At 42.4% G+C, this 72,089-nt stretch overlaps 4 protein-coding genes across 5 annotated transcripts in view; all 4 read left to right on the top strand.

Annotated features, from left to right (window-relative positions):
* Positions 1-5,927, top strand: part of adamts12 (ADAM metallopeptidase with thrombospondin type 1 motif, 12) — a 20,760-nt gene extending 14,833 nt beyond the window's left edge. Inside the window, exons 17-24 of the mRNA XM_053480452.1 lie at positions 237-358; positions 434-644; positions 1,820-2,542; positions 2,626-2,763; positions 2,910-3,059; positions 4,478-4,624; positions 4,964-5,117; positions 5,215-5,927. Coding sequence (XP_053336427.1) covers positions 237-358; positions 434-644; positions 1,820-2,542; positions 2,626-2,763; positions 2,910-3,059; positions 4,478-4,624; positions 4,964-5,117; positions 5,215-5,333 — 1,764 coding nt within the window. The 3' untranslated portion in view covers positions 5,334-5,927. The remainder of the gene's footprint in view (positions 1-236; positions 359-433; positions 645-1,819; positions 2,543-2,625; positions 2,764-2,909; positions 3,060-4,477; positions 4,625-4,963; positions 5,118-5,214) is intronic.
* Positions 5,928-14,221: 8,294 nt separating this feature from the next.
* Positions 14,222-39,231, top strand: mybbp1a (MYB binding protein (P160) 1a). The gene is made up of 27 exons (XM_053481392.1): positions 14,222-14,469; positions 22,001-22,096; positions 22,357-22,440; positions 23,433-23,507; positions 23,843-23,950; positions 24,871-25,061; positions 25,393-25,560; positions 25,997-26,114; positions 26,214-26,515; positions 27,829-27,939; positions 28,038-28,163; positions 31,499-31,705; positions 31,913-32,021; positions 32,287-32,392; positions 32,640-32,797; positions 32,893-32,997; positions 33,078-33,212; positions 33,555-33,731; positions 33,815-33,972; positions 34,075-34,209; positions 34,291-34,360; positions 34,478-34,609; positions 36,332-36,400; positions 36,576-36,689; positions 36,785-36,883; positions 38,478-38,593; positions 38,711-39,231. Exons 1-27 carry the CDS (start codon positions 14,260-14,262, stop codon positions 39,045-39,047), a joined length of 3,816 nt encoding a protein of 1,271 aa, XP_053337367.1. The 5' UTR covers positions 14,222-14,259; the 3' UTR covers positions 39,048-39,231.
* Positions 39,232-43,625: 4,394 nt separating this feature from the next.
* On the top strand, positions 43,626-49,732 carry LOC128509662 (uncharacterized). Its single transcript, XM_053481481.1, has 6 exons — positions 43,626-43,834; positions 47,958-48,022; positions 48,157-48,462; positions 48,560-48,853; positions 48,958-48,996; positions 49,078-49,732. The coding sequence occupies exons 2-6, from the start codon at positions 47,971-47,973 to the stop codon at positions 49,308-49,310; spliced, it is 924 nt and encodes a 307-aa protein (XP_053337456.1). The 5' UTR covers positions 43,626-43,834; positions 47,958-47,970; the 3' UTR covers positions 49,311-49,732.
* A 1,580-nt stretch (positions 49,733-51,312) lies between these two features.
* LOC128509531 (uncharacterized) lies at positions 51,313-54,532 on the top strand. Of its 2 annotated transcripts, XM_053481302.1 has the most exons (5): positions 51,314-51,414; positions 52,596-52,649; positions 52,849-53,157; positions 53,275-53,711; positions 54,084-54,532. In XM_053481302.1, exons 1-4 carry the CDS (start codon positions 51,381-51,383, stop codon positions 53,589-53,591), a joined length of 714 nt encoding a protein of 237 aa, XP_053337277.1. In that variant the 5' UTR covers positions 51,314-51,380; the 3' UTR covers positions 53,592-53,711; positions 54,084-54,532. The 2 variants fall into 2 exon arrangements, with proteins under 2 accessions (XP_053337278.1, XP_053337277.1); XM_053481303.1 differs by lacking the exon at positions 54,084-54,532 and having other exon boundaries at positions 51,313-51,414; positions 52,849-53,138; positions 53,275-53,360.
* Positions 54,533-72,089: the final 17,557 nt, after the last annotated feature.

Raw genomic sequence — 72,089 nt, 5'->3', positions numbered from 1 at the left:
CACACCCAGGGGTTCAGCAGCGGTCTTATGCGCTCCAAGCTAACAGCCGGCGTGTATGAAACGCTGTCTCTCACTCCCTTTGTTCTTTTCTGACCTCTAGTGGACAAACTGTGGAACAAAAACACACCATAGAGCTACAATTCTATATGATATTTGTCAGATGTTAAATTATAGGTAATATCCAGTAATTATTGCCCCCTGTGTGGTTTATGATGACCCCTGGTCCTGCAGGTGAGCAGCAGCAGCCTGTGCGGTGTTTCAGATCAGGTGTTGGAGTGGTGGAGGAGGAGCTGTGTGACCCCAACACTCGACCCGAGGACAGACATCGCCACTGTAAGAACATGGACTGTCCTGCCAGGTCTGCCTCTGCTTTCGTTTATGTATTAACTTCCTCTGGAGACCTGAAGCTGAAGAGTTAATGTCTAATCACCAGGTGGTGGGTCGGCGGATGGCAGTCATGTTCGGCCACCTGCGGTTCAGATGGAATAAGGAAGCGCACAGTTCTGTGTGTTAGAACCGTGTCTGGAGAGGAGAGAGTGCTGCACCCCGGCGACTGCAGGAAACTCCCCAAACCCAAAGCAGCTGTGACCTGCAACAGGAACGTGACCTGTGGCTCGGCCTGGGCTGTGGGGAACTGGAGCGAGGTGAGGTTCTGGGTGTCACTGGGTTACGCAGGATGGATTGGATAATTACATTATTTTATTATGGTTTATTATTATTTTATTGATTACTGGGTAAAAAGGATTAGCCCACTTAAGGCCCGGGTTCAATTCCCTGCCACTGCCCAAACCCCAGCCACTGGATGCAGTGCTGGCCCCAAGCCTGCATAAAAAATGGGAGGGTTGTTTCAGGAAGGGATGGCCTCTGTGGCGACCCCTTGCCGGGACCAACAACAACTGGGTAAAAAGGATTATGGAATCATGTGATGATACAGTTTGCATGATGACAGAATCAGTGAGTCCCAGCATCATGGAGTTACAAGATCACAGGAACACAGATTAAGAAAATAAATGGATCCTAAAGTTGCTAGTTAACATCATATGGTAATGGGATCACTAGAACGCAGTATTGTGGGGTAACTTGATCACTAAGTCATTGTACACTAGAGGACAGAATCATTTGATCACCAAATAAATTGATCATAAAGTTTCCAGTAAACAGACACATGGTGCCTTAAGACAAGACTAGGCACTAGATCACTTTGTTATGGGGCAGTAGGTCACCAGGTCATGAGGTACTAGATCACATGGTGATGGGGCCACTGGGTCAACAGGTTGTCAAATCACCAGATTACCAGATCATGTGTCACTAGATCACTGGGCATTGGGTCACTAGATTACCAGGTCATGGCATCGCTGGATCATTGGGTCATGGTTCACTAGATCACTGGGTTATTGGATCACTAGATTATTAGGTCATATGTCACTAGATCACTAGCTCACATGGTCAGTAGATCACTAGGTCATGGGGCACTTGAACAGAGGGTCATGTGGCACTAGATCAACAGGTTTTTAAGTCACTAGATTATTAGGACATTGGGTCACTGGATTACCGGGTCATGGGTCACTAGATCACTAGGTCATATGGTTCCTAGATCAGCAGGTCATAGGGCACTTGAGCAGAGGGTCAAACGGACACCAGTTCACATGATTATCGCAGGATCACATGAGGAAATAATGAAGGATTCTGTGAGGATTTCCTTAAAGGAGATTTTCATAATAAAGTGGTATAATGTTCATGTGAATGTGTGTGTAATTATCACACTGACCTCAGGAGTGTGTTTAGTGTGTGTAAGCGGGGTGTGTTGTGTCTCCTGCAGTGTTCTCTGTCCTGCGGTGGCGGTGTGAAATCCCGTAGCGTCAGTTGTGTAACAGAACCCCAAATCCACTGCGACCCCGTGACCCGGCCTCGATCCACAACCTTCTGTAACCTCCAGAGCTGTTTCAAGACTCGACCGCGACCTCCGACCCCGACTCGGACTCCCGATAACATCACGTCTAATCCCACACCCACACCGCACACGCCGACTCCGCGTGTGTTACACGAAGACGATCAGGATTTCATCTTGGTGACTAACAGCAGTGTGAAAGACGACACCAGGGACGAGGACGAGGACGAGGAGGGCAGCACGGACCTGCAGCAGCCCCCGGACGGACCCGCGTACACACCGGGCTACGACTACATCATGGAGGACGACAGAGAGGACACGCGCACTGTTCACACACCTCTCAGCACTATACACACACCTCAGACTACAGTACAGCCACACGACATGGCAACTACACACACACACATTACTACAACACAACCAGCCAGGACAAGAATGATTACACACACACCTGCCCGAGTGACCACTAAAGCACCCACACACACACTCACACACAGCAGGACCTCCAAGCAGAGCATCCTGAAAATAAGGCCGAGATCACACAACCCCAAGGTCGTCAGTAAGAAGAGCAAACACACACCCAGAAGCCCCAGCAGGTCCAAAGGGGGCAGCAAGAATACAGGGGCATTCTGGGTCGTGGGCAACTGGAGTGAGGTAAAGATCTTATACACCTGTAAAGTCTCTACCCATTAACACTAATAATATTTACACACCGTGTGTGTGTGTGTGTGTGTCAGTGTTCGACCTCCTGTGGTCTGGGAGCAGTGTGGAGGTCAGTGGTGTGTAGTTCTGGTCGGGATCCTGACTGCAGCAGCACCGCCAAACCCGAACCTGCACAACACTGTAACCTTCAACCCTGTGCTGTGTGGAGAAAGGTGTGTCACACACACACACACACACACACACACACACTGAGACACGATGTCTGTAAGATACTAGATTGTGTTGATCATACCCATTGAATTTCAATATGTGTGTGTGTCTGTGTGTGTGTGTGCATGTGTGTGTGTGTGTGTGTCAGTGCACTGAGGGGTGTGTCAGTGGGATGAAGTACAGGGATGTGCAGTGTGTGGACTCTAAGAGTGGACGAGTGTTGAGACCCTTTCATTGCTCAGACCAACCGTTGCCACCACCTCCTATACTGGAGTGGAAACACACACACTGGGGACAGGTACTCACACACACACACACACACACACACACTGGGGACAGGTACTCACACACACACACATACACACACACTGGGGACAGGTACTCACACACACACACACACACACACACACAAAAACGCACAAAATGTTGGTTTAATTCATAGTTGCTATGCTATTTTTCCAAATAAGATCTGTCTAGAGGTAATAGGATTTTTTTATTTTTTGAGACACTTAAATAGGAACGGGTGTATTCCAATCAATGTAATTTTATTTGTATAGCACTTTTAACAGTGCTCATTGTCGCAAAGCAGCTTTACACAATCAGAAGAAATTGTGGAAATTTGTATGAAATATATGAGGCAATTTGTTAAAAAATAAAATGATTAGATCTCTGATGAACGAGCCGAGGGTGACGGTGCTGAGGGAAAAACTCCCTGAGATGGTAATAGGAAGAAACCTTGAGAGGAACCAGACTCTACAGGGAACCCATCCTCATCTGGGTGATAACGGATAGCAGGGATTGATCTGGACTCATACTGTGTGTTAGGAGGCTGGAAGTTCAGTATAACAGGAGATGTGGAGAAGTTCATATGGAGACCAGTTTCTGTTATTGGAGGCTCAGGTAGACTGTAGGAAACTTCAGTCTATTGCGTGACTACAGTCACGAGTCCTCAGAGAACAGTTGTCTGCATCAGTCGAGGACAGGACTTCATGGAAACATGGAACCGTCCCCAGTCACTACACGCATCCCAGGCAGACCACACGGGGCATTCACGCAACGATATCTCCAACCAGAAGAGGGACACCAGGACGAGTCAGACAAGTCCAGAGGGCAGAGGGGGTCTGGATCACTGGCAGCTCAGGAGCGACATGTGTAGTGAGACAGAGAGTTAAAGAGAAGAGCTCTTCAAATGTAAAGAGAGATGCTTCAAATGTAAGGCTGGGATCTATAATCACACCAAGGTCTTTCACTGTTGCACTTAATGGAACAGAAAGGCCATTTAAAGTTACAGTGTGATCAGAAAGCTTACTTCTAGCTGCATTGTAGTCCTAGTACCAGAACTTCTGTCACACATTCCTCAAACTTATGAAGCTGTTTTTTCTCATCTGGTTTTGCTGATACGTATAACTGTGTGTCATCATCATAACAATGAAAACTAATACCATGTTTACAATTTATGTTGCCCAAAAGAAGCATGTAAAAATAAAATAGCAGTGGGCCTAAAACTGAACCCTGTGGAACACCAAACAGAACATGCAGAATAATCACCATTTAAATCTACAAACTGATAACGATCAGTCAAATAGGATCTGAGCCAGGAGAGGGCTGTACCCTTAATCCATACTACATTTTCTAATCTGTGAAGGAGAATACTATTCATTTCAAAGGTTACTCTGTCTCTCTCTCTCTCTCTTTCTCTCTCTCTCTCTCTCTTAGTGCTCTCAGAGCTGTGGAGGTGGAGTGATGGAGCGCTCAGTGTTTTGCCCGGAGCCTGAACGCTGTGATGAGAGTCTCAGACCCAAAAACTCCGCCCCCTGTAACCTCCAGCCGTGTGTGGCGTGGGTCACTGGACCCTGGCAGCAGGTCACTATCACTGCTATCGTCGCGTGCAGTAGAGATGTAGCAGAGCAGCATATTTTATTGACTCCTCTTACACCACAGCAGTTGAACAGGAACCACAAATAGAGCTGTTGTACAAAATGGGGGCGGGGCTTCAAGTTGTCATGTCACTAAATAAATTATAATCTACATAGATAAGAAGAGAACAGCACGACTCGTCCTGTTATTGACATTAGCATATCGGTAATGAAAAAGGGTGGAGGGGGCGTGTCCTTATTTGCAAACTCATGCACATCTGTAGATTGAAAGTGAAGAGATGCTCCAGATGTGTAATATAATATGGAATGATCTGTGTGTTTTCAGTGTTCAAAGAGCTGTGGTGGAGGTGTACAGAAGCGAGTGATCAGGTGTGTGAGTGAGGGATCAGGAGAGGAGGTGAAGAGCTCGCTGTGTCTGAAAGGTGACAAACCCGAGAGTTCACGCAGGTGTGCAGAGGAGGAGTGCAGACCTGAGAGAGGTAACGACAACACCTGTGTCAATCACACGCCTTATGACATTTATACTACAGCTAAAGTCTCTGTGTGTGTGTGTGTGTGTGTGTGTGTGTGTGGTAGGTATGCCGGTGTGTAAGAGAGACAGCATGTCCGCTCGGTTCTGCGCCACACTGAAGCTGCTCGGTCGCTGCATCCTGAACTCCATACGCAAGCAGTGCTGCCTCACCTGTCTGATGTAACATCACTGAGGTCACAGAGGTCAAAGTGCAGAGGTCACGCTGGATCATTCAAGGATTCAAGGATTCTTTATTGTCATACCAGCACACTTCCATGTTATGGTACAAACCATCATCATCATCACCCAGACTGGACCAGGAGCTCACATACTCTCACACACATACACACACACACACACACACACATCATCTAGTTTTCAGAGTGACAGACGTCTGATGGAACTGGTGTGAAATGCAGTAAATGATAATCAGGTTTAATAAGGAGCGCTCTACAGGAGACACGTGGGTTAGATCACTCCTCCCGTGTAGAGGAGGCGCTGAGCCAGCACGAACACAAACCTCATGAGACTGAAGATAAACAGTGTGTGTGTGTCTGACTGTAATCACGTACTGTGTGTTTACACAAACAAACTGTTCTTCAGTCCAGGTGCTTTAAAAACCAAAACCTTCTCTGGTGCTTTTGACCAAAACACACTGACATGAGACTTATTTTAAATTAATATGTTGTGTTTCATTATCGCTGCAATAATCTGCTCATTTCTACAAAGTACATGAATGTGTGTGTATGTGTGTGTGTGTGCGTGTGTGCGTGCGTGCGTGTGTTAGTCAGGTCTCTCTAGCATGCTGATTAGATGACTTGAGACATGGGTACTGAGTGTGTGAGAGTGTAAAGTTCATTAAGCATCATTAAAGAGTTTATTAGACCATGTTAGTGTGTTAATGGGTGTGTTAATGGGTGTTAATTAGTGTATGTGGGTGTGTTATTGGGTGTGTTAATTAGTGTATAGTTAATTAGTGTGTTCATGAATGAGGACGAGGTGCTGCAGAAAACAAACCCATTTCATACTGGGTCTATTAGACTGAATCTTTTCTTATTTCATCCTGAATGTTTTATAATAAATTAATTATTTCATTCTGAACTCTTCATGCTGAATTACAACAAATATAATTTTATATAAAATCTTTTATAATGAATCATTTTCTTTTCACTCTTAATCTTTTTTCATCTTTATAATGATTCTTTTATAATAAATGTTTTTTTTTTCATTTCAATCATTTTATATTGAACTTTTGTCATTTCATACTAAAGCTTTTAGAATTAATTTTTTATTTCATACTGAATCGTTTATGATGAATCATTTTACTTTCACCCAGTAGTGTTGATACCAAATCTTTTTTCACACTAAATCTTTTAGAATGATTCTCTTAGAATGATTTCTTTCTTATTTCTCTGGCTGAATCATGCCAAATCTATTGTAATGAATCAGTGAAATGACACACTGAATCATTTTTAAAATAAAACATTTTCTTTTCATCCGAACTCTTTATATATATTAGGTTAAATCTTTTAAATGAATATTTTATAATATGTGTTTTTTATTTCTTCCTGCATTGTTTGACATTTCATAGAGAATATTTAGAACAAATCTTTCCTACTGAATCTTCTTGTATTAGACATGATTCATTAGTCCTGTGTGTTATACTCTTCCTGTTTAAATCATTCGTACTCAATCTCTCCTCTCCAGTGTCTCCTTCATTATTCTCTTTCTCCTGTACATTATTGTATAGTAATAAACACTGTGATGAGAAGTGTGTGTTATTCACCGTGACTTGGTGTGTAACATCTACATCACACACCAACACCACACCTCTTTTATAACACCTTTATCAGGCTGAGTTGTTTGTTGTTATACTGTGTAAGGGAGGATGTACAAGTGTGTGTGTGTGTGTGTGTGTGTGTGTGTGTGTGTGTGTGTGTGTGTGTGTGTGTGTGTGAGAGAGAGAGGAAATGACAATAGAGTGTAATTCAGAGAGGACAATGCTCTGTCTGGTTCGAGAGAAGACAGACTACAAAGGAAGTGCTGAATAAGATAGTGATGTTTGAACACACACACACACACACACACACACACACACAGGAGGTGTGAGGATCTATCATAGATGCCTACACTGTCCTGTGTGATGTGATAAGCTGGATCGGGGCTGAGAATCACACTCAGGTCTAACAGCGGCTGATGCGGCGTCCTCATATGACCATGTGACAGGAAGTGACACGTACACTCTGTAGATAATATAAAAGTAAGAAATAGCCCTGAGTGGGTAAGAACTCGCCCTATCATCTGGAGGTCATGAGTTCACATCCCAGGTGATGCTGTAGTCGGGGTTTAGAGAGCTGAGGTCTCTCGGAGAGGTGGGAGTCACTCTGCCCTCTCACGTCAATCACGGCTCTACAGCCAATCAGGAGCGTCTGAGCTCATGCAGTCAGAGGGAGCGGATAGCGCTGTCTTATCGCCGCTTACAACAGTTTGTCGTCGGCCGGCGTCACGTGGCTCTGATGAAACGTGTGGTGTCTCCGCCCTCCCTGGTCCATGGTTGTAGCTTTAATGTGGGAGTGGCCCTGATGACACGTGGGAATTGAATATGATTGAAACCCCCTCCCCACCCTGCAAAAATAAAAATAAAAAAGATATGCATCCTGTTCTGTAAAAAAACTAAAAACTTCAAAGAAATCCTGCAACTTATTTTTAATGACCAGGGGCGGTGCTCATATAATATGCAAATTAACACACGGCGTAATTTGGCATCCCCTGTGCTACACGCACCTGCAGGCGCCTCACGCCGCCGGAGACTCTACTGTCACTCCAGACTGTTCCTGAGGATCGACCGGACTGGGACCGGCACCGGCACCGGGAGCACGGACGATGTGGGCAGTGAGTGTACAGCACACACACACACACACACACCGGGGTGTCCAGGGGTGTCGGTCCTGTTACACCACACACACTGGTGGTTCATGTCATCACCATCACACACCTGTACATGTCACAGTGTGTATCAGTCAGACCTGGTCTGGAGATTACTGTTTACTGCTCACACAACACTTTATAATCTCACATGTAAAGAAATATTTAAAACCCCTAAACACACACTGAGCACTAAGCAGCGGTCTGGGCAGAAGGATCAACATTACTTTAATTAGCAAATAAATAAATAAATAAATAAATCAGTGCAACAGGAACTGTAATGTTAACACTGTAATGTTACAAAATTCAAAAACACTAAACACTATTACTTCATTAATTACTTCAACAATTCAGTTTTAGCTAGTTTAATTAAATCTCAATGAGTGACTTCACATTTTCATGAGGATTAAGTTATAGTAACTCACTTCTTTTACTGAGATCAGCTGTTAGATTTACAGTGGAGCACTTCAAAGTGAAAATATGAACTAATCCCAGTCAAAATATTCACTTTATCTTTTCTAATTAATATCTATTGGTGCAGGTGTTTGTTTACATTGAGACAGTAGCGCATTAGTAGATTATTTTACAGTAGATTATTAAATCCCACACATAACTGTTCATAACATCACTTTTACTCCACATTTAGATTCACTGATGGTGCAGATTAAACTTCAGGTAGAGATCTAAGGACTGCAGGAGATTCAGTAAAGTCTAGACAGAGGTCGATTTAAGACGCGCCCACAGTTTGATACATGTTCAGGACGCTGTCAAAACTTGCGGTTTATAGTTTTTCTCAGTTGCTTTGGTGCATTTCTCACAACAGAATTAAACTTTGCACAATAGTTAGTTCATCCTCCACAACATGTAGTCGTTTTGGCACAACCTTGTGGTGGTTTCATGTTCATTTCGTCTAAAGGCAAATGCCTTTGGACATGAAGCAGTTGAGTACAAATATCTAAAGAATGGTCACTTTTGACTTGCTATTCATCATGAATGTCACAATTATCTATACTTGTACCGGCTGAATAGTCATTGTCCTTACAACTAATAGTCTTCATTTCATTGCTTGTGTCATTGCACTCAAAATTGTTGAACATCTTGTCAAACAATTTGTACACCCATTTTGAAAACCCTATTTTTAAGGAGTTTTCATGAAAATCTCCATAAATTACTTTTCTCAGGTGAACCTTATCTCACACTAATGAAATTGGTGTGTGTTACTCTTACTTGCCACTAATGAAAAGCCTCTTCTACCCAGTAACAGGTGAATCGCGTTACAGTATCCCCTACTCTACAAGTATATATATAATGTAAACCAACAGACAGGATTGGCATGAGGTGCATACTGAATCTACAAAACTGCAGAACATGGAACGTCAGCCTTGTGGAAGAGGGGTGAGGATCGGTGGAGGACGAGGACAAAACCGGGTAAGAAGAGGCCAACCACACGTTCCTGACGAAATCAGAGCAACACTTGTGGATCATGTGATAAACCATGGCCTCACAATGGCCGAGGCTGGTCGAAGGGTGCAGCCAAATGTTGGGAGAACTACTGTAAGTTCTATTATTGAGACATTTCGTCGGGAAAACAGGTGAGCATACTGTAATGTAGTTATTCAGCACAAACTAATTTGCTCTGCACTTTCATAGTCATACAGGAGACTTGCATTAGGACATGACCTTATAGATCTTTACATATAGACGTACTGTAACTGAAGCGCAGACTTGGCCCAGGTGTGGCATAGTGTGTGTGGTACAATACAGTAATGCTGTAAAGAAAGGAGTTTTGAATGATAGTCCTGTAACAATTACTGTAAGCATGGTTGCGTTGATTTATGTTTGTGTTTTTTCATTTGCATCTCAAAAAGGACTGCCAGACAACCTAGAAGAGGTGGAAGAGGTCCACTTTTGACTCCGCAGCAAGAGGAAAGAATTTGTGCAATGGTGGCTGCAAACAACGCTTTGAGACTGAGAGAAATACAAAGAACTGTCGTAGAAGATGACACCATCTTCGGAAATATTCAGTCAATATCAATTTCCACCATAGACAGAGTCCTCAGACGGAATGAAATGTCCATGAAGCAATTGTACAAAGTACCATTTGAACGGAACAGTGATCGAGTAAAGGAGCTCCGTCACCAGTATGTACAGGTAAAACATGTTTGCATATGTACCTCTGTTTACTGTAAAAGTTCAGGCCATCCTTTGTATAGCGTATCCTGGAATTGGAGGCCAGGGAACCCCTGCACACGTTTGTATATCTTGACGAAGCGGGATTCAATCTCGCAAAAGGCAGACGGCGTGGACGAAATCACATTGGAGAAAGAGCCACCATTGATGTCCCAGGCCAACGAGGAGGAAATATTACAATGTGTGCAGCAATCTCAGAAAATGGCGTTCACACCCATATTCCTCGTATTGGTGCATACAATACACAACACCTGTTGGCTTTTCTGGACGCTCTTTATAGGGACCTAATCCCACAAAATGAAAGGGATGATCCTGGTGACAATCGGACAATGTATGTAGTGGTTTGGGATAATGTTAGCTTCCATCACTCTGCTGTAGTCAGGCAGTGGTTTGCAGCACACGACAGGATGCTTATGGAGTTTCTTCCTCCTTACACTCCATTCCTAAATCCAATTGAGGAGTTTTTCTCTTCCTGGAGGTGGAAGGTATATGACAGGCATCCACATACCCAAATGACCCTGCTAGCAGCTATGGATGCAGCTTGTGATGACATCACAGCAGAGTCCTGCAGAGGGTGGATTCGACACTCCAGAAGATACTTTCCCCGATGCATCGATAGAGCTGACACTGCTGTGATGTTGATGCAAATATGTGGGCAGACAGACGGGAGCGTCTAGATATCAATGATTGATATGCAGCAGTGTCTGTTTTTCAGTTTTTTTTTTGCTTCATAACTACTGCAGTAAGATTTACTGTCTAAGTGAGTTTATGTTTGCTGTAAAATGTTTGGTTTACTGTACTTCCCCAGTTGCACAATGCTGTGAACAGTCTTAATTGAATATTATCAAGAGTGCATATGAAGGGTCTTGATTTTCCTTTACAATTTATGGTTTTCAACATGCCATGCATGCTGTCCAGACTTGACATGTCATTGGGAAGCACCTACAAAGAAATCCGTCACAATGAGAACATGTTCAAACCATTTGATTTTGTGACCGAAGGTGCTGGTGTAATGACTTGTAATTGTGACAGCCCTGACACTTTGATTGATATAAGTACTTGCTTTTGATGAATATATTGTAGCGTTTTTACCGCTAAGAAGAATGCTGGAGAGACAAGTGAGCTTCCTGGCTGCCCAATGCAAATGGCTGGGAGTACTTTATTGAGCAACAGCACATTCCACAGTCACTAAACAGACATCTACCCACACACACACACAACCTGGCCGAAGCCACTACCCCAAACACCTTTCCCCAACACGGTGAACACATCATAACCCCTCCCGCAAAGCATGATGGTCGTCTGTCAAACCCCACCCACGCCACAATATGATCTGTTTTGATTAAGGGACTTGCTTTTGAACAACTGACTTTTCTTTTTAATGAAGTGACTCACTTTTGCAAGTTATCCACCATGTTTTGCAGTTTGCACTAATTGTTTTGAGAAGAGCCTTAGTAGTGGTGCAGAGATCAATTCTGTTGTGAGAAATGCACCAAAGCAACTGAGAAAAACTGTATAATCTTGCACATAACGTCACTTTCTATAAATATTTTAATTTAATTTATAGCGCCGGTTAAATTTTAGTCAAATACATAAGGACTGCAAAAGTTTCATTAATTCTGTCCAGACGGTTTTATGTGATGGTGGAATCTGACTCGACAAAAATCACAGTCATACAGACGCCACAGACAGAGAGACAGACAGAGAGAGAGACAGAGAGACAGACAGACAGAGAGACAGACAGACAGACAGACAGACAGAGAGACAGACAGAGAGAGACAGACAGAGAGAGACAGACAGAGAGACAGACAGACAGAGAGACAGACAGAGAGACAGACAGACAGACAGACAGAGAGACAGAGAGACAGACAGACAGAACATTTTCTGTGACTGGTTTCTGGTCCTTCAGTTTATGAAACATAAAGATATCACTGAAAGAGCGAGTTCTGACCCAATGGACACACAAAACCTCTCCTTTATTATTGATGTCATAATTGTGTCAAAAGTATTTATACTATATATTTATTTTTTTATTAATGTTATTAGTTGTGTTAGTATATGTTGTGTGTGTGTAATAAATGAAAAACTGGTGAGATGGGGGTATTAGTAGGTGAGATGGGGGTATTAGTGGGTGAGATAGGGGTATTAGTGGGTGAGATAGGGGTATTAGTGGGTGAGATGGGGGTATTAGTAGGTGAGATAGGGGTATTAGTAGGTGAGATAGGGGTATTAGTAGGTGAGATGGGGGTATTAGTAGGTGAGATGGGGGTATTAGTAGGTGAGATGGGGGTATTAGTAGGTGAGATGGGGGTATTAGTAGATGAGATGGGGGTATTAGTAGGTGAGATGGGGGTATTAGTGGGTGAGATGGGGGTATTAGTAGGTGAGATAGGGGTATTAGTAGTTAACAGATTATGGGCCAAACTTCACTGAGTGATGATGGTAGAATAATTATAAAGGTCGTGACTAAAACTACATGCATGAGGAATCACAAAGGAGTTTTTATTTTCTGCAGTGGAAAAGTACTGAACTAGTTACTTTTATCAGAAAGTAACGCTGTAATGTAACTGATTACTTTATAAAGACAGTAATTTTGTAATGTAATTAGTTACTTTAAAATGTAACACACGTCCCCCAACACTGCTCCTGGCAGGTCTGCCTCTGTCTACTATTCGTCCTCTGCAGTTGATCCAGAATGCAGCTGAACATCTTGTTTCAACCTTCCCAAGTTCTCCCACACCACCCCACTCCCCTGCTCCCTGCACTGGCTTCCTGTAGCTGCCCACTTCAAATTTAAAACCCTGAGGCTCGCCTAAAAAGCCAAAAATGTCCCAGCACTCACTTACCCTTTAGCTTTAATTACACCACGCACTGCATTATTGTACGTTCCTGCCGATCCTCCAGCACTGCTCACCTCGTCCCACCATCTCTCAGGGACCGAGGACGATGTGCATGTTCTGACACCAAGGTGGTAGAATGAACTTCCTCTAGATGTCCGTACAGATGATTCTCTGCCAATCTTTAAATGATGACTCAAGACATATCTGTTTCTCCAGTACTTGGGCTAATTCCACAACCCCCACTTTTGTAAGTCACTCTGGACAAGAGCCTAAATGTAAGTGTAAATGTAAGGGGGCTGGTGGACATTACCTCAGATCACCTGCAGGGGGAGCAAACACACATCTAACTTTATATAACACTACAGAATGTTACTGAATAAAGTGCAGGTGATTCAGAACACTGTGAATATATACTGTACTGTACAGTTACACAAGGATATCTCATTCTTCTGTTCTGTGTCAAATCATTAAGAATAATATATAACCAGTCTGGCTGTTTTTACTACTAAACTTAATGTAAAACGACGTAGATAAATGGTGAAAGAAAATAGAAAACACAAAGCAAAGGGTTTAAAGGAAAATAACAGAACACAAAGTGAACTTAAATGAACAATGCCTGGTATCACTGCCTAAGAACATTATCGAAGTACAACAGAACCCTCTCATACCCTGGCCCTGTGACTCCTGTTCTAACAGTCTTACTCTACTAACCACTTAGCTGGCCTTATCCTTATAAGGTAAACACTGATGAACTAAGCTGCGCTTATACGGCCTCTAACTAAACCTAACACATACAGCAGAATACATATTCTAATCTTAGGGCTGGCTGACTGTCACTCTATAACACGGAGTACATCAGTCACAGACGTCACACTATACAGTACATCTCAGGTGTGAAGAACATCACTGGTGACCACAGCCTTGCAGATGTTGACTGCTCCTCTCTCTGCACGTGCTGCAGCATTATAATGTTTATATATAAACATTATAATGTATTATTATTATTTTATCTAACATTATATATTTTATATTTTTACATGACAAGACAGACTTTTATTAGATCTTTTATTTTGAAAAGCGGCGCGTTCCCGGAAGTGTGATACCGGAAGTACTGAGTTTTACTCCGGTCCACACGTGTGCTCGTGCACAGTTCTGATGCAGTGTGGAGACATGGGGGAGGTGAGGATGGAGACGGAGACGGAGACAGAGACGGAACCGGTTCGGCCCAAAGTGACGGACAGTAGAGGAGTGCTGAAACAGAACCGGGACTTCCTGGACTTCTTCTGGGACATCGCCAAACCGGAGCGCGAGACCCGCCTGAGGGCTGTGGAGGGACTCATAGAGCACGTGCGGCTCAGCCAGGAGGTACAACACCTACAGGATATATATACATCATATACACACATATATATATATAACATCTCATCTAATATCACATAACATATCTACAGTTATATACACACACAGCCAGGAGGTACAACACCTACAGGATATATACATCATATACATCATACACACACATATATATATATATAACATCTAATATAATATATATATAACATATCTACAGTTATATATACACACAGTGTGTGTAATCACAGAGGGAAACTTTAACCTCCAGTGTTTATTACACTTACACTCTCATAAACACAGCACGTGCACACGGAGCATGCGCACTGTCACCGTTAGATTACCAACACTGGACTGTAGATCCACAATCACATCAAGTGTGTGTGTGTGTGTGTGTGTGTGTGTGTGTATTAGATCAATAAATATGTGGAGGAAAAAGGAAGTAGAATGTGACTGAGTGAAGAACTCTCTATTAGAGCCACTGATGGAGTTCAGAATAAAATAAATCACTAAGTTTAATCAGGATTATTTATACTCGTCTTCCTCTTTATTATTAGATCATAATTCCCTTTTCAAAAGAATGAGCGACTGTGTCCCTCATATAGTAGGTGTTTTACCAAAAAAAGCTTGTCCATGTCAAAAATTATTATTTTTATTTAAAAGTGAATGACAACAAAAGAAAATGCTTCCAGATCTATACAGAATAATATTTCGAGGATAACTGGGTTATTTAATTTTTATATTTCTATAAAACCTTTGATGTGCTGTAGACGCTCCTTTATTGTAAATGTTTATAAATGTACAGGTTTGGTGAGAATTTCCCTAAGATTATTCAGTTATTTTACACAAACACCAACAACTCTGTTCCTGTACAAACAGGTGATTTCCAAGTTCTACACGTTTCAGTAGTAAATGTTTTATAATGGTAAATTTAAATTTTACTTGTCACATACACAGTACAATATGCAGTGAAATGCTTTATTCTTCACATATCCCAGCTCCTTGTTGGTAGGCAGGGGTCAGGACACAAGGCCCATTTTATGGCGCCCCTGGAGCAGACAGGGTTAAGGGCCTCGCTCAGGGGCCCCACTGCGGCAACCTGGCGGAGCTGGGGCTCGAACCGCCGATCTTCCGATCCGTAACTCAGAGCCGTAACACACTAGGTCACTACTGCCCCAACTGGTATTTTATATTTAATGTCTGTAATGTGAAATTTCCACGGCTGCAGCGACAGGTGTCCAAAAGAGATGTTGGCCTTTCTTTATTAAAGTTCCCCCCATTATCCTTTTTCAAATGTGATCTTTCATGCAGTGTGTCATGTAGCTGTATGTGAACATAAACTATCTGTGATGCTCACAGTGCACGAAGTTTTTGTCTATTAAAAAAAAAAGAGTCGGCTCACATTCGCCTAAACGAGTCGTTAGCAAATCTAATTTTACTCTGTTACAGATCCACGTCACTCCGTAACATATTTGCATAATGTCCACCCACGTTCTACGTCACAAACAACCTGCCCACCCACAAACAGTACTATAGCAGAAACGTATTATACTACCTGTCCTACTTCGCGGCGTGCGTTACCACACTCTTGTTACCATATGACACTTACCACTGAGAAACGTCCTGCTCCAGTCGTACTAGCGAAACAGTGTCTTGTCGATGTGCCACTTTAACCATTTCATCGTCAGACTCCGGCTCGAATTGATACGGTAAAACCAACGCCATCTTTTCTATGTATTGACGCGTCTCCAGAGCCGGCGTTCAGTTATGGTCATGGGCGTTTCATTTTCCTACACACGCTGTAGCGGTAGACCAGTCATAAATCACCGCGCCATCTGACCAATCACAGCAGAGAGCGCTCACGGAAAGGCGGGGTTTAGACGGACTGAATCTTCCAACTGCTTCACACTAGTCGTTTACGAATCATTTAGAAATGGGATAAAATTAAATCTATTTTTGGAGAAAACTAAAGTGTTTTTTGACCTTGCATACATGTAAACCTGTTTAAAGAGACTCATTAAGCAATATTAGCAACCTTAAAATGACATAATAGGGGCACTTTAAAAAATAAATACATGTGTTTGGTCAGGAAATTGTGATAAGTCAATTTGTGATTATTTGCAGTTTTAAATCAAATGTTAAATATTTAGGCATACACGAGATCAGGATGGAAAAACTAAATGTCTGGGACAGACGGAATGAGTGCAGAAATAGATTTAAAGTGTGGAGGGAAAGAGATTAATATATGTTTGGTAGGATTTATTTAATTAAAAGGAAAGTCTATAAATGTATTTATTCTGCATCTTGTCTTTGTATTTCTAATAGGGCCATTTAGATCATCAACCAAATCAATTTCAACTTCATATGGAAAAAACATGTGTATTATATTAGTAAAGCACAACTTTTATGAAAATGGTGGATTACAGTCCTTCAACTTTTTTTATATAAATGATTTGTTAAAAATTTAAATGACTAAAACATTTTCTAACAAATGAAAATAACTTTGTTTTCCGTCCTAAAGGTTTATTTAAACAATTGTGTGGAATTGATCTTCTATTTAGATGAGATTTTACCAATTAAATTATCTTCATTTCACCAACAGGTTTGTTATATTAGTTATTATTATAGAGTCATAACTTCACCAAACCCCAGTATTTAACAATAGATTTATTCTAAATAAAATATTTGCACCGAAATGAAATTCTTGGCCGAAGCCGAACAATAATGAAATGCCTGGCCGAAGGCCGAATACCGAACGCGGTGTTTCACATTTTTTCCATTTATTTTGCCAATTTATATTAATTATTTATTAAATAGTAAAAATTAGCTTTTTACTATTTTGTGTTGTTTTTCAGAGAAATAAATCAAATAACAAAAATACAATTTAAAAATATTTATTTAACACTGAACATTTTTTTTTAACATTCCAGCAGATATACAAACAAAGCACAATATAACTTTAAAATAAATAAATTAGTAAAATAAAATATATTTTTATTTGTCCATCTTTGAAGCCCCGCTTCTCTAATAGCCTATGTCAGGGCTTACAGTCATAGTAACTGACTGCTGAAAGAATGTAACTCTGTATGTCTACAGCAACAAATGTGCATTAAATATTGCAAAAAATGTGGATTCGCTGCTGCTGTTATCGTAACCGCCGTGTCTTTCTCGTACTCTGCATTATGTTCGGGGTGTCTTGATTTTAAGTGATAAATTAAATGTTTTTGCAGATGCACCCCCTCTGGACAATTCAGCACAACAGTGTCTGCAAACGGCCGTTTTTGTCTCTTTCTCTGACACTTTAAAGTGCTTCCACACTGCTGACATGTTTGCTGCATAAAGCGCGCGCCTCTCACTCTGCGCAGGTTACTATTTGATCGCGTCATTAAAAACGTCATCGTTCGGCAAAATTTATTCGGCCTTTTTACTTATTCGGCCGAACACCGAAAGTGCTTTTTTTTTGGCAATTTTTTCGGCCGAATAATTTTGGTTGCCGAACATTCGGTGCATTCCTACTGATTAGATATAAATCTCTGTACATCCCTGATTGGTGTAAAAAAGGTGTTTAATCAGTTCATCACTTAATGAATGAGGACGAGAGATTGTGTTCAGTCACTGGTTTCTGTTCTACATCAGCAATTTAAAATCCTAAAACCTGTTACAGAGAGTTTCATAAATCTTGAACAAAACATCTTTATGAACATCTCAGATGATCATGTGATCTCACATCACTTCTCTTTAATGGTAATAATCTCAAAGCAACACTTCAACAACAGAATCACCCGCTCTTATTTTAATTCTATATTATATCAGACATGAATTTATATATAGACCAACTGTTAAAATACTGTAAACACAATATATTGGTGCTTCAGTGGCTCCTAAAGTAAAGGAAACTCACATCCAAATATTTAATAGTGTTTATCCATCGTCTGGGTTTTTAAACCACCGCTTTAATTTATAGTAAAATCTGTAAAGTTGACATTGCGACGACTGATCGCCTTCTCTCTTCTTCCCTTGTGTGTATTCTGGTGTCTTTGAAGAAGATGTGTCTCATTGGTCAGAGCTTCACTTCACTCAGACATTAGATGGAGTGATAAGAGATCTTGGTTTATCGGTAGATGAGTGAAGACATTCCTCCGTCTTTATTTTGTTTTATTTTTATTTATGTTTTTTTAGTTTCTTACTTTTGCTATATTTGTTTTTGTTTGGCTGACGTGAGTGTGTGTGTGTGTGTGTGTTGTTTGTGTTTGTTGATGCACAGTATTTAATTAAAAGGAAGAAGAAGAATAAAATAAACTAGATACAAAAGTTTGTTTAGACAAACTTTAAGTTGGCTTGAGAAAGCCGGAGATAAAAGTTTAAAAGTGTGAAAAGTTTAAAATAGTTTAAGAAGTTAAAAAAGTTAAAACAGTTTAAGTTTAAAAGTTTTAAAAGACAGATAGATAGATAGATAGATAGATAGATAGTGTCAGACAGATAGACAGTTACAGATATATAGATTGATAGATAGATAGATAGATTCATGATTGAGTCTATAGAAAGATAGAAATAGTCAGATTACAGATAGATAGATAGATAGATAGATAGATTAGTTAGAAATAGTCAGATGATAGATAGATAGACAGATAGATAGATAGATAGATAGATAGTGTCAGACAGATAGACAGTTACAGATATATAGATTAATAGATAGATTCATGATTGAGTCTATAGATAGTTAGAAATAGTCAGATGATAGATAGATAGATAGATAGATAGATAGATAGATAGATAGATAGATAGATAGATTAGTTAAAATAGTCAGATGATAGATAGATTAGAAAAGTTAGATAAGTTTGAATGAGTTAAAATGTGTTAGAAATAGTACATAGAAGGGAAGTCTATATATAGATAGAAATAATCAGATTACAGATAGATAGATAGATAGATAGATAGATAGATAGATAGATAGATAGATAGATAGTGTCAGACAGATAGACAGTTAAAGATATATAGATTGATAGATAGATAGATTCATGATTGAGTCTATAGAGAGATAGAAATAGTCACATTACAGATAGATAGATAGATAGATAGATAGATAGATAGATAGATAGATAGATAGATTAGTTAGAAATAGTCAGATGATAGATAGATAGATAGATAGATAGATTATTTAGAATTAGTCAGATGATAGATAGATAGATAGATAGATAGATAGATAGATAGTGTCAGACAGATAGACAGTTACAGATATATAGATTGATAGATAGATAGATTCATGATTGAGTCTATAGATAGATAGAAATTGTCACATTACAGATAGATAGATAGATAGATAGATAGATGAGTTTGAATGGGTTAGAAATAGTACATAGAAGAGAAGTTTGACTGAGTCTAATTGGCATTAGTGAGGTGGGGGTTGTGGGGGATGGTGGTGTGGGGGGTGGTGGTGTGGGGGATGGGTCGTGCATGCGCACGCACACTCTTCTGTGACAGACCCAGAGAACCGCAAACTGTAATAATTAAGCTCTCAAACAAACGCTTCCCAACCGAGAACCGTAGGTCCGATCGCAAAAATTCTTTCACCGTGAGTGGCAGGAACTTCCTGACTACGACATATTGAATCCTCATGCCCGTAGAATGTATTATATTGACGTGGTGACAGTGTAAAGACACCCTCCGATTCACACTCTGTGAATATGGCAGTTGACAGTGGCACGCGTGGTGAAAAATCAAAATTTTCATCAAACTTAAACTGCTCTCGTGAAGCAACCGTGAAAGTTATCAAAACATGGACCCAATCCGTAAAAGTCCAAAGTCTTGTGACCCGTTTAAACTTTGAATGATGTTTCTACGACAAATTATGGCCGAACGGTAAGCTTTCAAAGTGACCCATGTTTTCACCCTTTTTCAGGCCATTTCCCATTGAAATGAATAGGGGAAAATGGGGTGGTTATTTGGGAATTTCGGGAAAACCGTGCGACGGATCCCTACCAAAAGTCATAGCACACCATTCCCGAATAGGGCGCACGGTTTGACACCTCACTCATGGGATTCGGTCAATGATGGTCTCAATGTTAAGTCTGTGGGTGGTTAATTGCCCCCTGCGGGGGCAATTGACCACCCACCCCTTAAAAGAGTCACAGCACCCGATCCCCGAATAAGGCGCACGGTTTGACACCTCACTCATGGGACTCGGGCAATGTTTCTTTCAATGTTAAGTCTGTGGGTGGTTAATTGCCCCATGCGGGGGCAATTAACCACCCACCCCTTAGAAGAGTCACGGCACCCCTTTCCCGAATAAGGCGCACGGTTTGACACCTCACTCATGGGACTCGGTCAAAGTTGGTTTTAACGTTAAGTCTGTGGGTGGTTAATTGCCCCCTGCGGGGGCAATTAACCACCCACCCCTTAGAAGAGTCACAGCACCCGATCCCCGAATAAGCCGCACGGTTTGACACCTCACTCATGGGACTCGGTCAAAGTTGTTCTCAGTGTTAAGTCTGTGGGTGGTTAATTGCCCCCTGCGGGGGCAATTAACCACCCACCCCTTCGAAGAGTCGATCCCCGAATAAGAGTCGATCCCCGAATAAGGCGCACGGTTTGACACCTCACTCATGGGACTCGGGCAATGTTGGTCTCAATGTTAAGTCTGTGGGTGGTTAATTGCCCCCAGCGGGGGCAATTAACCACCCACCCCTTAGAAAGGTCACAGCACCCCATTTCCGAATAAGGCGCACGGTTTGACACCTCATTTGTTGGTTTACGATGAACGGTGCGGGACCAGTTATAATTCGCTAAAATCCCCATTATAAGTCAATGGGACGGTTAATTGCCCCCTGCGGGGGCAATTAACCGCCCACCCCTTAGGAAAGTCATAGAAAAATTCTTCCCGAATATTCTGCACGCTTTGACACCTCACTCATGGGTCTACGATAAATGGTGCGGGACTAGTTCATCGCCAAAATCCCCATTATATGTCAATGGGGCAAATTGGGGGCCTTTCTTGCCCCGGGGGTAAAACTTATACCCTTGTGCATGGTATCTTTTGACAAAGGCTGCAAACATCTTCAAATAGGGTTAATTTAACGTTTCTACAAAATTCCCTCTCTGCGCAACAAACCGTCAAAATTCTCTCAATGTAAAGTAAATGGGATTTTTGGGGCGGTTAATTGCCCCTGCGGGGCAATTAGTAAGTCCGATCAGTTAGAAAAGATATAGCACACCCCGTGAGATCAGTCTGAAGGTCTGGGCCGAGTTTGGAGTTAGTGGAGTTAAAGCTCTAGGAGGAGATAGAGTTTATAAATTTAGTCTCAGAATAATAATAATAATAATAATAAGTTTAAGTCGGATATCAGTAAGTTGGCTTTCTCAAGCCAACTTAAATATAATATTGTTTGCCTGTGTGTGGCCCTGCCTCTGATTACCCAGAATCCCTCTGTGCAGAACAGGATACTCTCACATTTACTCTCAGCTTCTTCTCATGTCCTGATTGTGCTCATATTAATGTGTGTGTGTGTGTGTGTGTGTGTGTGTGTGTGTGTGTGTGTGTGTGTTGTAGTCTGATGTGCTGAAGTACACCCTGAAGAGACTGGTAGATGGACTGTGTCACGCTCGAGAGGAGGCTCGCTCCGGCTACAGCCTAGCACTCGCACAGGTACACACGCACACACGCACACACACACACACACGCACACACACACACGCACACACACACACACACACACACACACACACACACGCGCGCACAGAGTGGAGCAGCTTGTCCTGAAACTGCACTGAAGCACACACTCCTTGTTCAAACCATGACATGCATTTGTGTAAATCGTGTGTGCGTGCGTGTGTGCGTGCGTGTGTGCGTGCGTGTGTGCGTGCGTGTGTGTGTGTGTGTGTGTGTGTGTGTGTGTGTGTATACAGGTGTTGAGTGTGTTTGAGGAGATCACACTCAGGAGTGTATTGGACCAGATCAGAGAGAAACACAACCTGAAGGCGGCCAGCAAGGTGAGACACACACACACACACACACACACACACTGTAATTATTGTCTCTGTTTGTCGTCCTCTGTAATGATCACTCTGAAGCTCAGAGCAGTGCATTATGGGATCAGTCTGTCAGAGAACATCACTGTATCACTGGCTGTGTTCCACTCGGTCTGAAGTCCCCTGAGAAGTGCACTAGTACTAGTACACACGTGAAGTGTGAATCCAAACTGCTCAGTTCAGAGGGAACTGTAACGGTGTGGGGGAACAACTGAACACCAGGTCTTCACTTCACCGGGAAAGGGAAATGATGATTATCGGAGATGACACCATATTAATAGGGCACAATCATTTACATTCTAATTTTATTAAGAAATCCTCAGTATTTTATAGTTTATTAATCTGTAAAAAAAAAAATCTTGTAAAATAATCAAATATTTTATTTACAAGTTATACACGTTTCAGTAGTAAAAGTTTTATAATTGGATCAGTTTTAGTTTTTCAATATTTAATGTCCGTAGTGTGAAATTGCCACAGCAGCAGTGACAGGTATCGAGGTGATTATGTTACCATGGTAACGCACAGAGGAAGTGATGTCAGCGCTGGTGACGGTGCAGGGTGTTCAGGATGGTGGAGTTTGTCAGGGGGAAGTTCCCTTCACCAGTATTCACTGTACAGGGAGTAGGGAGCACACTGTGAAGTGCACTTTAGAATGGAACACAGACACTGTGGATTATACAACTGGAACGCGGCCTGATCCCCGCGGCCTGATCCCCGCGGCCTGATCCCCGCGGCCTGGTCCCCGCCGTCTGGTCCCCGCCGTCTGGTCCCCGCCGTCTGGTCCCCGCCGTCTGATTCCCGCCGTCTGATTCCCGCCGTCTGATTCCCGCCGTCTGATCCCCGCCGTCTGATCCCCGCCGTCTGATCCCCGCCGTCTGATCCCCGCGGCCTGATCTCCTCCTCAGTGTGTGAGATCTGATCTCCTCTCATTCTGACTCTCTCTCCTCTTACAGAAGCAGATTAAACATGCAGCCTTCGGGAACTTCTTTGGAGTTCTGGCTCTGTCTCAGTCCACACGCCTGCACAAGGTACACACACACACACACACACACACACACACACACACACCTCCATCATCAGTCTTTTACTGGTTAATTCAGAAAACATTTTTATTTAAATTTTATGTCAGATTGGTAAACGCAGCTAATTAATCTAAGCCACGCCCACAGAAACTTTCCCAGACACCCAACACCTCCACCTGTTCATAGGGTGCCATTTCTTTTGTACTGGCTCGTATTTGTCGTGTTATGGGATTTGTTTCAGTTTCAGTTTGATGATAACACTGCTCTTATTCATAGTGTACTGACTGTGTGTGTGTGTGTGTGTGTGTGTGTGTGTGTGTGTGTGTGTGTGTGTGTGATAGGAGGCAGACGTGCTGCTGGAGTGTGTGAAGCTGCTGCAGTCTCTCTCTCAGTACAGAGAACACCTGAGGGATTTACCCACCAAGACCATCGGAGACATCCTCAACGAGGTGTGTGTACCACCTGCTGTACCAGTACACTGTGTGTGTGTGTGTGTGTGTGTGTGTGTGCGTGTGTGTGTGTGTGTGTGGTGGTATATTCCTGCCACGATCCTGAGTGCACAGTATTGACATTATGAGAGGAGACAGAACACTCTGTGTGTCTCCCCTGCGCGCTCAGCGTGTTTTCCGCGTGTACGTGCATCATCATGTTCCCGCGCGCCCTCGACTCTGCTGTACACTCGCTCAACTTCGTTTTGTTACAAAACTGCCACAAAAACCAGCCAATCACACACAGACTTACACACACACACACACGACTTCTGATTGGCTGTTTCTTCTCTGTCAGGTGACTCTATCGACCCACAACAGAAGTGTTTGTAAATAAAGGTTTATGAGTAAAGTGACTGAGTTGTCTGGATTGAATTGTAGTCGACGTAATCTAGCGATGAGCTTTATGGGTAATTAGATTAGTAAATAAAAACACACAATAAACAAACGAAACTGGTATATACTAATACTTAATTCAATAAAACAATTAAATACTTTAATATTTGTTTATAATATTATAAATGAATAAAACTTTATTTACAATGCTTCCTTTATATAATTCCCTTTCATTTATATATAATTATATACAAGAATATAATTTTGATTTATTTTTTTCTTTTAAGTCTGTAAAGCTGCTTTGAGACAATGACCATTTTTAAACGCACTATACAAATAAAATTTCATTTAATTCCGTTATGGGTCGATAGACTCACCTGATAGAGAAGAAACAGCCAATCAGAAGTCGTGTGTGTAAGTCTGTAACAAAACAAAGTTGAGCGAGTGTACAGGCAGAGTCGAGGTGTGTGTGTGTGTGAGCTGTAATTGATTCATGTTTTATTCTTACTGTGTGTGGGGGTGTGCGTGTGTGTGCGTGTGTGCAGGTGTCGGAGCAGATGTTTGAGCAGGTGTTGTTCAGCGCCCTACAGGAGGATCTGAGGTCGGCTCTCAGCAGTCCTGAGCAGTTAGAGCTCCTCCTGCTGGTCATGCGCAGATTCTCATCCACACTCAGCTCTGTACAACTGGACAAACTACTGGGGACCAAATCCATCATCAACACACACACACTGCCCAGGTACACACACACACACACACACACACACACACACACACCTCCATCATCAACACACACACACACTGCCCAGGTACACACACACACACACACACACCTCCATCATCAACACACACACACACTGCCCAGGTACACACACACACACTGCCCAGGTACACACACACACACACACACACACACACACACACACACACACACACCTCCATCATCAACACACACACACTGCCCAGGTACACACACACACACACACGGTCCTGTTAAGTCTTGTAACTCTCTCTCTCTGTGTGTGTGTGTGTGTGTGTGTGTGTGTGTGTGTGTGTGTGTGTGTGTGTAGGTTAGTAGAGGTGGTGAAGGCAGCCGCGCGCTCGGTGAAGAAGGAGTGTGTGTTGCCAGCGGTAGCGTCTGATCTCCTTCACATGTCCCTGCGTGAGGACAGCTTCACCTTCTTCTGGGACAGTGTGGTGATCGGTGGACTGATATCGGCCCCCCCAGGGCCCAGCCAGTGAGTATGAGTACCGCCCCCTACAGGAGACTGTCTGAACACACAGCAAGTGAAAACACATTCTCATCTTGGGTCTGGACAGGTCCAGTCAGTTACCAGTTACACCAGTCACATGTGTCTGCTGGTTTACAGTGAAGAATCATCTCCAACCAGTAGCTGCTTTAGACCAGAGTAAAGGATGTACACGATATATACAGATAAACAGATAAAGCATTAAGGAAGTGATAGTGTGTGTTGGGGATGAGAGTGTGTTGCCAGTGCAGGTATTATTACCCCTGGGTCAGTCTCTGATCCATCTACAGTCATCTCCAAGAAAACAGGCTGAGGCACATCTGGCCTGAGGTGGAACACACCCTGATATGTATAAACACACAATCTTCTGTCTCTCTACTCTTCTTCTACAGATAAATTATTTCTCTCTGTCTCTCTCTCTCAGTTACCTGGCGTTCAGGCTGATGGGCGTGGCCTTGCCGTTGCTGTCTGTGTCTCAGCTGCAGTATGTTCTGAGTGGTGAGGTGATGAAGCGTTATGGAGAACACGTCATGACCGCACAGGTCAGTTCTGCTCTCATTAACACACACATTAACACCGAGTGTGTGAGTGTATTGCTTTAATCTGTAACTCCGCCCCCTGTCCCTCTCTGTCTTTCTCAGCTGCCCGAGCGCTTTAAGTTCTCCCCGGAGATGGACGAGTGTGTGTGTGTGTTCCTGCGCAGCTGCAGTGATGTGGCGAAGCAGCTGTTGGTGCTGCAGATGTTCACTCGGCTGGCGCAGCGCGGCGCTCCCGTCGTCCCGTCCTTCTGGAAGGTTCTGGAACACGCGGAGCTCGGCGCTCTCAAGTCCTACACGCGCTGGCTCAGAGAGAGGTTCTGTCAGCCTCGCGTCTCCGAGCTGCTCGACTTCACCACACGCAAGCAGAGATGCGGCCAGGACTCCGCCCATGACCCCGCCCCTCAGTGAGAATACAGTGCATTACTGTTCTTAATGACCCCGCCCCTAAGTGAGATCTCCTCTGCTTATAATGACTCCGCCCACGACCCCGCCCCTCAGTGAGAATACAGTGCATTACTGTTCTTAATGACCCCGCCCCCACAGTGAGAGCTCCACTATTACTAATGACTCCGCCCATGACCCCGCCCCTCAGTGAGAATACAGTGCATTAGTGTTCTTAATGACCCCGCCCCCACAGTTGCGGCTCCACTATTACTAATGACTCCGCCCATGACCCCGCCCCTCAGTGAGAATACAGTGCATTAGTGTTCTTAATGACCCCGCCCCCACAGTGGGGGCTCCACTATTACTAATGACTCCGCCCATGACCCCGCCCCTCAGTGAGAATACAGTGCATTAGTGTTCTTAATGACCCCGCCCCCACAGTGGGGGCTCCACTATTAATAATGACTCCACCCATGACCCCGCCCCTCAGTGAGAATACAGCTTATTACTGTTCTTAATGGCCCCACCCCTAAGTGAGATCTCCTCTGCTTATAATGACTCCGCCCACGACCCCACCCCTCAGTGGAAATACAGCTCATTACTGTTTATTATGGCCCCGCCCCACAGTGAGAGCTCCACTATTAATAATGACTCCACCCACGACCCCACCCCTCAGTGAGAATACAGCTCATTACTGTTTGTAATGGCCCCGCCCCTCGGTGAGATAATCACAATTAATATTAAAAATGACCCCACCCCTCAGTGAAAAAACACCACTTGACCCCGCCCATGACCCTTCCTCTCAGTAAGAATACAAGTTATTACTAGTAATGACCCCACCCTCAGTGAGATTCACTTAGTGCTAATGACTCCGCCTACAGCCCCACCCCTCAACTAGAGAATCACCTATTACTGTTAATGACTCCGCCCCTGACCCCACCCCCAGCTAAATTATCACTTATTACTATTAATAATGACACCGCCTCTCAGTGAGATTGCCTCAATAAATATTAGTGACTCCGCCCATGACCCCGCCCCTCAGTGACATTACAGCTAGTTTTACTGGTTAGGTTAAATGCTGCTCTCTGATTGGTCAGTTCAGAACTGTGACATGACACTTTGTACCCAGATTCCATTGTGTGTGTGCTGTATGTCTGTCTGTCTGTCTGTGTGTGTGTGTGAGATTTGTGTGTGTGAGATTTGTGTGTGTGAGATTTGTGTGTGTGAGATTTGTGTGTGTGAGATTTGTGTGTGTGAGATTTGTGTGTGTGAGATTTGTGTGTGTGAGATTTGTGTGTGTGAGATTCTCAGCTGTGTGTGTTTGCTCTGTCAGGACCGAGGAGTGTGTGTCGCGTCTGAGGAAGTGGATCATCCCCCGCCTGGCCTGCATCGTGGAGAACCATCAGATTAAAAAAGATGAGGAGCTCGTTATGGAGATCACCAGGTACTGATCACACACACACACACACACACACACACACTTTTCCTTTTTTATTAGTGACCTACCTGCCCTTGTATTTATGTGTGTGTGTGTGTGTGTAGGTTTATCTTCTTCCATGCGTTCTTCGATACAGTGAAGTCCACAGCTTTAATCCCGGAGACTCAGAACAAAGTCTCTCCTGCTCTGGACCAGAACACACGCAACACCGCCAGCTCCACCTTCTTCAGGTACACACTGCAAATGTGTGTGTGTGTGTGTGTTTTCCGTGTTTTATGAACAGATTTTTTTGTTAGTGTCCTAAACGTCGCTTTATTTCTCAGTTGCACGACTCTGAGGTTACAGCAGCAGGACATGAGGAGTGTGTAACACACACTTACACACAGTCAGTTAGAGCAGAGAGGATCTGTGGTGCTTATACACTATCACCACCAGGGGGAGCTGCTGCATCACACCTGCAGTGCTCAGTGCTGTGTATTGTTCTTATTACAGTTTTTCTCGATTTCTAAGACACATTTCTGGAAAGCTGCTCTCCTTTTCTCTAAACTGTAAATACAAAACCCAGTTTTCAAGCTACTTTCACAAAAACTCTAACTCTTCTTGCAAAACCAAACTTTTACCCCAAAACAGTTCAATCTGTGCTTAGAACTGAACTATGCTGTCAAATCATGCCTCAACTCAATCTAAATTAAATACTCTACTGAGTAGTCACTAAACACTACATAGAAAAAAGGAAAACACAATGCTCAGGACATGAAGCGGTAGACATAAATGTTTATTTAGGCTAAATGAAACATGTTTACTGTGGTACAGTGTATAGTACAGTCATTGTACACATGTAATTGTTGTCTACATTTACATACTAGGGCTGGGCGATTTTGCCTAAAAAAAAAATCTTCGATTTTTAAAGAAAAATTCGAGTTTCGATTCGATTTTCGATTTTTTTTCCAATGCACTTAAAAAATGGCTGCAGACATCAGATATAGTGTCAAAAGTGCAACTTTATTGCTATGATTGTCCTCAAGACAGAATCCCAAAACAAAAAGTAAATGAGGCTCTGTCATTCAACAATTTCAAGCTTTAACCCAGGTTTAAGCAAAAGTGCAACAGCTTCACAGTAGCTTGAATTTTCTGTTCAAGAAATCAGATAATTACAAATTTTGTAACATAAAATTACAACTAAAAAAATAAACTCTTCTCAGTTTAGTGTGAATATAAAAATAAAACAAGCCTGTGGCAGACATATAGCCTACTCAAAGAATGAACAAATCTAAACTTTTACCTATAACAACAAAACACGTGCTTTTTAGATCTCTGAAAAATTGTGCATGCTCATTCTAAACATTTTTTGCAAGAAAGATGAGCCTGTCCACAACCTCTGGCTTAAGGCAGGCCCGGTTACAGGTAACTATTCCTCCACCCACACTAAATACCCTCTCTGAGGGGGCACTTGTGGCTGGAACAGAAAGATATTTTTTAGCCAGTAAGCTTAGCCTTGGAAAGTTCGGCTGATGCAGCTTCCACCATTCAAGAGGATCTGTGTCTGGCTCTATGTCTGAAATAAGCAAATATGTTGCAAGCTCAGTCTCAATTTTTGTTTTCTCAGATTGTGGGTGTAGCATGGTGGATGGTGCACTGTTTTTAAAGAAGGCACCCAGAGTCATTTTCTTTTTTGGTGGGGTGTTCGTCTTTTAAGCCATGGGCAATTATGTCACCAGTGTGGTTGTCGGGGAAATACGCTGTCTGAAGGCAGATGCTGCGCAGAGTCCAACTAGTGTTGATGTAGTGAACCGTCAGACTCAGATATGGCTGCATCGTCCGGCTGGACCACAGGTCCGTTGTGGCTGAGTAGAACTGTATCTCCTCCAGCTCACTGCGGATCTTTTCCCGAGTTGTATTGTACAGGCGAGGCAGCGCTACATCGGCGAAATACTTGCGACTGGGGACAACGTATCTCGCATCTAACACTTTCAGCATGTGATTAAAGCCTCGCTTTTCAACAGAATAAATTGGCAGCATGTCTGTGGCAATATAAAACGTAATCGCTTTCCATCGCGCTCCGTTCTTGTCATACGGTACACAGTTTGTAAAGCTCTCGGGAAGTGTAGTTTGCTTTTTAGCAGGTGTGCTAGAGGAGCCGCTTTCGCTACGGAGCCGGCTGCACTTCTCCCATTCTTCGGGATGTTTATTCCTCAGGTGCTGGAAAAGATTTGTTGTACTGCTGCTTCCAGTAGCAACAGCCTTGAAACATATTTTGCAGCAAGGCTTCGTCTGTGTTTCGTCTGCTGCATAAAAACCAAACCAGTTCCAAATTACGGAATTACTTGTGCCTTTCTTTGGAAGTAGTTCTCTGCTACACGCTGCCATGTTGTTTTGACTGTGTAGGCGGGGCGGCGGCTGGCTCATATCGCGCTACGGCAACCAACAAGGACGAAACGCGGAAAAGTACGAAAAAGCTATTGTGTCAAAAAACTCGAGTTTGCAAAATAAAAATCGTTGTAAACTACAAAATCGATAAATAGATTAAATCGATTTTTTACCCAGCCCTATTACATACTATAATGTCAAAAAAGGTAACTACCTGTCCTCTTCTCTAAATCTTGGGATTATGGTGGACACAGTGAATCTACTGATGTTTGGTTGTACCCTTAGTCCGGCCTCCTTCATTGTCACACCATGGACAAGAACATGGTCAATCACAGGAGCTCTGATTTCATCTGATATTACTGTTCCTCGCTGACCACCTCGACCACCTCGACCTGCTCGACCTCCTCTCACACAAACTCCTCTTCTTAGATTTCTATCCATTGTGGTGCCTCACACACCAGTGCTCTGGCTTATATCTACCCTCACATCATTAGCCACAAGTGTGATCAATTTTGAGTTGTTGTGTTCAACCGGTGACACCTGAGCTTTAACTGTGTTTGACTTTTGCCACCTGTGCTCCTCATTATGCAACACAGGTGCATCACAATGACAATGTGTTGACAAGATGTGTCTAAACAGGTGAAAAGTGCTTATGGTTTTGCCAAAAGAGTGACTGATTTAATAAGTTCAGGCAACTGAGAATTTGGTTTAGACAACAGGGTTTAGTGTTTCAGCAATCGAGAAAAACTGTAATTACTGATCTCTCTCTCTCTCTCTCTCTCTCTCTCTCTCTCAGTTCAGCTTTATTGGCTGTTAACAAAAATATGACATTGTTGCCGAAGCAGTTATAAAACATGAATTACACTATAAATAACATCTATCTGAATTCATAAACAGATTAGATTTAAAACAAAATCATATTAGATTCACACAGACAAAACCATATATATCATCAATATTAACAACGACAACAACTACCTGAACAGAAGTGGTATTAAATTGTAGTTATTTATGAATATTCAGGTTACACTGTGTCTCACTGTCTCTCAGACTCTCACACTCAGACACACACTCTCCAGTAGGGGGAGCAGTGCGGCCTTCTCCTAAAGTTATTCTTGTTTTTTGGGATTTTGTGACTGATGAGCTCAGTGAAGGTGTTTCTTATTTTGTTAATATTCTCTCTCTCTCTCTCCTGCAGTGTGTTACACTCCCTGAGTGTGTTGCCGGTGCTGGGTGAGAGTGAGCAGAGTGAGGCGGGGAGCAGGAGGAGTGTGTTGGGTGTGATGTCAGACGGGTCCATGTGGGTGGACGGGCTGGTCCGGTTCGCCGACATGCTGCTCAAACACACCAAACACGTCCGGAGTGTACACGCACTCAGCACTGAACACACACAAGCCTGGGACAGGTACACACACACACACACACACACACACACACACACTCACAGCTCAGGGTGTGAATAATATCACCAGGTCCATAAAGTTAGGAACACAGTTAAAAATAAATTGTATTGTTGTAACACACACTGTCCCATCTGCAGGGACAAAATTATAATTCACTGTCCCACTGAAATGTGTTCCCTGTGTGTGTGTGTGTGTGTGTGTGAGAGCAGCATGCTGCAGTCAGTGGAGTGTCTCAGTAAGAAGATGAAGAAGTCTCCAGCTCCTGAACACTCGGCCTTCCAGCACCTCTTCCTCATCATCGGCATCCAGATGTTCAAGGTCAGTAACACACACACACACACACACACACACACACATTGTTAACCTTATTATTGGGTGTTCAACTGTACCTCTGAGGGCTATGTGTGTGTGTGTGTGTGTGTGTGTGTGTGTGTGTGATGGACTTGTGTTCCTGAAGCTGCAGAATCACTACCAATAACGATACCTGTGTTTAATCTTCTGAAGTGTGTGATATAATAATAATAATAATTATTATTATAATAATAATAAGCGTGCACGTGTGTGTGTGTGTGTGTGTGTGTAGGCTCCAGATGACAGTGTGGAGTTACTGAATGATCTGAGGAGCTGTATGGAACAAGCACAGGCCAAAAAACCCAAGAAGAAGAAGACGCAGAAGAGGAGTGAGGCAGGTGAGACTAGTCCCGCCCCCTGACACAGTCACCTCACTGAGGCCCCTCCCACTCCCAGTTATCCTGACACCCCCCCCCCCCAGTTGTACTGTCCTGTGTTGTTACAGAGCAGTGTTTCACTTTGGCTTTTCCTCTGACACGCCCCTGTTGCAGTGCATTATGGGTATTCATTAGTGTTACACTGCACACGCTCAGTGTGAGTGTTATAATGATATATATAAGAGATTTGTGTGTGTGTGTGTTTCAGACGGCGAGGGGGCGGAGCCTCACTGGGTGGAGGTGGTGGTGGACATCCTGCTGTCTCTGCTCGCTCAGCCCAGCCGTCTCATCCGCAGTGTGTGTAAGACCGCCTTCAGCCGAGTGTGTCCTTATATCACTCAGCCCGCGCTCACCGCTATACTGAACGTAAGACACACACACACACACACACACACTCACACACGTACACGTTCTCATTCTGAGTGTGTGGTTCTGACCCGAGCCGTGATGGTGTGTGTTAGGTTCTGGACCCGAGTAAGGACGCAGAGGAGAGCGGGGTGATGGTGAGTGACGACACGGAGAAGAAGAAGAAAGCAGAGGAGGAGGAGGAAGAACAGGAAGCAGAGGTAAATCTCACACACACACACACACTCACACACAGAACGTTTCAGGTCTTACACAGTGTATGTGATCTTTATGATTTTAGGATGAAGATGAATCTGACTCCTCAGGCCACGATGAAGATGAAGATGATGAAGAGATGGATGAGGATGAGGAGGAGGAAGTGGATCAGAATTTCCGTCTGGAGCTGATGAAGGTGTTACAGGGTCAGAACGCTCTGGTACGCTCAGGTGTCACTTCACCATCATCATCATCATCATCATCATCAACCCTCAGTTCATTATTAATGACTTCTACTGGATCAGATCAATGGGTTCATGAATCAGATGTGGAGTGATGAGTTAATCCTGGAGTGTGTGTGTGTGTGTGTGTGTGAGTGATGACTAAACTGTGGAGTCCTTTCAGTGAGTCATGACTGTTTGTGTGTGTGTGTGTGGTGTGTGTGTGTGTGATGACTCACAGGTTTACCTCGTTAACTGTGAGGACTTTCTAGGAATTCCTGTGTAGTTGTTTATCTCAGCACTTTGTAACTCGGTATAACGCGGCGTCTTCTGTCTCTCAGGCCATCGAGGACGACGGCAGCAGTGAGGACGAGGAGCTGGACGACGAGGCCATGATGAAGTTGGATGAGAACCTGGCGGCTCTGTTCGGGGAGCAGAAGAAGAAGCTGCAGGCCAAGAAGGACGAAAAGGAGCGTCTGCGCAAGGAGAAGACCCTCGTCAGGGACTTCAAGATCAAAGTGAGTGTCCTGCGGGGGGCGCTGCTGAGGGACGGGGTTAGTGTTTAACACCTGGTTAATACTGTGTGTGTGTGTGTGTGCAGGTGCTGGACCTGCTGGACGTGTTCGTGTGTAAGCAGGGCAGCAGTGTGTTGGTGTTGGGTCTGGTGGAGCCGCTGCTCAGTCTGATCGAGACCTGCATGAGCGCCGAGAGCGGACAACACGAGCAGGACTTCCTGAGGAGAGCCGCGCACATCTTCAGGTCAGGGGGAGAGTGAGTGTGTGTGTGTGTGTGTGTGTGTGTGTGGGTTCATCAGCACTTCACCAGTAATTCACTAAAGTCCACGGTGTGTGTGTGAGACAGGAACCAGCTGTGTCGGGGGAAACACTACTGCAGAGAGGTGGAGGGCCGGGAGGCGGAGCTTCATGAGATGCTGGAGCGTCTGATTGGTCGAGCACAGAAGCTGTCAGACTCGTCAGTGGCTCTGTATTACTTCAGGTGAGACGCTGATCAAACCTACAGGAGTCTCTGTGTGTGTGTGTTAGAACACATCATCATCATCGTGTGTGTGTGTTACAGTGCTGCACTTTACCTGGTTAAAGTCTTAAGAGGTGTGATGAAGGACACGGACGCCACAGACACAGCTGAGGTAGGAATACACACACACACTAACACACACACACACACATTGGAATTGTTGTGGTCTGATTGTTGCAATGATTGTGTGTGTGTGTGTGTGTGTGTGTGTGTGTGTGTGTGTGTGCAGAAGAGGCTGATGGGTAAAGTGGAGGTGGACAGAGTGACGTCGTGTTTCAGAGACGCTCTCAGCTCCTTCATGACGAGACGGAAAAGTCCACTGACTGGAGACATGTTCACTGAACTGTTCAACAGGTTCCCCGTGAGTCCATCAGTCACGTCACCCAGATGGAGTTCAGTACACCGTGAAAACAAACAACGTTCCTCCAGGACCGAGGAGAGACAGAGCAATATAACACAACATACATTTACAACATAAATAAACACAAACTAAACTAGATAACTAGGACACTTAAGACATGACATGAATTAACAGAAACTAAACTAGCTACCTAATACTCCTAATTAGCTGACTAGCTGAGACAAAAAACAGATAAACACTATAAATTAACAAAAAACAATCTAAGTACTCTATAACAAGGACAACATAAAGTGCAAATGTGTAAACAAGAGTGACAACAACATAACACAATCTAATACAACATGATAAACATCCGCGTTATGAGTTTCCACAGATACGGACAGACCGCGGTTCTAATGTCGGTTCAGTCACAGAAGTAGCTCACGTGAATAGACACTGCAGTGCACCAGATACTAATATTTACTAATATACACAATATTCTTAGTGTGGAAGTGAATGTATAAAATGTCTAAGGTTCGGTATATTGTGTGTGTGTGTGTGTGTGTGTGTGTGAGTGTGAGAGAGAAATATGTCGGCCTCACCGGTCTCAGTGACTCAGTCCGGGAGCACGATGATAGAAAATGTCTGTCCTGTAAATCTGTTCTGATGGTGAATAATCATAATTTTGGAAAATCCTCAAGGAGACAGAGTTCACAGTCCAATACAGTGGAGAACAGCTCTGAGACACGATGACTTCTGGGGTTCCCCTCGCGGTTTAAAGACTGGGGTTCCCCTCGCGGTTTAAAGACTGGGGTTCTCCTCGTGGTTTAAAGACTGGGGTTCCCCTCGCGGTTTAAAGACTGGGGTTCTCCTCGGGGTTTAAAGACTGGGGTTCTCCTCGGGGTTTAAAGACTGGGGTTCTCCTCGCGGTTTAACGACTGGGGTTCTCCTCGCGGTTTAAAGACTGGGGTTCTCCTCGCGGTTTAAAGACTGGGGTTCTCCTCGCGGTTTAAAGACTGGGGTTCTCCTCGTGATTTAAAGACTGGGGTTCTCCTCGTGGTTTAAAGACTGGGGTTCTCCTCGAGGTTTAAAGACTGGGGTTCTCCTCGTGATTTAAAGACTGGGGTTCTCCTCGTGGTTTAAAGACTGGGGTTCTCCTCGTGATTTAAAGACTGGGGTTCCCCTCGCGGTTTAAAGACTGGGGTTCTCCTCGTGGTTTAAAGACTGGGGTTCTCCTCGCGGTTTAAAGACGTAGAGACACATTGAACTGTGAGGTTTATGTGCTGAGACACGATTACGGTTTAAAGGGGACAGATTTAGTAAAGTGTATTGATTGGTCTGATTTACATTGTGTATTAGTGTTAAAGACTCACTTTACCAGACTTAGGATTACAATAGACTCACGAATGTCCTCCCAGAACAAAGCTCCTTCCTAAATCAGGGTCTACCTGTACTCTATGGTAATGAGGTAATGGGGTGATAAACAATAAACATTAACTTGTAAAAATAGCAACAAGGATAGAAAAGAGTATGTGTATGTACAGTATGTGTGTGTGTGTATGTGTCTGTATGTATATGTGTGTGTGTGGACACACACCTCTACATAACGAGACACGTAACTCAGTGACTCACATTCTATAGCGGTGAGTCATTTCCTCAAAAACAGTTCACTGGAGTATTTTAGATTTCATAACGAGCTGCCGTTAAACCGCAGTGTGTGTGTGTGTGTCTGTCTATTTTTAGGTTCTGTGTGTAAATTTGGTGGATACAGCAGTGGAGAACATCACGGGCGGAGTCAGGGAACACCAACAGGTAATTTTACACACACACACACACACACACACACACACTGATTGATATTTAAAGAGTGCAGTATAAATGCAGGTGATTATATCAGTATGATGATCCAGATACACTCGGGTACTGGTCAAAAGTGGGCGGAGTCATGCAATAGTATGTAATATACTATTGTGTGTGTGTGTGTCAGGGCCAGGCGTGTGTGCTGGTGCTCAGAGCCCTACAGTCTAAGGAGGTGAAGCAGCTGATGGGTGACGCCCAGTGGAGGGAAGTGTGTGAGAAAACCACGGAGAAGCTCACAGAGGTATCTGAAGACCACATCACACACACACACACACTTTACCCAGTTACCATAATGTTTTTTAGGCCTGTCCCACACACATACTCTCTGTCTCTCAGACGCTGCAGAAGGTGGAGTGTAAGAACAAAGCGGTTCATGAGAAGACGGTGAAGGTTCTGGAGCTCACACACTTCATCATTAAAACTGTTCACCATCAGGTACAGAGACACATTAACACACCTAATAACTTCATCATTAACACACTTAGTGACGTCATCATTAACACACACAAACACTAGATTTACTCTCATTCTGTACTTTAATACAGTGTGGGGTGGAAACTGACCAGACATTATAAATTATTAATAAAGTCCATACGTTTAATACAAAGTTATTGAACATATTGTACATGTACTTTATTACAGAGGAAAATGAAAACAGATCTTTAAATGTTCAGCGTCGGCACCAGTGGGGTCAACCAGTTTCATCAACAGTTGGGGATGGAACACACAGCCTTCTGAAGAAAGTGGTTTGGGATTTTTCTGAGAACCTCCTGAATCAGGAGGGCTTGGAGGACCTCCTGAATTGAGGTTGAATTAGGAAACCACCTGAATTGAACCTTCTGAAGTGAGAAGCTCCTCACTCTGTTCCTTCAGTGTGTGAGGCTTCGTCCTGTACACCTCCTGTACACCTCGTCCTTTGTGTAGCTCCACAGGAAATACTAACATGGTGTGAGATCTGGAGGACAAACTGGAGGACTTGAAGACTCAGATTCAGGTGGTTTTTAGTGAACCACTTCCTCCAGAAGGCTGTGTGTTCCATCCCCAGCTGTTTGATGAAACTGGTTGACCCCATCGGTGCCGACGCTGAACATTTAAAGACCTGCTTTCATTTTCCTCTGTAATAAAGTACATGTAGAATTTATTCAATAACTCTGTATTATAGACAGACAGACAGACAGACAGGGTAGTTTAATAATCCTGAAGTGAAGTTACATCGTTCCTGTAGTCGGTTCACACAATAAACAAGCAACAAGTCTGAACTGTAGTGAGGGAAAAGGGAAAGTAAAAAAAAGTGCTGTTTACAATGTGAGGTCCATTAAAGAGGTAGAAGTGTTGTGGAATAATATAAACATGAATATAAACATGAATACACTGTTCCTGTGTACACGTGTGTGTGTGTGATGACTGTAGATACAGTATAATTTGGGACGAAACTGCACCAGCAGGAGGAGATGAATATGGACTCATTTTTAGTGTGAAGTGACCTTTAACCCTCCCTGTATTTTGAGCTTTCCCTGGAACCTGGAGTTCCCCTGCGTTTGGACAACAACGTTTGTGTGTGTGTGTGTGTGTGTGTGTGTGTGTGTGTGTGTGTGTGTGTGTGTGTGTGTGTTAGTATTAACTCCTTTTCCTCTTCCTTGTGTCTTGGAGTGTGATGCAGGGGTTTCCCAGTGCCGGTGTGTGTTTGAAGTGACAGTGCACGCGTGTGTGTGTGTTTAAAAGTGAGTGAGCTACTGTGAGTTAATTCAAGCTGAGACACGCACGATAAATCTGTGTGTGTATAATTAGGCGTAGTGTGACACATGACATCATAGCTGCACCGCTATAAGTGAGGTGTAACCAGAAACCAGTTAACTGTCAATCACAACTACACTCATGGGGAGGACAAAGTGTGTGACTGTGGAGAGAGAGAGAGAGAGGGAGATCCTGTGACGGTGTGTGAGAGGAGAGGAGTATTGTTGTGTCTATACACACACACACACCAGCAGTGTATTCCTGTGGTTGTTTAAGAGTCTCTCTCTGTCCTGAGCAGAAGCTGGAGGATCTCCGGAACGTTCTCAGGTCCATGAACGCTGATGGGAGTCTGGAGAAGTCGGGGAAGCTGGAGGACACGTACTGGAGCGTCATGAAGCTCTTCGGCCTACAGTGAGTCCAACCTCATCTTCAACACACACACACACACACACACACACACACACAGGCGTGTGCATGGTTCAGTCCGGGTGTTCAAGTTTAATTGTCACGTTTTTCTGTCACTGTCAGGAAGCCAAAGGTGGAGAAGGTGAAGAAAGCGAAGGAGGTGGAGCAAGAGGGGGAGGAGCCAAAGAACAAGAAGAAGGGATTCCTTCCTGAGAGCAAGAAACGTAAAAACCGTAAGAAGCCTGTGATACTGGAGGGAAAGGAGGCTACGGACACGCCCACTCCAGGAGGAGGAGGAGGAGGGGGGAAGAAGAGGAGGAAGAATAATAAAAAGAAGAGGAGCGAGTCAGAGAGTCAGAGTCAGAGTCAGCCTCCTGCTAAAAAACCCAAAGCTCAGCAGAATCAGAGTCACCAGGAGAAGAAACAGAAGAAGAAGAAGAAGAGGAGCAGTGCTGAGTGAACTGATGGAGGAGGAGGAGGACAGAGCGCACACACACACACACACACACACACACACACACACTGAGATCCTGAGGGACGTTATTCACACACACACTTATTTTTTGTAAAACTATAATGATAATGATGTCATTAAAGACTTTTTATTGTAAAGTCAGAAAGGTCATTAAAGTTCTTTTATTGTACGGATGTGTGTGTGTGTGTGTGTGTGTGTGTGTGAGACATCAAGTAACGGAAGTCACAGGAGTGTTGGGGGGGAACCCATCAGTGTGCACACACATCCTCTGTGCTGTACAGTCCTCTCTCTCTCTCTCTCTCTTTGTTCTTTTACCAACTAATGAGTTTTTAAATTTTTTTAAAAAGACTTTTCCTCCCCACATTAAACAGGTTTTATTCTGCAGTCCCCTCCAGTAAAGTCCACTTGGTCTTGTTATAATTTAAGCACTAAAGTAATGACTATCTCGAGTTTTTTTTTTTTATTAGTAGTAGTATTATTTTGGGTGATTTGAACTCTATAAGATGCACATTGGTACTTAGGATATTTTATTAATGTAAAGTAGAGCTCCAAACCTGAGGTCACATGAGGTCACATGATGTACATTAGAGATGTTCAGATCCCAGGAATCAGAATCGGGTGATACTGATACTGCAGATCACAAGGTGTGTGTGTTTTTAGAGGGAGTTAATGGGACCTGTCCTTTAAAGAGTTCTGTTTATTGGGTAGTATTTATTTATTCTATTTATTTTACATTTATCACTATTCTAAACAGCAGTGCACAATACAATTAAGATCTGAGAAATTATTATAACCTTATTCATTGGAAGGCGACATATGCAACATATAAGCCTGTGGCCGACTAAAGAGTGAACATTTTTTTTTCCTTAACCTCCATCATGGGCTCACACACACACACACACACACACACACACTGAAACACTCATCTATAATGTGCCTTTCCTGCTGTACAGTATGTGGAGTCACATCAGTGAATAACCAACCAAAACTGCACTGAACATTTATAAATAAACACACAAGTCTTATCATCCTATAGTGTGTGTGTGGCCGTGTGTATAGTCCCTCAGTGTCGGTCCCACATGCATGGAGCTGTGAGGTGAACCTGAGCTGCCTCGGCTCTTCATTTCCCTCTACATTATTGTTTCTCTGTTAATTGTTTAAGGGATTTTACTGTCTGCAGTGTCCAGCTCGAGCTTTTAGAGGACTTCTGCTATAGGTGGGTGAGTCAGGGTCAACTGTTTTAATTCAGTCACATGGAGGACTTTCAAGCATGCATGACCTGTTTAAGGATCTCAATCAGGTTTAAGTCTGGACTTTGACTTGGCTGCTCCAAAACCTTCACTTTGTATTTTTTTCCCATTCAGACTCGCTGGTGTGTTCAGAATCGTTGTCCTGCTGCTGAACACAGGTGTGTTTGAGCTTGAAGTCATAAACTGATGGCTGGACATTCTCCTTCAGGATTTTCTGGTAGAGCTCAGGATTCATGGTTCTATCAGTTATGGCGAGTCGTCCAAATCCTGAAGCTGTTTGTATGATGTTCTCTTTCTAGACTGCTGTGTTAGTTTTACACCAGATGTTTTACACCTTCCAGAAAGTTCAGCTTCTGTCTCATCGGTCCACACGATGTTCACCCAAAAATCAAGATGTTTTTGGTAAATGTGAGAGGAGCCATTGTGTTGTTTTTGACCAAGGTTCACCCCTGTTCCATGTTCTCTCTGTGGATAACGGCTCTCACCATGGATCACCTTGGAGCATCAGAAGTTCCTCTGTAACCATCTCCATACTGATTACTCTGTTTCTCATCTCATTTCTTGATGTGATTTCTTGATGTGATCTCAGCATGATGAGATCTTTTATCGCGCTTCACTTTGTCAGACAGGTTCTAATTAAGTGATTTCTTGATTCAGCAGGTCTGGTAGTAACCAGGTCCAGGTGTGGAAAGTGACATTTAACTCAGCTTTCCAAAAATCACAGTTTATTCATCATTTAGGAAGGGGGGGGCAATTACTTATCCTCAGTGTCAGGCAGGTTTGTACAACTTTTTTTCTTTAATAAATGAACTCCGCTTAAAAACTGCTATTTGTATTTACTCTGGTTATCTTTGTGTAATACTAAAGTTATTAGAAGATCTCAATCATTTAAATGTGACAAACAAAAACAACAAACAGGTGAAATACTTTTTCACAGCCTGTAGTTGCTGCCTCTGGGGATACGGGTTTAATCCTCAGGTTATTCACGCTGTGTTCTTTACCCGAGAATAAGGTGTGTTGTGTTGGGTTCTGGCCGACACGCCCCCACGTGGTTCTGCTTTAGAGAAACATTAGCATTTTGCTAATTGACATGTTGTGAAGAGACTTGAGATGATGAGTGGAGATGAGGATGTGTCTGTGACTCGGGTGCTTTACATCATCACTATAACAACAGTGTAGGTGATTAGACAGTTAAGAGACAACCGATGTGTGAAGATTAAGAAATTATTAACCGATGTTGATCAAAGGCTCCTTTAAATAAATCTTAATCATTATATTGTATTTACTTGACCTTCTCTCATGCTCTGGCAAAAATATTTTTTTAACATTCATGGCAATAAAGCACTTTTAAACTGAACACAGAGAAAGAGAGAGAGAAAGAGAGAGAGAGAACCTCCCAGTGCGACTGAGCAATAGCTCAACAGTAATTAAAACAGAGATGTGTGTGTGTGTGTGTGTGTGTGTGTGTGTGTGTGTGTTGAACTCTAACACAGTCCAAACAGACCACATCAGTCCACGTTGGAAGGCGACAGGACGAGGAGGGATATTTCCCTGACAGTTTTAAGATTAAAAGCCTTTAACTGAAATAATCATGTGAAACATTGACAAAAACACCATAACTACACTATGAGCGCAGGAACACGTCCCACAGACAGAGAACTGGGCAGAAGGTCACTGATGGTGATCAGATCTCAGGGAAGTGCTGACTGACACGTGTGGCTCTTGGCTGGAGCGGTCTGATAACGTCCAGATGTGCGTCCACGTCTCTGTTACAGAATATAAATGTATATAAATGAGAATGAAGTCGATCATACGGGAAAATAAAACACACAATAAGTCTGGTGGTTTTGTGTAACGGAAGAAATCAGTTGACTACAAATGAAGACTTTATCAGTCACTTTATCTCATGAGGACAATAAATGACACCAGTAACAGTTTATTCATTTAATTACATACTGGATTATGTAACAGAAGAATTTACACTCTGACTCATCTTACACCGAAAGACAGCCTGCAGCCGTGTGTGTGTGTGTGTGTGTGTGTGTGTGTGGGCTAACAGCCTGCAGCTATATGAGTGTGTGTTAGTATGAACAGATTTAGATTCCAATGAAATCTATAAAAGGTGAGAGTGAGACGAGAGGACGAGATTACGAGAGTCAGGACGCCTTCGTATTAAACCCGCTCGTTTCACACCTTCTTCACTTTATCACTTATGGACTGATTTTTATTGAACTATTTTAAGGCTGAATCTTTTTTTAAATCAACATTTGATTGTTTGTTGATTGGAAAATGAATTAAATAAACATGTAAGTTTCATACTATTTTGTTTCTACTCTGAAAAAACAATTCTTTAAGTGTTCCTCAGCCCTGGTCCTGGAGAACCTCGTGTCCTGCATGTTTTAGTGTTTAACAGTTAATTAGCCAATTAGTTCATTAGGGTCACCGCTCTACAGGACAACATCTGACATTCAGCCTTTTGTTACCTTGACAGTTATTTGTCCCCTGAACAGTAACTTACAGCACAGTAAGTGTGGGGTCGGAGCTGGGGGTCAGAGCTGGGGGTCGGAGCTGAAGGTCAGAGCTGAGGGTCGGAGCTGGGCGTCGGAGCTGAGGGTCGGAGCTGGGCGTCGGAGCTGAGGGTCGGAGCTGGGGGTCGGAGCTGAGGGTCGGAGCTGGGGGTCGGAGCTGGGGGTCGGAGCTGAGGGTCGGAGCTGGGGGTCGGAGGTGAAGGTCGGAGCTGAAGGTCGGAGCTGAGGATCGGAGCTGAAGGTCGGAGCTGGGGGTCGGAGCTGAAGGTCGGAGCTGAAGGTCGGAGCTGGGGGTCGGAGCTGAAGGTCGGAGCTGGGGGTCGGAGCTGGGGGTCGGAGCTGGGGGTCGGGGGCTGAGGGTCAGAGCTGAAGGTCGGAGCTGGGGGTCGGAGCTAAGGGGCCAGTCAGGTTACTTCACCCCCTGGGGCAGAAACACTTTACTCAGGGCCTCAAGAGAATGAATGAGAAGTGTGTTCTGGAACATACCATATGATTGATTATTTTCCGTGTCAGGGTTCGACTGATTGTTGTTGATTTGGTGAATTACACATGCACTGTCAGACACGACACCGTCTTTATTATATATTTAGAACAGCTGATGTCAGAGAAAGGTATGAGGAAGTGATTACAGCTATTTCTATGGAGCCGTGTGTGTGTGTGTGTGTGTGAGAGAGAGAGAAAGTGAAATACAGGACGGCCCATCAGCGCCTATTCGAGTATTAAGTAACGGTATCAGTAGGAGGGAGTTTAGTTTATGATGTTTATTTCCTTCACACATTAAACAGACGACACGCTGTGGTTTCCTCTTCAGTCAGTTCAGAGCCACACATGGGACTAAAACACAGCTCTTATACACAGGGTTATGTGGTTGTGACTGAAGGATGAGTTGGTGAACATCAGTGTGTACCGTGTCCTCAGGAGAAGCTGCTGGTTTATAACCTCAGTGTGTGAGGAGACGACGTCCTCTCAGCCTGGAGTCCCTCCTGGTCTTAAGGTGAACAATAATCTAATGTCTAACTCAGGGTGATTATTATTATTATTATTATTATTATTATTATTATTATTATTATGATACTGAAAGAGAGTTTGAGAAGTTTGTGTTTGGAGGTTGATGAAACACCTGAAACAGTGTCACTGTTCCTCACACCTCCAGGGTCCGGGTTTGATTAGATTTAATCAGTTATGTAATTTATTATATTTGATTATTGTTTAATAACTTTTCTAACAGACATTTTAAATTGGACAGTAAAGCTATAAAACACAACCCCAAACACATCTGTGTAAACCAGGGAGTTTGTTGACGACCAAAACACAGTACTGGTGCTGACTTTTATTTAATGTTATAGATATAATACAGAAATTGTGTGTGTGTGTGTGTGTGTGTGTGTGCTAAAGACACTACTTCTGAAGTTTATACAACATGGGCGTGACTAATCTCACTTCCCTAAAGATTTCAAGTTGTTAACTTCAGTCGTTCTGGAGAGATGATTTTATGTGCGAGATCGATTTAAAATGTAAATTATTTAGTTTTCTTTATAAGTATTGATACTAAAATTGGTAAAAACGTTTAGAAGCACATGACTTGTAAAAATTGTTAATTAAATTCAAGCATCACCTGCAAAATCAAGGACTTTTTTTTTTTTTGCTTAAATGATCCAAACACATTATGTAACGTGGCCCTAAACTACAGAAAACAGTTTATTCAGTTTAAATAGCTTTTTTATAATCTGTCCAATAATGAATAATTATTGTTAACACACACACGCCATTAGATACATCAGTGTTTTTCAGAAGAGATTCATTTGGTAAAAGCTTAAGAAGCTCATTCATGTCACAATGTCTACACACTTTTTCATTCTCATCAGTTTAATCTGAATGACAGTTAAGATTATTGAACAATTTGAATTAAAAAAAGTTACAGACACTAAAACATAAAAGGGCATGAAATTGTATTGTCAAACGTGTTTCTTTTTATCTGATAAAAATATAAATGTGTATGTACAGTACTGTATATTCATAAAAAAAAGCATCATGGCTCAGGACATAAGCAGCATTAATTATAATAAGAATGCTGTAATATGATCCTATCTGAAACGTCTTAGCACCGACACCATGTTTTTGGTCGTGAAGTAGAAAATTTAATTAAGTGCACGTTTAAGCCTGACTTCACTCCTGTTACTCTAAAGAGCTTAAACATGTTGTGACGGTCACAGAATTCTGTTTAAACTATTTAGATTCAGGAGTCAGGACTTCTGCATGTTTGTTTAAAGGACGTGACTTGTAATTTGTACACACACGTGTGTTCATACAGTCTGATTTGGGGCATCCCAGGACATCATTACACACCTGATGACGCAGCAAAATCCCCAACTCTGTATGAGTGACACGTGCGTGGGAGATCTGGGAGCGGAATATACATTATTTATAGATTTAATTACATAAAAAAAATAATAACTGCGATCTCCCAATTTGGAATCTCCAACTGGAGTGTGTGTGTGTGTGTGTGTGTGTGTGGGTGTGTGTGTGTGTGTGTGTGTGTGTGTGTGTGTGTGTGTGTGTGTGAATTGTTCTCTTGCACCGACAGAGAACAATTCACACACACACACGCACACACCCTCTGCACTTCATTCAACTCAACTCAATTCAATTCATTATTATTTGTATAGCGCTTTTAACAATAATTATTGTTGCAAAGCAGCGTTACACAATCAAAAGAAAGTTATAGAAATGTGTATGAGATGTGAGAGAAGGTATATAAATCCTGATGCTCAGGTTAAAATGATCTTATTCTCTATCTCACTTCCTCATTTCCTCAGTCTGGAGCGATGGCTGAGGCTCTTAAACCCCCACACTCCTCCTCACAGTGATCTGAGGGTCAGGGGGCGGGGTCAGGGGGCGGGGTCAGGGGCGGGGTCACTCTGCTCTTCATTCAGGTTACATTTCTTAGAGGTTTTATTCCGGCATGTTTTTTTTTTTATCTTGTTACGGGGAATACTGGAACTAATGTCTAACTCGTGTGTGTGTGTGTGTGTGTGTGTGTGTGTGTGTGTGTGCATGTGTGTGCATGTGTGTGAGAGAGATTTACTGTAGAACTGGTACTGTAGGTGTTTTACCCATCATCACCAGGGTGTAGGGAACAGAGATGACAGGGGGAAACAATTCAATTCAATTTTATTTTATTTGTATATCACTTTTAACAGTTGTCATTGTCGCAAAGCAGCTTTACACAATCAAAAGAATTACATAAGTGTGTATGGAATGTGAATGTGTATGAATCAAAACATTGTATAAAAACACATTGATGCTTGGAAATAAACAGACAATTTTCTTGTAAGGACAAAAAGAAAAGATCTCAGTCGACATCAAAGCTTTTGTATCTTGATGCCACCAACCTAAAAAATTATTTTCAATAAACATCATCTGAACTCAGTGTGTAGGTTAAAGCACTGAGCCATTTGTTCTTTAATACCAATCAGACCACATGGAACACACGTTGAAATACGTGATGTGGAATTTACCCCTGAAAGTGTTAGGGTTAAAAGCCCTAAGTGACAGATACACTAATCAGCAATAACATTATGACCATCTGCATAACATACAGTTCAATTCAATTCTATTCTATAGTGTTTTTAACAATGGTCTCAAAGTGCTTTGGTTATTGAAATGAATGCAATGTGTGAGAAAGTACATATTAAACAGAATGATCAGATCGTCCCTGATGAACTAGCCGAGGGTGACGGTGCTGAGGGAAAAACTCCCAGAGATGGTAATAGGAAGAAACCTTGAGAGGAACCAGACAGGGAACCCATCCTCATCTGGGTAACGGATAGCAGGGATTGATCTGCACTCATACTGTGTGTTAGGAGGCTGGAAGTTCAGTATCACAGGAGATGTGGAGAAGTTAATATGGAGTCAAGTTCATTATTGGAGTCTCAGGTACAAAACTGTAGGAAACTGAACTATCGAGCGACTGCAGTCACAGGTCCTCAGAGAACAGTTGTCTGCATCAGACGAGGCTTCTTGATAAAGTGGAACCATCCCCAGTCACCACATGAGATAGGAGAGAAGAGAAGGAGAGAACATTTAGGTCACAGTCACATAATGTATAATGTGAATGTATGATACTGTTGTACATGATGAAACAGAAAGACTATCGAGAGTTACTGTATGTTCAGAAAACTTACTTCTATCTACATGTGGTCCTAGTACCTAAACTTCTGTCACACATTCCTCAAATTTATGAAGCTGTTTTTTCTCTGGTTTTGTTGAGATGTATAACTGTCATCAGCATTACAGTAAAAACTAATGCAACAAATTATGTTGCCCAGAGGAAGCATGTAAAGAGCAAAAAACAGTGGGCCTAAAACTGAACCCTGTGAAACACCAAACTGCACTTGAGAATATGCAGAATATTCACCATTTAAAACTGTCACATGTGCTGCCCAGGGACACCATCCTTTTGTAAATGATGTTATAGGTACATAGGTTTACAGATTGTCACATGACTGCACCAGGATGTCATTTTGTGACTTCTGGAGTTAAGGCTGAATAAGGAATGTTCCCGAACATGTAAAATGTCGGGTATTCATGGTTTCTCGAAGAGCAAAAAGAAAAGTGACTGACAACCCTCAGGAATCTGTAAATAGTCAAATCACTAACTTTACTGATTGATGCAGAATGTTTAACAGAATGTACGTATTCTCAGGCACTGGTTCTCTAGACTGAAAAATTCCCCTAAAGCATAGATACAAACATGGGGCCATGTGAGGTGACGTTATTTTCAAACGGTATCAGGAGGGGATACTGAGTGTCTCCTCTTTTGTTTCAGACATGGCACATGTGGTGAAAATGCTACTGTGGTACTTTTCCCACTCTTTACACTCTGCAGTATTGAAGCTCAGTGATATAAGTGGATAAACTTCCCCATTTGTTCATTATTTCAGCTAAACACACTAGCTGTGTGTGTCGCATCCAGTACCTGTGTACTGTCCACAGTATTCTAGGAAAACTAGCACTACCTGGGTTTCATGTTACAGTCAGTGTTTGAGTTTTAAACCTCCCATGTGGCTTGAGTTTGCAGTGTGATGCTGATCCTCTGTAACTCTGTTCATCATCAGGACGTCTGCAGACATGACCATCTACACCAGCTCCCTGATCCTGTTTTGCCAGCTTGTTTTGACGAGTAAGTTTTTCCCATTCTTCTGTAGCACTGGGACACACACGGATAAGTGAGATTGTTGGACCACAGGTGCGCAGTCATCACCACCTGTTCCCTACCTAATGGTCATGATGCTCCTCTCTCCATCTGTCCTGCAGGTTCTCCCTCTCTCTCTCAACGAACGCCACCGTATGAAATGGCCAAACTCGGTGAGCCTGCTACTCTCACCTGCCAGGGGGAATGTTCCGGTTCAGCCCGGTGGATTATGGGCCGTAAAGGTCCCTGTGTAGCCGACTGTAATCATACAAAGTGTCACCATGAGAAGGGCTTTAACATCTCACATTATCGGTACCTAAAGGGAGATCTGTCTCTCACCATCAACACAGCTGATTACAGGAAGAGGACCTGGTTCACCTGTCAGTGTGATGGAGAACTCATCCGGCGTGTGTATCTTCGCTTCCAGCGTACGTGTTCTGTCCTCTACTTACTGTATGAAGGGTTTATAGTAATACTATGTGTTACCTGGATCATTGTGTGTGTGTGTGTTTTTTTTCTCCTCAGGTATGAACTACAGCTTCCAGCTGGAACATGGAGAGTCCTTCAGTGTGAATCACTCCATCTCAGAGCGAGTGAAGATCACGTTTAACAGGACAGCTGATGGTGGGAGTCAGGAGTCTCTCACACTCTATGAAACCAGTGAGAGTAAAGTTCACTATCACACTGACTATAAGGAGAGAGCCGTGTCCAAGTCCTGCTTTATTCTGAGTGATGTCACAGTCTCTGACAGCGGGGTGTACGCCGTGTGGGACGCTGATAATGATGAGGTCATAGCTACATACAGACTCACTGTTACAGGTCAGGCTTTACCTGAGCTTGGGATTCTATTTATAGGATTTATTAGTCTTAGCTGTTGATGTAAAGTTGAGATCCTGGTTCATATTTTTTCTTTGTCACTACAGAAAAGAAGACAGATGGAAAAACCCTGCCTCCAGTAACAGGTGTGTATTCATGACGAGTTGTTTACACTTTTCTGTTCCTTAGGATGGATTGTTTAAGAGAGATGTGTGTTCTGTGTTCAGGTGAACAGGCACACAGCAGCTGGGCTGTTGGTGGTATGTTCTGTCTGGGTTTGGTGCTCGGTGTTCTCCTCCATCGCTATGTCCTTCCATGGACATCAAACAAGTGGAACAGGCTGAAGAAAAAGATCACAAATGGTTCTGAGCGTGATCAGAGACCAGCGGAGGAGAATGATGATTCTGCTGAAAAAGATACGCTAAACCCTGCAGCTTCCAGTCAAGTCTCGGATGGATAATCATCTCATTTTCTTCATCTATATCGCTTTATCCTGTATACAGGGTTGCTGGGGGCCTGGAGCCTATCTAGGGTGAACTGGAACCTTCTGACTAGGGCACGAGGCGGGGTAAACCCTGGATGGGGTGCCAATCCATTGCAGGACAAATTACTGACAGCATCACACAAAACTGGAAGAAAAGAAATGTCACAGATAAATACAAATCCGGCACACTCCTCAACACACACACACACACACACACACACACACACACACACACACACACACACACACACACACACACACACACACAAAAACAGCAAAAAGTCACAGTGAGAAGAGAGGAGAGTCACGCTCTATTCCCTTTATGACTCTTGGGCTGATTTCAACTTAAATAAATTTTGTAAAACTGAATCAAGGTTGCCAGATTTCAGCAGATAACCGTGTGTGTGTGTGTGTGTGTGTGTGTATGTGTGTGTGTGTGTGTGTGTATGTGTGTGTGTGTGTGTGTGTGTGTGTGTGTGTGTGTTTGTGATTATGGTGTCTTTATCACTTCAGTACTTGTGTAGTGGGTTTTGTCTCCTCTCTGCTGAGGTTTGTGTGGTTGATGTTTCCTGTAATTAAGTTCCATGTTAGTGTGATTCTTGTAAATGTCCTTGTTTACTCATGCTCTGTAACTGATCATGTTTTTCATCGACAATTAATCTTTAGCTGCATGATTTCCTCTTTGATGTGGTTTCAGAACACTGTGACTGAGTAGGGTTTAAAAGCTCACGTACATGAGACAAAAGTTTACATGGGGTGGCAAAAAGTTTGGCAGGGTGGTTTAGGGTTAATCAGTTAAGTGTGTGTCCTCAGTCTAAGTGTAAAGTTAAAACACACAGATCAATAAGACTTAAACTCTCAGAAAGGGTTAACTCATCCAGTGAGAACGAGAGAGTTATTTCTAGTTTACAGACCGTGTCCAGTCTCGAGGAGACGGTGGATCTCCGTTTGTTTTCTCTTTAATGTTTCCATTGTTCCATTAATGTGTCTCCAGAGTTTTCAAGAACACAATGTTACCTGATGTCTCAATAAATACCACTGTAAAAAGGCCAACAATACAGTATTAATACATTCAACATTGATCTAGTTGAAGTTTTTACAGTGCAAATGAGAAAGACTGGAATGAAAAAAACTCTCTGTTAAGTGTGTGTGTGTGTGTGTGTGTGTGTGTGCCAGAAGAAGAAGGTGAAAGCCATGACAAAACATAAATGCTCTCTGATTTCTAACTTCCCTTAGACTAACTCTGGACATAACGGGGATCTCCCTCCTCCTCCTCCTCCTCCTCCTCGTCCTTCTCCTCCTCCTTCTCCTCCTCCTGTTTAAACGTCCTGATGTAAACTGTAATAAATTCTTCTGGACGTGAAGACAAAGGAATCATGAGACTCTGGGTCAGGGTTTAACAGGAAACGATAAGTTACCAAACAACCATTGTATACTGAGAGATAAACACACGAGCCCAAGGCCATGAAGGGAAAAGCAGTAGATGAAAATCACGGTCGAGGTGATGAGAGTGAGAGTGAGAGTCTGGAGACAAGGAGACCTACAGACATCACACTCACATGGAATACATCTCCATCATCTAATCCTGACACGGATCTGCATGCTTTATTACACTGCACTGCTCACACACTCCTGCTCAAGTGTGTGTGTGTGTGTGTGTGTGTGTCAGTGTTGTGGGTGAAACTTAAACTCATTTTTATTTTATTTGTGTGTAAATGTACAGAATTCACTGATATTAAACTAGAATATGGATTTAAAACAGGACAGGTGTGTATACTGTATGAGTGTGTATTGTGTATGTAGGTGGTGTGTATACTGTAGTAGTGTGAATGGTGTGTGTGTGTGTGTGTGTGGTGGTGTGTGAAATAATCACAGTCCAGTGACGTAACTGAAAACAAGTGGGAGTTTTTATGAATTACCGCGGGCACGTGGAAGTGGAGTGATGTTTGGGCCACGCCCCTCGCACGCCCCCTCACCTGATCCACGCCGTCACGCGCTTCCTCTCCGCTGTTTATAAGCCCACATCTGGACAGCTGTTGTGTTTTAATGGGTTTAATGACGGATTCTGAGCGTGCTGTGGGTGAGTACAGCATTAACCCCAATCTCTCACTCTCTCTCCCTGTGTGTGTGTGTGTGTGTGTGTGTGTGTCCACGTGTCCACGTGTCCACTCCGCTGTTGGATGAAGGGGTTTATAACGGAATGCTGTTCACTTAGTTGCGGTTTAAGGTTTAAAAATATAAAGTGTAAAATTATTGCCAAAACACTGAAACACACACACACACACACACACACAGACTTTAAAGCGTGCTGTATCAGGCTGATCTCAGTTACACACGGTGTACAAAAAACTCTTCACACACTTTTGTAACAAAATGTTATTTTATTAAACACAATGTCGGATACATGATCACTGTGTGTATAAACACACACACACACACACACACACACACACTGAGTCGGGTCTCCTCCGCATTATACACTACATTAGTTTTAACGCATCCTGTGTGTGTGTGTGTGTGTATTCACTAGCATGATGATGATGTGTGTGTGTAACTGCGTTTAGAGTGCGTTACTGTAAATGTTCTTTTTCTGATACAATCTGGACAACACACACACACACACACACACTGTTCGGAGCAGTTAACGGCCTGTCGCTGTTTTGCGGAAGCGCGCTGAGTGTCGAATGTGCGCATGCGCGGAAAGTTGGACGCCTTCTGCACATGTTACATCAGCTGTGTGTACCCGAAAGTTAGAGTCGGATCCAGCAATGTAACTTACACACACACACACACACCCCTCACTGCTAAACAATAACACAGAAATGTGTGTCTACTCACACACACACACACACTCACACTTACACACCTACACACACACTTAATTACACATGCGCACACACACTTACACAATCACACACCCTTAAAACTACTGTACATCAACTCACATAATTACACACACACACACACACACTTTTTTTGTACAACATTATACACAGACGTGAACATGTACACACACTTACACACTTACTCAGACAATGACACACACCCTTAAACACTACACTCACACTTACACTTACACACCCATAAGGAACTCAAGCTTCAGGAAGTCATGCCCTACACACACACACACACACACACACACACACGTGAGTGTAAACACAGGGAGCAGTGAAGTGACTGTATAGTTGAAGGTGTGTAAATGCAGCAGGGTTAAACTGGGACATTCTTCTCCATAACTCTGTTCCTTATCTGTTCCTGTAGATATGAAGACCTTCACCATGCACATGATCCTGTCCTCACTGATGGTTGCTGCCTGTAAGTCTATTTAGTTGTTCTTGTTGTTCTTGTTGTTGGACTCAGTGCTCAGAGAAGATTTCCTCCTGAACCTACACACATCATCTTCACTCATCACTACAGGACATGGTGTGGATGTGGAGCTCAGAAGATCATCTGAAGAACCTTGATAACCTGATGGTTCATTTCTCTCTCTCTCTCTCTCTCTCTGTGTGTGCAGGTGTGTCCTCTGTCCCAGGCTTCACCTCTACCCTCGGGACGCTCCATCAGCCTGCTGTTCTGTCCTGTGAGCGTAACTGTTCAGGTTTGGTGAGATGGATGAAGATCCAGAAGCGGAGCAGGAACATGGTGGTGGCTCAGTGTGATCAGACCTCCTGCAGCTCTGAGCACGGGTTCAGCATCTCTTACCATCAGTACCTGAAGGGGAACCTGTCCCTCACCGTCACTGCAGCTGAGTACAGTAGGCGTGGCTGGTACACGTGTCTGTGTGACGCTCAGGACGTCTGTGACGTGAGTCTGCGCATTCGGCGTGAGTCTCTCTGTACCTCGTGTTCACTCGTGTTCACAGAAGGTTGTAGTGATTGTGTAGAACAGCACCTTTATTAACACTGCTTTTATGTGTGTGTGTGTGTGTGTGTCTTCTCAGCGGTGGCAGTTGTGACACAACCCGGTTCTGGAGGTTCCGTGGTGCTGGACGTTGTGGTTCATGAGCGAGTGGAGCTGGTGTTCCTCAGGAGCGGTGATGGAGCTCAGAGTTCTGTCTCAGTCTGTACACTCGATGGACGTGAACTTCAGTGCAGCCCTGAGTACGAGAACAGAGCGTCTCTCACCTGCTCGCTGACTCTGACCGCAACCAACCAGAGTGTGTACGTCCTGAGGGACCTTGATAACGATGAGATCATCTCTACACACACACTCACACTCACACACACACAGGTACACACTCGCACAACTGTACACTGAGCCGGGCTTTATTCCTGATTAATGATGTTAAAGTGTGTGTGTGTGTTCATTTCACTAATACATCTGCTTTCAACATCACAGGAAATGACACACTGGTCAACAACACAACGCCTGCAAAAGGTACACAATTATAACACACACACACACACACACACACACACACACACACACACACACTCACTCACACTTCAACAGCATTAACCAGGAATAAACCCTGGAATAAACAGAACAGTCTAACACCTGCGACAAATACACACCGATTTCTGGCTAAATAGGAAGTGTGTGTCTAAGACACACAAGAGCTCGAGGAAATAAAATAAAAAAAATCAGAAACTGTTGGCGCTAAAGATTTATTTTTGGTTTTGAGATGCAATTTATTATCATATAGTTAATCACTTTGATCTGCTAATCACTAGCATGCTGACTGCTCTGTAACACTACTAAGTGACTGCAGTGTGTGTGTGTGTGTGTGTGTGTGTGTGTGTGTTTCAGGTAGACCAGAGCTCTGGACCCTGAGGAGAATCTTTGAGGAGGAGTACAGAGGAGTGACGCTCGGCGCCGTGATCACGGCCGTGTGTGTTGCTGCTGCTGTGTGGGTGTTAAAGGGCTGCAGCTGGATCAGGATGAAAGTGAAGAAGTGCAGGAGGGGGGGTGATGGTCATGTGACCTCTGACCCCGCTGAAATCAAGCTGGCGGTGTTCGATAACGATTAAGGCGCTGTAGGATGGTGTGTGTGTCCTGTAAGGAGCCGTGTGTTATACAGTGTGTTATACATGGTCACGTTTAAACACCTTCCACACACAGTGGGTTTACACTCTCACACACGTGTGTGTTCCGTAAATGTGGTGGAAAAAGGATTCACAAGTATAAAATGTAAGGAGGTTTTACTGCTGCAGTGTGTATTAGCATACAGTGTGTGTTAGCATACAGTGTGTGTTAGCATACAGTGTGTGTTAGCATACAGTGTGTATTAGCATACAGTGTGTATTAGCATACAGGCTAATGATATTTATCCTGCTGTCAGCTTCACTCTCAGGCTTTATCCTGATTCTTTAGAGATTTACAGTGTGTGTAACACCTGCTGTTTCTATGAACACACACACACACACACTTCAGTTAGAGTTGAGTATCAGTAATGTGAAGGTGTTTAATCAATCATCTGTACAAGTGTGTGAACTTGGTCAGTAAACTCAGGACTCAGTGTTTCCTCTCAGAGACGAGACTGAACTTTATCCTGGCGTCCCTGTGAGAGAGAAATTAAGTAAAAACATGTTTATTTAATCATTTATAAATGAAAACTGATTTATTTACACATTATGTTTTTACACATGTCTATGTTGTGTATATTGTATTGTATACTGTATTTATTCTTTATTCTTGCACTGAAAAAAAAAGATTAACAAAAACAAATGTATTTGAGATAAACCTCTGTTCTCATGTCTTTTATACTTTTATAAACTTTCCAGATTTTTTTAAGTAAATTGATAATAAAGTCTAATTTTCATACTTGTGTAGACTTTGTTTCCGCTGGTCTGTGTGAATGTGTGTTTGGCCTTAAACTACTTAGCTGATGAATTAAAGATGTTTCAGAAAATGTAGTTTCTCAATGTTACCCCGGTCGTGTGTACTGTACTCCCGGAGTTAAAACATGACGTCACCATTTACATTGGGCATGTAGACTCTCTTATCCAGAGCTACTTACAGAAGTGTTTGAAGTTTTCATCATTAGCTAGACCCTTACACTGGGTTACTAGGTTACTATAGTACACACCACATAACGTGGTGCTCATGAACAAGCACTTCTCTCGTTTATATGTCTTTTTACCAAACTGTCATATTAAACAAGTAATCAATCTCATGCCTCTACTTCTTTATTTCTGACGTTTTTAAGTTGTTAGGTTTTCGAGACGTTTTGAATTGTATGCTCATATGATCTTTTTCTACACATTTAAACATTATCCAGTTTCTAATAAACTTTGTTTATCCAACACACAGATGTAGGACTTATAAGAGCCAAAATCTATAGTGCACAGGTCAGGAGAACATGTTATAACTGCATTTTTTATATTAAATCATGCATGTAAATCTAGATTTCTTATCTTTTAATTTTACAAATTGTGAAAGCTTAAAATTTATACAATATAACTGAGGGAATAGATTTTCTGGGAAATAGAAACTGGTGTCTCTGACTAGCTTTCAGTCATCTGAGATACTTCTACAGCCAGTCAGGACAGGGGGACAGACAGGCCTGACAGCCATGAAATTCTGTACAACCTGCTAAAATTAGAGAGGCAGTCTTTCTAAGACATTCAGCTTATTAAAATGAGAGAAAATCCTTGGCACAGGTTTTACACCAGATTATGCTGTTACTGACGAACCTTCCTGTTTTATCCTGTTCTGTTCTTACTCACCCTCAGGGTGAGAGTGTGCAGTGAGTGTGAGCAGTGAGAGTGAGCAGACTGTGCCCTTGATGTGTAGTGAGAGTGTACAATGAGAATGCTTAGTAGTAATGGGACAACATGAACTACAAAATAACAATATAAAATAAACCAACATATGAACAAAAAACCAATATACAAAACAAAGTGCCCACATAAATGACAGTAGATACGACTGTTCAATGCTCAACCCCAGACTAACCAGCTATTTATAGAAGATTTAACGACCTACCTCGGTTCAGGTGTGCTCCCGCATCACCTGACTAAGGTGCCTTCTGGAAAACTGAGTCTGCAAAACTAAAACTACAAAAAGACAAAACAGTACCCTCTAGTGGCGATTCCTTACAAATACAAAAACAAATTATTTTCTTTTTCTGCTAAAACAAGACTTTTACTTTTACGTATCACTCCGACAAAACTGCTGTGTTTCTAATTCCCTCACTTTCCTCTCCTTAGCTGTAGAGAGGTGTGTTATTACCCCAGGAGAGCCCATAGACCTGCACTTACCCCTCACTGACCAGGTGGAGGTGAGTTTTACTCCCAATGATGCTGTACGACCATCAAACCTGCAGATCTGCATTGTAGACGAGGAGAAGATGTCAGAGTGGCTCTGCCAGTGGGAACTACACAGTACAGGACACAGTGAATGATGAGACTCTGGCCATCTTACAGGTCCATGTGAGAGGTGAGAGAGGCATATAAATCCTGATATACACTAAAATATCGATTAAAAACAGCCATAGCGACTTCCAGTTATGGCGGCAAGGTGTGCTGACGGAAATAAGAATTGTCCAAAAGGATGTGAAAGACTGTAGTGAGCGTATCATGGAGGCCGAAAGGCGAATATCTACGGCAGAAGACGAGATACAAAACCTGAAAGTAACTATCGAAAAACTTAAAAACAAGACAGAAAACCTCAATAACAAAGTCGAAGACTTAGAAGGGAGGAGTAGACGTAATAACCTGCGTGTACTGGGCATACCCGAGAAAGTAGAAGGCAATGATACCTGCTCCTTTATGGAAAAATGGATAGCGGATACTCTGAAGATAACGCCACCGGTTTTGGAGAGAGCGCACCGGATAACAGCGAATCAAAGTTCCACTACGTACCTGAGAACTATCATCATCAAGTGCTTAAACTACAAGGACAGAGAAAATATCTTGAAAGCTGCGCGGATACAGAAAGAGGTGATGTACCAAAACAACAAAATAAGATTTCTTCCTGACCTGCCAACGGAGGTGTATAAGCGACAGAGGAGTTACGACGGAGTGAGGAAGCGGTTACGGGAACTCGGTCTGGATAAGCACCGGGTAATATACCCCGCACGGCTCCTGTTGACCAACGATGACCGTACTGTCGTCTTCAATACACCAACGGACGTGAATAAGTACATCAAGAAACTGGAGCCAGTGACTGAGGATGACTAAATTAAGGGTGACTTGATGAGAACTTTTATTGAAATTAAAATCTTGTCAGATGTGGCTGCTGGAAACTAAGAGGTATGTAGGGCCTAAATTTGCTGGAAACGTGACATCGTAGTACTTACAGACTTGAGTCTTTTAGAATACTAATATAAAGTGTTAAATAAGTACTGTTTAAAGATATATTTTATTTAGTTTTCTCCTTTGTTTTCTTCTTAAAGTGCAATTAGGTGCTTCTTATGTGAGGGCTGAAAAGTACGTGCGTGTAGGATAACATATTTTATTTTTAGTTAATAAATAAAATATCTTATCTGGATTTTTGTTTTCTTTACATAAACAAGTAATTGAGCTGAGGTTGGGTTTACAGGAGAATAGTTCCTCAGTATAGTGTGGACCTATTCCTGATGATGGAGGGAAGTTATTTAGGGGTTTGGGAAGGCCTGTATGTTCTAGGGAATCAGGCCTGGGTTCTGGGTGGGTTGCTCTCTTCCTTTTCGTTTTGGGTTTTATTTCAAATGGTACCCTTTATAGGTTCTTGTTGTTATTCTTGCACTAAGGTAATTTACCTTTATTTACCTGTATTTATGTTAAATATGACATTATAAAAATGACCGACGTTTTGGTTGAATGTGTATCTTGGAATTGTAGAGGCCTACGTAAACTAACCAAAATTAAACAAGTAATGGGTAGAATAAAACAGATAAGAGCCAAAATTGTGTTCCTGCAGGAAACACACGTTAGATCATGAGATAATCAAAATTAAGCGTAGATGGCCGGGTCAGGTATTGTCTTCAGCTTACTGTTCGAATTCCAGAGGAGTTATAACTATGATACATAAGTCTATCCCTTTGCACATTGATAAAATAACTAAAGACCCCAAAGGTAGATTTTTGATTGTACAGGGAAACATTCTATCAACTCGGATTAATCTGATTAATGTATATGGACCTAATGATGATAACACAGATTTTTATAATGATTTATTTTTGAGAATCTCCACAATGCCTGGAAAACACATTATGGCAGGTGATTTCAATTGTGTTTTGCAGCCCAATAAGGACCGGTCATCTGGTAAGAATCATACCCATGTACGGTCTAGAAAAGCTTTACATTATTTTATAAAGGAACTTAACTTGGTGGATATTTGGAGGGCTCAAAACCCAATAAAAAGGGAATATTCATGTTGGTCGAGTACTTCTAAAGGATACTCAAGAATAGATTACTTTCTGATTTCAGCTGAACTAATTTCATGTATCAGAAAATGTCAATATAGTAGTATTCTTATTTCAGACCATGCTCTTGTATCTTTGACATACGTTGAACCAAAGTTTTCTTATAATCGTACTAAATGGAGATTTCAAATACACTGGATGCAAGACAAAAGATTTCTTGAATTCTTAGGGGATCAAATTGATTACTATTTGGAACATAACACTACCCAAACATCAGCTATAATCAGATGGGAAGCCTTTAAGGCCTTTATACGAGGACAAAGTATAAGCTATACGAGTAGGAAGACAAAAGAGAAACAGGAGAAATATAAAACACTTAAAACAAAAATTTGCTTACTCGAGGAAAAAAGTCCACAAGCAGGCCAAAATACTGATGATGTTTTAAAAGAATTGCTATTCTTAATGAAAAAACACATGAAAAAGCAGCAGCTAATTTATTAAGATTAAAACAGCAATTTTATGATAAAAAAAAAAACAGGCAGACTTCTTGCTTGGCGTATAAAACAACAGGAATTAGAGAGAGCAATTACCAGTATTGAAGATGAAAATGGGAATATGACTGTAGACCCGTTGGAAATTAATAAAGCGTTTAGAAACTTCTACGAAAAACTATATTGCTCTGAATGTAAGGCCACAACTGATGCTCACTCCGCGTTTCTTGATAATCTCAACATTCCTAAAATATCTGAGGAACTTAAAATTAAATTAGATGGTGAGATTACGACAGTTGAAATTTTGGAGGCTATAAAGACATTAAAAGGTGGTAAAACAGCAGGACCTGATGGCCTGCCCATCGACCTATATAAATATTTCAGTGATAAAATGGTTAAGCCACTCTATGATATGTATATAGAATGTTATAATAGTGTCTGTCCTCCTAAGTCTATGAGAGAGGCTTTGATCATTCTTTAACCAAAACCAGGAAAACCGAATACAAAGTGTGGAAATATGCGAACTATTAGTCTGATAAACACAGATACCAAAATAATATGTAAAATCTTGGCAAAAAGGCTAGAGACTGTACTCCCGGGCATTGTGGATGATGATCAGAACGGGTTCATTAAGAATAGACAGGGATTTCACAACGTAAGACGTGTTTTAAATATTTTGCATAGCCAAAAAGAGGAAAAGGATACTGCTCTCCTAACGCTGGACGCGGAGAAGGCTTTTGATAGGATCGAATGGGCTTATCTCTTTGACGTTTTCGTAAAATTCGGATTTGGAAAATCATTTTTACATTGGATCAAATTATTACATTCCAACCCAGCGGCGGAAGTTTTAATCAATAAGATGATTTCTGAGCCTTTTAATATTACAAGAGGTTGCCCTCAGGGCTCACCATTGTCCCCACTTTTATTCATTTTGGCTATAGAACCGCTAGCAATAGCCGTAAGAGCGAACAACCACATACAAGGGATTAAAATAGGTGGCAAGGAACATAAAATAGCTTTATTTGCTGATGATGTAGTGTTATTCCTAAAACAATTAAACGCCTCTCTTCCAGCACTTTTAGACCTGATCGATCAATTTAGGAATATTTCGGGTTATAAAGTGAACACATCAAAGTCATCGTTAATGTTGCTGAATAAAGATAGCTGTCCAAATACATCACATTTATTTACCTTGAAAATATCATCCAGCTTTACATATCTGGGTATCAAAATTGTTCCCCAATTAGAAAATATAATTTCTACAAATTATAATGTGATAATGGAATCAACATTTAAAGATCTGGAGAGATGTTTATCTTTACCAATTTCATTGATAGGAAGGATAAATATACTGAAGATGAATATTTTGCCTAAATTCATATATTTATTCCAAAATATCCCCTTGGCGCCACCAGCTGGAATGTTCTCAAAGATTAATTCATTATTTAGGAAATTTATTTGGAACAAGAAATGCCCTCGAGTTCGTCTCTCTCTTCTTTATCTTCCATTTGACACTGGAGGGTTAAGATTAAACTTGTATATATATTCAGATAAGATTAAACAACTGAAAACAGTCACCAAGCATCCCATAGTGTGTAATATGATTGGAGTATGGTTTGAAGTTAGAGAGTACATGAAAATAGCTGACTCTTTATCCCAGTATAGTCCCATTTGGGGCAACACATTATTCAAACCAGGCATGAAGGACTCAGGATTCCGGTTGTGGGTTGAAAAGGGATTAAGCAAAATTAGTGATCTTTTTGAGGAGGGAACGTTGATGTCGTTTGAGCAGATATCTATTAAGTATAATATTCCAAGAAAACATTTCTTTAAATATTTACAGATAAGGAGCTTTGTTCTTTCTAGGCAGAACCAATCATTAAACTTGCCAGTACTTTCTTCTGTGGAGGAATTAATTACTAAGAAATGCAATAATAAAGGATTAATATCAGTTTTTTACAACTGGCTTGTATCAGGGTCTACTGAATCATCAACATCAAAACTTGAATTATGGAAGACGGGATTAAACGAGGATATATCTGAGGATGAATGGAGACAAGTTTGTAAAAATTCTCAGAAACAGTTAGAGAGCGTTAGCTTAAAACTACTTCAATATAATTGGTTAATGCAGACTTATATAACTCCTGTCAAACTAAATAGGTTTAATAAAAATATTCCTGATACATGCTTTAAATGCAGAGAGGCTCAGGGCTCATTTGTGCATTGTTTTTGGGAATGTAACATTATTAGAGACTTCTGGGTGGAAGTGATTAATATTACAAAGATAATTGTACCCTAAAATATTCCCTTAGAGGCAAAAATGATTTTGTTACATTTATATCCAAAGAACCTTAAACTAAATCTTCAACAGCGCAAATTCATAGACTATGCTATATTACAAGCTTAAAGAACGATAGCTCTTAGCTGGAAAAGGCCTGATCCGCCATCTATTGGAACTTGGATTAATGCCATGGCACAGTGTTTGGTCATGGAAAAAGTAACATATTTTATTAAAAACAAAATGGATGTATATGAAGAAATATGGAAGACGTTTAAGTACTACATTAACAACAATAATTTTGGTCATTTATTACAAGATGTGTAACTATGTATAATTTATTCATTTTTTTTGGAAAAGGTAACTTTTATGTGTAAAGTACAGTAATGTATATTTAGTTTTTGGATACCTTGCAATATTTGTTTTGCATTTAAATTGTCTCGTGTAAGAGAATTCTGTATATATCTATAGGGGAGAAGAGAGTGATGTTTTCTTGTTGGGGTGGGAAATAATTGTGACGAAATGGAAATGTGTTTCTATGATACCTGTTTTGTATAATTAAAAACAATAAACACATTGTTAAAAAAAAAACAAAAAAAAAAACAGCCATAGCATTATCTTATCTTATAATCTAACACTGATTATCTGGTTATGAGGTGGAGATTATTATACATCAAGTGAACAGTAAGTTCTCAAAGTTGATGAGTTGGAAACAGGAAAAATGGGCGAGTGTAAGGATATGAGTGACTTTGACAAGGTCACACACACCAGACTGTGGTGTCTAGACGTCTGAGTCAGAACAGCTCCAAAACTGCAGCTCTTGTGGGTGTGTCCCAGGGTGCAGTAGTCAGGACCTACCAAAAGTGCTTCAGCTGGTGAACTGGTCATGGCCGCTCTTAACAAGTTCCATGGACGTCCGACCTTCAGAGGCCATTATGCCTTAATGGGGCTATTTTAGTGACACAAGGGGATCAGATATTTTTAGTAACAGCACCATTACTCAACTACACTGCGAAGTTTAGATTCTAAACAAAAAGAAAAGCTGTAGAAACTCACACCACCATCACCTGAGCAGGTCGAGGTAAGAGCTGAAATACAAAACAGCTAGGATTCAGGGAAATAAAACTCTATCATGCTGTTAATGGAGTGTGTATTTTGCTTTAAAACTCACATGTACAGTAGTGTGTTTGCGTGTTTTTAAAAAAATTTTTTTTAGAGGAACAGCCATGTCCAGACAGGGAAAGAAAGTATGTTGTGCCAGTTTGAGTGCTGGTCCTGGTGGCGGTGCTGGTTGTAGCTGGGTTTGTGTGTCTGTTGGTGATAATTATGCATCTAAGGAGAGAAGTTCAGCTGCATCCATGTTAGCATGAATGACACACAAACCACAATCCCAAGCTACCAGAAGGAGATGAGATCTCAGTTCACACTGCTGTCACTGACGAGCAGCACTGAACACTGGACACGAGTACAGATAGAGTTTCTTTATTGTGAGACCTGCATGAGATCGTTCACATCACAGGGCTGAAACACTGACCATCTCAGGTCACATGAGCAGTGCCTTTATCTGTCCGTACCTAAACCTCCGTGGAGAAAACACACAAGAGGAAGATTAATGAGTGCTGAGTGGAGATCAGATCCACGCTGGTAAATCGTGGTCGTTAGCTTGCGTGGTTCGAAGCCGAGAAGTTAAACAGAGTTCATGAACCAGATTCATGGTCGTCAGACTCGAGCCGGACTTACCTTTTATGACTCTTATCATGATGATGTTCTTCACAGAGCATTTCCACACGGTGTCAATCAAAATACTTCAGCTCCAGGCCTGGGGAGCCGGGCTCACACACAGTGCAGAGATTCTTCTGCTTAAACACTGCTGATTCATCTAATCTGATAATTACCAGCTTCAGTGTGTGTGTGTGTGTGTGTGTGTGTGTGTGTGTGGTGAATTACACACTGTACTGGACACTGAACCTTCAGGCCTGGAGCTGAAGATCCCTGGAGTAAAGGACTTAATGAGTGTAATTGAGCTTTATTGTTGTAGAAGACATCATAATGTAAAGCTCACAAACAGCTGACACACACACACACACACAACAGAACTGTAATAATAATAATAATAATAAAAATCATAATAATAATAATAATACATTTATAATGCTGTTTCGCAATGTGTTTAAATATATGAAAAGCTCCTGATTAGGTAGCTGGAGATTCAGCAAAACCTTATGTTCCTTGGAAACTAAACACACACACACACACACACACACACACACACACACACACACACACACACACACACACACACACACACAATAGGCGACAGCTTATTACACACAACACATGAAGTGAGAGTCAGTTCTATCGGCTCGGAACAAGGCTGCTCTTCCTGCAGAACTGATGCTCAACTCACTGGTAGTTTACCACATTCGCAGGTGTGTGTGTGTGTGTGTGTGTGTGTGTGTGTGTGCGTGTGTGTGTGTGATGGGTGGGTGTGAGTGTGTGAAACACTTAAACCAGCACCAGCAGCCACCCTGGTCACAGTCCGTGACAGTATAACAGACGTCCCGCAGTCTGAGGTGTGATGTAGTGGAGCTCCAGATGTGCCTCCTTACACAGCAGTGTGTTCTTCACATGTTCCTGCTCCAGTGTGAGATCTGTGTAACAGTGTGTTCCTCACATGTTCCTGCTCCAGTGTGAGATCTGTGTAACAGTGTGTTCCTCACATGTTCCTGCTCCAGTGTGAGATCTGTATAACAGTGTGTTCTTCACATGTTCCTGCTCCAGTGTGAGATCTGTATAAGTGTGTTCCTCACATGTTTCTGCTTCAGTGTGAGATCTGTATAACAGTGTGTTCCTCACATGTTCCTGCTCCAGTGTGAGATCTGTGTAACAGTATGTTCCTGCTCCAGTGTGAGATCTGTGTAACAGTGTGTTCCTCACATGTTCCTGCTCCAGTGTGAGATCTGTATAACAGTGTGTTCCTCACATGTTCCTGCTCCAGTGTGAGATCTGTGTAACAGTGTGTTCTTCAAATGTTCCTGCTCCAGTGTGAGATCTGTGTAACAGTGTGTTCTTCAAATGTTCCTGCTCCAGTGTGAGATCTGTGTATCAGTGTGTTCTTCACATGTTCCTGCTCCAGTGTGAGATCTGTATAACAGTGTGTTCTTTACATGTTCCTGCTCCAGTGTGAGATCTGTATAACAGTGTGTTCCTCACATGTTCCGGCTCCAGTGTGAGATCTGTATAACAGTGTGTTCTTTACATGTTCCTGCTCCAGTGTGAGATCTGTATAACAGTGTGTTCCTCACATGTTCCGGCTCCAGTGTGAGATCTGTATAACAGTGTGTTCTTCACATGTTCCTGCTCCAGTGTGAGATCTGTGTATTCGTGCTGGTTCTTTTAGATTTTAGTGAAATTGTACAGAACTCACTGATCATAAACTAGTAAAGAAAAATAAACATGTGTAAAGTGATGGTAGATGTGAGATAAAACACAGGCATGGGTAAGCACACGGATCAGGTCAAGTGCAAACACTGGGACATGAGGCCACGCCCACTATAACCCCTCTCTCTCCCAGTGAATGAGTCTCATTCGGTCTCATGGTGGTGATTTAAGTGTTTTACAGACTGTGTGCTTAATGCTGGTTTAATGATGTGCACATTGTTAGGTTAGTCAGCACTGAACAGTGTGTGTGTATGTGTGTGTGTGTGTGATTGCTTGCTGTTAAATGAAGATAATTATAACTGAATGATGTTTGCTTAGTTATTGTTTGAGTACTAAAAGTGTAACACTTAATCATGTTATATCATTACTGATACACTTTAAAACACACACACACACACACACAGAGCTCCCTGTTCAGGTCAGGTGAAGGTCAGTGAGGACACGCTGGTGTGTTAGACATGTTTTTGTAAACACGGATGTGCATTAATTAGTGCATTAATTATAGTAATGACTTGTAACCACGAGTTGCTACACACTGCACATTACACACACTCATGGATACACACTTTCCCTTCTGAGTAACAGCACAACTGTGTGACTGACACTGATTTACATCTTACTGTAAACACTGGCTGAGTAAACAACAGCTGTATGACACGTGTGTCCACTTTCACCCTCACACACTTACACACACACAGCGTTATATTACACCTCAGTGTGTGTGTGTTTAGTGACTGAATATCATTTTAGTTTAAACACTTTGATTTAAGAAGTAGATTTGAGTAGAGCAGAAATTGACACGGATGTGGACAGAGAGACGGTTCTAGAGTCTCTGAGGGTCTGTTCTGTTTAAACACTCACCTTCATTTCCCTCTGGGATTAATAAAGTTATTTAAATCTTGAATTAGAAAGACATTTCTGACATCACACTACACAACAGTCAGGAGGTAGTGTGTGTAACGTCACAGCTTGTGTTAGAAAGCCTCATATGGAGTGTAGTGGAAATTTCTGGGGTGAAAATTTACCTTTGTGTGTGTGTGTGTGTGTGGGTTTATACACTCATCTGTCAGTGTTTATAAGAACAACAACAACAATAATAATAATAATCCTGGAGTAAAATAACCAGAGAGACTGACTACTGTCTGCAGTGTGTGTGTTTGTGTGTGTGTGTGTGTGTGTGTGCATTGAATTAAAGAATGTTGGCCGTACTCTAACTCTGTTCCTTTCCTCTTCCTGTAGACATAAAGACTTTCACAGTGTATGTGATCTTCTCCTCACTGATGATGTAAAGCTTTTTTATCTTCATATCCTCAAGTTTCCATCCAGAACTTCTGTAAGTCACTGTGGATCAGATCATCTGCCAAACACCTAATTATAAATGTAGAGTAAATCTGTACGTGGAGACACTTACCCCATGTAACTCAGACTCTGAATATATCATTGACACACACACACACACACACACACACACACACACACACACACACACACGCCATTTCGAAGGCTCCTTTAAATGCAGCAGACAAATGCAGGTTTCTTTCTCCTGAGGGTGAAGGACATCAGTGGATCCTTCAAAGCCCAGTCTGTCCCCTAGATTCTTTCTGACCTAACTTATGCCACACCCTTATCTGTTTTAAACCTGTTTTAAACCACAACCATTGTGATTTTATATATCATTCATACTGCACTTAATTAAGATTGTGAAAGGTTGTGAACCCAATGTAGAGTGTTTTGTCTCCCCAGTGTAGAGCTCTGAACACTCTTCACTGCAGTGAACCACATATATTATACTGCTTTTCTTATGTTGTGAAGTTTAAAGGTGTTCAGGCTGGAACTCTAGAAGATTTTAGAGTTCCAAATGGAACCTTCACACCCTCTCCTGAATAACTTCTTTAGGTGCCAAATGGAACTTTTCTAACAGATACGCGCTCAATAAAACTGCACTAATTTAATGGCTCACACAGTCCGAGGGTCCGACACCTAATGGCCACGACAATGTACTGCACAAAAGGTGCTGTTAATCCGCTGCTAATCATTCAGTTTATCAAATCCCGTGATCAGGATTAAAATAATTGAAATAAAGACATCTAAATTAAGTAGATTTTCTTTCCCAGGCACTAATGACTTCTGCAACAGATATCAGCTTTCACCTAAAAACCATCCTCATACACTCACCTGTTCACCGGCCCTAAACTTTCTACTTACTGATCTCATTCCTTAAACACAATGTCCCAGTTCTTGCCCTTAGCTGGTAATGTTTGATAAAGTCAGTGAGACTCTGTAATTGTCCACAGAATAATCAGACACTTTGGTTTTTACTTATCAGGTCACTGACAACCGCGGTGAAGTTGTGATAATATTGAATATCAAAGTGATAATATTGAATAATAAAGGTTGTTCCCTCTGCAGGACAGGTGGACACATATTTTAGAATAGATTTTAAGGCAACAGGTCACATGACTTGAAAGTTATCGAAATAAAATATAGAATTATTGATTATTAATTATTAATAAATATGTAAACTTATAATATTTAATAACAAAGGTTGTGTCATCTGCAGGACAGATGGCCACACATTTTACAGTAGATTTTGGGGCGATAGGTCACATGACCTGGAAGTTCTTCTTCTTTGTCTTTTGGTTGTTCCCTTTCAGGGGTCGCCACAGCGAATCATCTGCCTCCATTTAACCCTATACTCTGCATCCTCTTCTCTCACACCAACTAACTTCATGTCCTTTCTTACTGCATCCATAAATCTCCTCTTTGGTCTTCCTCTAGACCTCCTGCCTGGCAGTTCCAACCTCAGCATCCTTCTACCGATATATTCACAATCTCTCCTCTGAACATGTCCAAACCACCTCAATCTGGCCTCTCTGATTTTATCTCCAAAACATCTAACGTGGGTTGTCCCTCTGATAAACTCATTCTTAATTCTATCCATCCTTGTCACTCCCAAAGAGAACCTCAACATCTTCAGCTCTGCTACCTCCAACTCTGCCTCCTGTCTTTTCTTCAGTGCCACTGTCTCTAAGCCGTAGAGCATCGCTGGTCTCACCACTGTCCTGTACACCTTTCCTTTCATTCTTGCTGATACTCTTTTATCGCACAACACACCTGACACTTTTCTCCACCCATTCCAACCTGCCTGTACCCGCCTCTTCACCTCCTTTGAACACTCTCCGTTGCTCTGGACGGTTGACCCTAAGTACTTAAAATCCTGCACCTTCTTTACCTCTGCTCCCTGTAGCCTCACCGATCCTCCTGGGTCGCTCTCATTTACACACATGTATTCCGTCTTGCTGCGGCTAACCTTCATTCCTCTGCTTTCCAGAGCATACCTCCACCTCTCCAAATTTTCCTCCACCTGTTCCCTGCTCTCGCTACAGAGCACAATGTCATCCGCAAACATCATAGTCCATGGGGACGCCTGTCTTACCTCATCTGTCATCCTGTCCATCACTAGAGCAAACAAGAAGGGGCTTAGAGCCGATCCTTGATGCAGACCCACCTCCACCTTGAACTCTTCTGTCACACCTACAGCACATCTTACCACTGTCTTACAGCTCTCATACATGTCCTGCACCACTCTAACATACTTCTCTGCCACTCCAGACTTCCTCATACAATACCACAGCTCCTCTCTCGGCACCCTGTCGTACGCTTTCTCTAAATCTACAAAGACACAATGCAACTCCCTGTTACCTTCTCTGTACATCTCCGCCAGCATCCTCAAAGCAAATACTGCATCTGATGTACTCTTTCTAGGCATAAAACCATAATCCTCTCACTCTCCAAGATCTTGTTAAACAAACTTGTCAAAAACTCTACTGCCACCTCTCTTAAGTACTTCCATACCTTCACAGGTATGTTATCAGGACCAACAGCCTTTCCACTCTTCATCCTCTTCAACGCCCTTCTCACCTCACTTCTACTAATATTTGCTACTTCCTGTTCCACAACAGTCACCTCTTTTACTCATTCATCAACTCCTTAAAGTACTCCTTCCATCTTCCCATCACCCTCCTGGCATCTGTCAGTACATTTCCATCTCTATCTTTAATCACTCTAACCTGCTGCACATCCTTCCCATCTCTATCTCTCTGCCTTGCCAACCTGTACAGATCCCCCTCTCCCTCCTTACTGTCTAGCCTAGCATACAAGTCCTCATATGCTCTTTGTTTGGCCTTTGCCACCTCTACCTTCACCTTACGCTGCATCTCCCTGTACTCCTGTCTACTCTCTTCAGTCCTCTCAGTGTCCCACTTCTTCTTAGCTAGTCTCTTTCCCTGTATACACTCCTTGACTTCCTCATTCCACCACCAAGTCTCCTTGTCCACTTTCCCCTTACCTGATGATACACCAAGTACCCTCCTACTTGTCTCCCTGATCACATTGGCTGTAGTTGTCCAGTCAACTGAAAGCACCTCCTGACCACCCATAGCCTGTCTCAACTCCTCCCTGAAGTCTACACAACATTCTTCCTTTCTCAACTTCCACCACTTTGTCCTCTGCTCTGCCTTTGTCCTCTTCGCCTTCCTCACCACCAGGGTTATTTTACACACCACCATTCTGTGTTGTCTGGCTACACTCTCCCCTACTAACACTTTGCAGTCACTGATCTCTTTCAGGTTACAACGTTGACACAAGATGTAGTCGACCTGAGTGCTTCTGCCTCCACTCTTATATGTCACCCTATGTTCCTGCCTCTTCTGGAAGAAAGTATTTACTACTGCCATTTCCATCCTCTTTGCAAAGTCCACCACCATCTGTCCTTCTACATTCCTGTCCTGAAGACCAAACCTGCCCATCACATTTTCATCACCTCTGTTCCCTTCCCCAACATGTCCATTGAAGTCTGCACCAATCACCACTCTTTCACCTCTGGGGATGCTCTGCATCACTTCATGTAACTTACTCCAGAATTTCTCCTTCTCTTTTAACTCCCATCCTACCTGTGGGGCATAACCACTAACAACATTGAACATTGCTTGTATTACTTGACCTCAGTGCAGCTTTTGACACTGTTGATCACGCTATTCTTCTTCACAGATTAGAAAATGTAGTGGGAATTAAGGGTACAGCACTCTCCTGGCTCAGATCCTATCTGACCCATCGTTATCAGTATGTAGACTTAAATGGTGATTATTCTGCATGTTCTCTAGTGGAGTTTGGCGTTCCGCAGGGTTCAGTTTTAGGTCCACTGCTTTTTTCCCTTTACATGCTTCCTCTGGGCAACATAATCCGTAAGCATGGTATTAGTTTTCATTGTTATGCTGACGATACACAGCTATATGTCTCAGCAAAACCTGATGAGAAAAAACAGCTTACTAAAATTGAGCAATGTGTGCAGGACATAAGAAATTGGATGCTAATTAACTTCCTTCTGCTAAATCCGGATAAGACAGAAGTTCTAGTCATAGGACCGCATACAGCTAGGAGTAAAATTTTAGATCACACCGTAACTTTAGATGGCCTTTTTGTTCCATCAAATGCAACAGTGAAAGACCTTGGTGTGATTATTGATTCCAGCCTTTCATTTGAAGCACATGTAGATAATATTACCAGGATAGCATTCTTTCACCTCAGAAATATTGCCAGAATAAGAAATTTATTGTCGCTAAACGACGCAGAAAAACTAGTTCATGCTTTTATCACCTCTAGGTTGGACTATTGTAATGCCTTACTGTCTGGTTGTTCAGCTAGATGCATAAATAAGCTTCAGCTAGTCCAGAATGCAGCAGCGAGAGTCCTCACCAGAACCAGAAGATATGAGCACATCACCCCTATCTTATCTTCACTCCATTGGCTCCCTGTGAAATTTCGCATTGATTTTAAAATACTACTCTTGACATATAAAGCATTAAATGGTCTCGCGCCGCAGTACCTGAGCGAACTGCTAGTGTCTTACGATCCGCCACGCCTACTTCGATCAAAGGATGCAGGCTGCTTGTCAGTACCGCGTATTATGAAAAATACAGCTGGGGGCAGAGCTTTTTCTTACAAAGCCCCAAAGTTATGGAATAGTCTTCCAAATAGTGTTCGGGACTCAGACACAGTCTCAGTGTTTAAGTCCAGGCTAAAAACCTATTTATTTAGCCAAGCATTTTTATAAATAGATTTGCCATAGGTAAAGAAGCAGATCTGGGGGACTCATGGACGTAGAGTATTATGGTGAACTGGTATGTTTGGATGCTGTCTTCCTCACTCTCATTGATCACTCAGGTTTGCTGACGGTGAGGTGATTGTTTGCTTTACATCTCAGGAAGCCCTCATGTTTGTGTTTCCTTCTGGCTCTCCCTTTTAGTTATGCTGTCATAGTTAGTCCTGCCGGAGTCTCTGCTTGCACTCTACAGTTAATATACATTCACATTATACATTGTGTGACTGTGACCATACCTAACTGCCATCTCTCCTCTTCTTCTCTTTCCCCCCCTCTTTCTTTTTCCTCTCTCCTCCTGTCCCCCCTTTCACTCCTTCTCTCTCTCTCTCTGTCAAGCTACACATGTCGTTCCTGAGCTGCCAGTGATCCAGACTCCCTCTGCCCTCCGGACCTGTCTGACCCATCCTGGTGCCCCGCTTCTGGCTGAAGATCTCGTCACATGGATGCCCCGTGTGTCTCTCTGGGATGCGTCTGGTGTCTGGGAATGATTCTCTCTACCTAGAAAATGGTTCTGGCCTTGACTGGTGTTGGCAACTGTTTCTCTGGGGACTTGACAGTTCGATAGTTCATGACTGGAACTTCTTACAAGTCTACCTGGGTCTTCAATAACTACCTGGACTCCATATTAACATCAATTAACATCAGCTATTATAGCTGAACTGCCTCCCACCCTACACACTGTATAAATGCAGATCATTTACTGCTTTCTGTTTCACCCAAATGAGGATGGGTTCCCTGTTGAGTCTGGTTCCTCTCAAGGTTTCTTCCTATTACCATCTCAGGGAGTTTTTCCTTGCCACTGTCGCCCTCGGCTTGCTCACCAGGGACAAACTGACCATTTTGATTCATACAAATTCACATTTCATACAAACCTAAATAATTCTTTTGACTATGTAAAGCTGCTTTGCGGCAATGAAAATTGCTAAAAGCGCTATACAAATAAAATTGAATTGAATTGAATTGAAACATTATCCCTTCAATTTCCAGCTTCAGACTCATCACCCTATCTCATACTCTCTTCACCTCTAGAACATTCCTTACAAACTCCTCTTTTAGAATAACTCCTACTCCATTTCTTTTCCTATCCCCACCATGG

The sequence above is a fragment of the Clarias gariepinus genome, chromosome 21 (genome assembly GCF_024256425.1).
Source record: "Clarias gariepinus isolate MV-2021 ecotype Netherlands chromosome 21, CGAR_prim_01v2, whole genome shotgun sequence".
Classification (NCBI taxonomy): domain Eukaryota; kingdom Metazoa; phylum Chordata; class Actinopteri; order Siluriformes; family Clariidae; genus Clarias; species Clarias gariepinus.
The sequence above is the reverse complement of the archived record's forward strand: the minus strand, read 5'-3'. Positions and strand labels throughout refer to the sequence as shown.

Excerpts from the sequence above, each read along its gene's own strand:
- LOC128509662 (XM_053481481.1), top strand. The coding sequence starts at position 47,971 with ATGACCATCTACACCAGCTCCCTGATCCTGTTTTGCCAGCTTGTTTTG. Across the intron at positions 48,023-48,156 it reads TTGCCAGCTTGTTTTGACGA|GTTCTCCCTCTCTCTCTCAA; the intron begins GTAAGTTTTTCC and ends TCTGTCCTGCAG. Across the intron at positions 48,854-48,957 it reads ATACAGACTCACTGTTACAG|AAAAGAAGACAGATGGAAAA; the intron begins GTCAGGCTTTAC and ends TTGTCACTACAG.
- mybbp1a (XM_053481392.1), top strand. The coding sequence starts at position 14,260 with ATGCAGTGTGGAGACATGGGGGAGGTGAGGATGGAGACGGAGACGGAG. Across the intron at positions 32,393-32,639 it reads GCAGAAGAGGAGTGAGGCAG|ACGGCGAGGGGGCGGAGCCT; the intron begins GTGAGACTAGTC and ends TGTGTGTTTCAG. Across the intron at positions 33,732-33,814 it reads TCAGGGACTTCAAGATCAAA|GTGCTGGACCTGCTGGACGT; the intron begins GTGAGTGTCCTG and ends GTGTGTGTGCAG.
- LOC128509531 (XM_053481302.1), top strand. The coding sequence starts at position 51,381 with ATGGGTTTAATGACGGATTCTGAGCGTGCTGTGG. Across the intron at positions 51,415-52,595 it reads GGATTCTGAGCGTGCTGTGG|ATATGAAGACCTTCACCATG; the intron begins GTGAGTACAGCA and ends CTGTTCCTGTAG. Across the intron at positions 53,158-53,274 it reads CGTGAGTCTGCGCATTCGGC|CGGTGGCAGTTGTGACACAA; the intron begins GTGAGTCTCTCT and ends GTGTCTTCTCAG.